At 38.4% G+C, this 64,567-nt stretch overlaps 5 protein-coding genes, 1 long non-coding RNA gene, 1 other non-coding gene and 1 pseudogene across 11 annotated transcripts; 5 read left to right on the top strand and 3 right to left on the bottom strand.

Annotated features, from left to right (window-relative positions):
- Nucleotides 1–17,520: 17,520 nt before the first annotated feature.
- Nucleotides 17,521–20,938, bottom strand: LOC145218996 (uncharacterized; annotated as a pseudogene). The gene is made up of 2 exons (XR_013857797.1): nucleotides 19,122–20,938; nucleotides 17,521–18,662 (listed from the first exon to the last, which is right to left on the bottom strand). The product of XR_013857797.1 is annotated as an uncharacterized LOC145218996 (transcript).
- Nucleotides 20,939–23,252: 2,314 nt separating this feature from the next.
- On the top strand, nucleotides 23,253–25,055 carry LOC145219579 (general transcription factor II-I repeat domain-containing protein 2-like). Its single transcript, XM_080086928.1, has one exon. The coding sequence runs from the start codon at nucleotides 23,253–23,255 to the stop codon at nucleotides 25,053–25,055; it is 1,803 nt and encodes a 600-aa protein (XP_079943054.1).
- A 2,207-nt stretch (nucleotides 25,056–27,262) lies between these two features.
- Nucleotides 27,263–27,336, top strand: Trnas-gga (transfer RNA serine (anticodon GGA)). Its single transcript has one exon. It is a non-coding gene; the product is annotated as a tRNA-Ser (tRNA).
- A 741-nt stretch (nucleotides 27,337–28,077) lies between these two features.
- LOC145218968 (uncharacterized) lies at nucleotides 28,078–33,101 on the top strand. The gene is made up of 2 exons (XM_080086389.1): nucleotides 28,078–28,141; nucleotides 30,125–33,101. The coding sequence occupies exon 2, from the start codon at nucleotides 30,253–30,255 to the stop codon at nucleotides 31,234–31,236; it is 984 nt and encodes a 327-aa protein (XP_079942515.1). The 5' UTR covers nucleotides 28,078–28,141; nucleotides 30,125–30,252; the 3' UTR covers nucleotides 31,237–33,101.
- Nucleotides 32,248–38,799, top strand: LOC145219580 (uncharacterized). The gene is made up of 7 exons (XM_080086929.1): nucleotides 32,248–32,331; nucleotides 32,635–32,652; nucleotides 32,722–32,733; nucleotides 32,809–32,820; nucleotides 32,896–32,907; nucleotides 32,982–32,992; nucleotides 38,136–38,799. Exons 1-7 carry the CDS (start codon nucleotides 32,248–32,250, stop codon nucleotides 38,797–38,799), a joined length of 813 nt encoding a protein of 270 aa, XP_079943055.1.
- A 4,038-nt stretch (nucleotides 38,800–42,837) lies between these two features.
- Nucleotides 42,838–49,686, bottom strand: LOC145219019 (uncharacterized). Of its 4 annotated transcripts, none has more exons than XR_013857801.1 (5): nucleotides 46,731–49,686; nucleotides 45,938–46,042; nucleotides 45,184–45,269; nucleotides 44,682–44,739; nucleotides 42,838–44,228 (listed from the first exon to the last, which is right to left on the bottom strand). It is a non-coding gene; the product is annotated as an uncharacterized LOC145219019 (long non-coding RNA). The 4 variants fall into 4 exon arrangements; XR_013857799.1 differs by having other exon boundaries at nucleotides 45,169–45,269; XR_013857798.1 differs by lacking the exon at nucleotides 45,184–45,269.
- Nucleotides 49,687–49,755: 69 nt separating this feature from the next.
- On the top strand, nucleotides 49,756–50,298 carry LOC145219582 (uncharacterized). Its single transcript, XM_080086930.1, has one exon. The coding sequence runs from the start codon at nucleotides 49,756–49,758 to the stop codon at nucleotides 50,296–50,298; it is 543 nt and encodes a 180-aa protein (XP_079943056.1).
- Nucleotides 50,299–55,505: 5,207 nt separating this feature from the next.
- Nucleotides 55,506–57,299, bottom strand: LOC145219583 (general transcription factor II-I repeat domain-containing protein 2B-like). The gene has a single exon (XM_080086931.1). The coding sequence runs from the start codon at nucleotides 57,297–57,299 to the stop codon at nucleotides 55,506–55,508; it is 1,794 nt and encodes a 597-aa protein (XP_079943057.1).
- Nucleotides 57,300–64,567: the final 7,268 nt, after the last annotated feature.

Consider the following 64,567-nt stretch of genomic DNA (forward strand, 5'->3'; position numbering starts at 1 on the left):
GCTTATTTTTCCTGTCATTTACAAAAGCTTTATGTGCCTTGCCTCATTCACATCTTTAACCCCTATCACGCCAAACAAGTGGCAGACAAACTCTTCTGCTGTCTGACGGCATGGCTCGGCCCTGCACGACAAGTTGCAAAAGAAGTTGATGAACTGTCCATTGCTGTCATTTTCTAAGATGTCGTATGGTTTAGTTTTGCGTTTTTTGTAGAAAGCTGCTGTAAAATCACAGCCTGTGAAGGCATGCAGAGCTGGAACTACAGCAGAAAGTCCACGTTGTTTGTTCTCCATTGCCCATACTACACTGCTTATATCTATGTAACGGCACTTGTTTCTAGAACCACAATCCATTAAAGCGCGAACAAGCATGCCAACAAGTATCACAATGACATCAGTGTCACTGGTTCGGACCAGCACATTCCCAGGAACATATGCAGCGTGAAACGCAAGTGGGGTGTCTGCTTCCTCGTGTGTGTGATTCGCACACACTGCCCTCCGTGAGATAAAATCAGCGTCTTGTTTTCTAAGATGGATCCATATTGCTCTTTCTGCCTCTCTAGTGAAAGAAATTTTGCCAATTGGTTATTGAATATGCCATTCTGCAGCAACTTTTGGCAATTCTGTTCAGGCGCCTGCTCACTACCACTAATGAATGGTTGATCATACGTAATGTTCTTTCACTTTACGTACTTGTCGAACAGGACATGAAATTTCTTTCCTTTTCGGGAGCAAATGTGAACTAACGGGCGCCTTGCTAAATTTCCATGGGAGGAGATGTTGCCAATTGCCAAAAGGAAGGAGTGGAGCAGCAGTCCCCCGTCGATTTATGTTGCTTCAATATGAGGGAGAATTTGTACACCTTGCATCGACTCGAGCTTGTTTAGTAGCTTACTTTTTGAGGTCTTAACCTTTGAACCATCGGGTTGAGCAATAGACAATGGAACGACTGTGATGGGGTTAAGTTAAGACGTGTTGCAGATGAAAGTTTGTGTTTTCGGAAACGACTACCATCATGCGGATGAAACTATCCCTTAAACCAGTCGTTCTCAAACTGTGCGTCGCGACGCCCTGGTGCGTCGTTTCAATTTTTCAAGGGCGTCGCAGACTATTTCTGTTTCGTGCCTGAACTCAGTTTATCTTTATGAAAATGAGGTTAATTCATTACCTTTTATTTGCTGGTGCGTCGCAAGACTAAACAAACTTTTCGACATTGTAGACCTCATGCGCCCGACTTTAGGAAACGTGTAATTTAACTATAAAAAAAAAAAAAACAAATTGTGTAGGTGCTGTCCACTAGCCAAGCCATAGGAGTATATTGTTTATGCCACCATGCTATTACATCGCATGTTTCGCCAACTAGGTGTTTATTGTTCTGCTTATTCATGCATGATACGCCTACTAGGCGGTCTTTATTACTTGTCTTATTATTGCATATACGCCAATTAGGCGCTCTCTGTTTTTATTATCATTGCATGATACGCCAACTATAGCCGCTTTTCTACACATTGCAAAAGAACGAACAATCGAAGCTTGTCGTAGCTTCCGAGCATGGCTCGATACACGTACGTACTTTTTATCACAGTAAAACCGAAAGACTGTAAATCCTTGGTTTAAACAGAATCAGTCGGTTTTAAATGAAGGAATATATATTTCGCCTATGTGGCATCATCAGTTCCTGTAACCGAAATACAATACGATATAAAAATGATTGCTGAAACAAACACGATAAAATAAATAAAAGCAGTAAAACACTAAAACAAGATTTTACTGTTTCAAACTGTCAACGCTGTCTAAACCAACCTCAAACACAAACAGAACAAGCGAAAACTCCGGGCACTGAATCAAGGGAGAAAAAAATGAAAATACAGATATGAAAAGTAGGGCAGGCACGCGCATGCAGCAATAAACCAACGGTGGTGGGTACCGATGGAATTTCTAACGTATACGAGGCAGGACCATTTCTTGAATATTGATTGTAGCGTCCAATATTTTCTGCCATTTGGCCTCGCAGAAGTCTAAATTTTCTTTATTAGGTCTTTCAACAAAAGTAATGTAGGCTGGCGTAATGCCGTAATAGAGCTGCTTTGTCATTTTTTTCCTTGAAGTTGAAAGTTTTCCACACCGCTCTGTGTCCGCGCCACCGTACAGCAAATGGGTTCTTTGTTTGGCCAACATAACAAGCATTGCATTTTATGCATTTAGCCACATAAATACCGTAGTCGCGGCAACAAAGGGTTTGTTTGAGACGCATTTCTACAGCGGGTGTATTAATTGTGGTAGTATTGGGCACCATTGATTTATAGTTGCCGTAATGCCCACAAAGGCCGCAGTGTTGACATGGATGGGATCTGCCTGCTGTGCTTGATTTACGCTCTTCACACGCAATGCGCCTGTAGTTTGTCAGTAATCCTCCCAGTGTAGCTGGCCGTTTGTAAACCACGCAAACATTGGGTTGCAGGTTCCTTTCTTTTCCTGAAATCTGTAGCGACTTAGGAAAAGCCGTTGGCCAGACAAGTCTTGTGGTGTTGTTCTTTTTTGACTTTTTTGACTCTGTTGCCGTTGTGCTGTCCCAGGTCCAGGTTTTGGCAACTTTAAGGTTGTGCATTACTAGATTTTTCGGAAAATGCGATCGCAAACATTTCTGCTGCAGTCTTTCCAGGCTGGTATTATAGCGCTCGTCATTTTCGTTAAGTCTCCGCAATCGCCTTGCCTCCCCAACAACAATGGACTTAAATATGCTGAGTGGGTGGTGTGATGTTCCGTGTAAAAAAAGGCGATTGATTGCAGTTGGCTTAACGAAATCAGTCAAAATAAAACCGAAAGGATTTTGGGGAAAACATACATGCAGCACGTCCAGAAATTCCACCTGATCATCTTTCTTTGCAGTGCAGAGGTTGCGAAACGTCAGTTGAAGATTGTATATCTCCAGTCCCGTAGTCAGTGCCGCCTGTATCTGTCTATTTGAAGCAGGTCCGCTTGCAACCCAAATAATATCATCAATGAACCTTTTAAAAATTAGTGCTTGCTGTAATATGCCTTTTGCGCTCTTTATAATGTAGTGAAGGGCTACATTAGCTAAAGATACCGAATGGTTGTCTCCGGTTATTATTCCCTTGGTTTGTGTGTAATACTTTCCATCATACTTGGTAACTACATTGTCGATGGTGAACAGTATTAGGTGCAGTAGTTGATTCTGTCCCTTGCTGCTGAAGTTCGTCTGTTCTGAAAGCGCTTCAGAAACTGCATCTTTGATCAGTGACCTCGGAAGGCTTGGGTACAGGGCAACGACGTCTGCAGCCTTTATGTTAATGCGACGTCCTATTTGTTCAGCTCTATTTGAGTTTGCTTCTTTCCACTTCTTTACGGCATCCACATATTGCGTGCTGTCCCGACAGTATTCGTTTATTCCCGATTGACAGTATCTCACTGCAATAGGTTGCAGGATGTATTGGATCATTGCAGTGACTCGCGACGTCATTGTGTGACCAGCCGCTTGCACCAGTCTTACGGGAATGTCTCGGGCCACAACAGTTGTAAGCTCGTTTTGTGTTAGCTTGTGCGTTTTTAGAAGTGGATAAGCATATGCAGGGTTTTGGTTGTCAAAGTATTTCGCACGAGCACCTGAAACTTTGTGGTAGTTATATGCCCTGTAACCTTCACGCCAACAGCACACAAAAGTATTTCTTCCGATATTACACCTTCAGAGTAGAACACAATTTTGCCATCCTTGTCAGTTTTGCACATGTTTCCGCATCCAATTGCTCTTTGTTTGGCCTGGAATTGTTTGGAAGCCTTAGGTTATGAGGCAGCGATGAGACATAGTCAAAAGACGGTTTATCTTTAAAGACGCGTGCCCACTCTACTCGTCTTATGTGCGAATGAAAGTTTAACCACTCCTCGTCTCTTACACGATTGCTCCAATCCGGAGTGGGCGCAAAACCAAGCCCACGGGATAGCAATGATGTAGTGTTATCGTCGAGAACTTGACTCGATTTATTTAAAATTGTAACTTCCATGTCGCATTGAGCTTGATTTTTTTTCTGCCAGAATTTACGTGCCCGGTACCGCTGTTTGCTGCGTTTGTTTTTTGCTTTATGTGCCGTACTTGTTGGTTGCAGACACTGCCTTTTCTTTCTTTGCTTTTTCCACAGCCACCAGAATTTACGCTCAAACTTTAGGCGCTTTTCATGCTTGTGACGTAAAAGGCGCGTTTTGATCTTAGCCGAAATATTTGCCCAGGTTACTTCTGCAATTTTTGATTTCGGCATCTCAGTTATCTGTTTTAAAACCCGCCGGGATTGCTGCAATAAAAGAAGATCGAAGTCCATTCCCCGTTTTTGGTTAGAGGGTAGCAGCACATTCATTTTAACGCATTTTTGTAGAAAGGCGATTTTGGGCTCCGTTTCAACAATTCTCATGAATACTCGTTGTTCTTTGCTGTCGTGCATGGTGATCCAATGTCCAAGTGAATGATCAAAACGATAACTTTAGTAATAGATCAAAACCATCAACAGCATGTCTTAAACTGACGATCACTGTTTGCCTTTTGAACTTTAATACGGCAACCTGGGACAGCACAACGGCAACAGAGTCAAAAAAGAACAACACCACAAGACTTGTCTGGCCAACGGCTTTTCCTAAGTCGCTACAGATTTCAGGAAAAGAAAGGAACCTGCAACCCAATGTTTGCGTGGTTTACAAACGGCCAGCTACACTGGGAGGATTACTGACAAACTACAGGCGCATTGCGTGTGAAGAGCGTAAATCAAGCACAGCAGGCAGATCCCATCCATGTCAACACTGCAGCCTTTGTGGGCATTACGGCAACTATAAATCAATGGTGCCCAATACTACCACAATTAATACACCCGCTGGAGAAATGCGTCTCAAACAAACCCTTTGTTGCCGCAACTACGGTATTTATGTGGCTAAATGCATAAAATGCAATGCTTGTTATGTTGGCCAAACAAAGAACCCATTTGCTGTACGGTGGCGCGGACACAGAGCGGTGTGGAAAACTTTCAACTTCAAGGAAAAAAATGACAAAGCAGCTCTATTACGGCATTACGCCAGCAACCACACTGATATTTTAAAACAGAAACCCGACATCGCTACATGTTTCTACATTACTTTTGTTGAAAGACCTAATAAAGAAAATTTAGACTTCTGCGAGGCCAAATGGCAGAAAATATTGGACGCTACAATCAATATTCAAGAAATGGTCCTGCCTCGTATACGTTAGAAATTCCATCGGTACCCACCACCGTTGGTTTATTGCTGCATGCGCGTGCCTGCCCTACTTTTCTTATCTGTATTTTCATTTTTTTCTCCCTTGATTCAGTGCCCGGAGTTTTCGCTTGTTCTGTTTGTGTTTGAGGTTGGTGTAGACAGCGTTGACAGTTTGAAACAGTAAAATCTTGTTTTAGTGTTTTACTGCTTTTATTTATTTTATCGTGTTTGTTTCAGCAATCATTTTTATATCGTATTGTATTTCGGTTACAGGAACTGATGATGCCACATAGGCGAAATATATATTCCTTCATTTAAAACCGACTGATTCTGTTTAAACCAAGGATTTACAGTCTTTCGGTTTTACTGTATTAAAGTTCAAAAGGCAAACAGTGATCGTCAGTTTAAGACATGCTGTTGATGGTTTTGATCTATTACTAAAGTTATCGTTTTGATACATCTCAATTTTAAAGGTTTAGTCTGAACATCGACTAGCTTGGGGGCATACCTACATTAAACTACAACTTGATTTCATGTTCTACTTTATCAAACATTTTCATTTCTTGTACAATTTTTATCAAATATAGTCAGCCAAGACTACCGGTTCAATTGCGAAGTTTATTGCCTGCCCAATTGTAAGACATAATAATGAATTCGATTCTCAGGCAATAAATGCGCTGCTCTGCCGTATTTACTATGTTCTATTGTTACTCATAAAAACGTAGAAACTTTCATGTATTGTCATTGTTATTTCGGTATACTGCTTGCCATTTGATTGTTTTAGAAGTAACCTGACTTTCAACTGCCATTGTGATCAAAAGCAAGGAACAGTCAAATTCACCATACTGACAGACACAGAATTTCAGCGATTAACAAAACGTTACGCTCGAAATGCGGATTGTAAATTCGATAATTAGTGTGGTGTAAAAGCGAATGTTTGTTCTTGAACGTATAAGTTGAAATGTTTTAATGCCTAATGCGGACAATCCCGTTATATGCTGTAACTTGTGTATCGTTTTGTAGTTGATACACAAACGTCCAGAAATCAACCAATTTTCAATTGCGTACTGTTTTCTGTTGTGTGGGGTAATGACCATGTATTGCCCATTGCTCACAAATATGGCGTGGGGTATTTTGTAGCGATTGCGACAGAACTCGTTTTTGACTCGCTAGCTCAAAGCTTGCGAGGAAGTTAAAATGTGTAGCACCAAATCTCACTGTATTGACAAATCATTTTCGGACTTTGTAATATTTCCTGTCGCAGTTAATTAGGATGCAGATGCGTCTTTGTGATCTGGTGTTTATGTGCTTTCCGTATGCTTTGTCCTGTGCTGTGATTGGACGCTGCTTTGCGTGGGAATTGTGCAAGAGCCAATGACAAGAGCACATGTGTACGATTTAACGCTTTTTTCCGGGTTATATATAAAACCGCAATCGTTTAATTCGATCTCTTTTCTTCCTGTTTGCCTTCTTGTGCCTTTCAGAAGTAATAAACAAACGAACCGAAGTGCAATACACCTGTGTGAAGTTTCCAGGACTCCGTCGTGACAAGCCCAGGAGCTTAGGATGTTAAGGACTGTGGTATACCTCTCTAATTTGTAGTGACGTGGTTGTAACCTTGAGACTCATCAGCGAACATTAACATAAAAATCGAACACTACACATATAACCGCGAAACAGTTTTGTTGTACGGCGAAAATCGGACGCCTTTCAGACAACGCTTTAATTTTTGTTTAGAATTGTTTAAAATGCGAAAATATAACACACACAAAATACTGAAAAATTCTCCAGTGTAAGCATGACGAGGCATTGTAATTTGTAATTAGGTGTTTCTGCGCCAACAAACTCTTTTTTGCACCGTGGAGCAGAATATAAAAGTTTATAAACGGCTGCTACTTGCATTAACTTGTTGTTCAAGCTACTGTGTCTAATGCGCCAGAAACCGTTTCAGCTTCAAACGAATACAAAAAATCGCCATTATGAGACGCACCATGAATGGGCTTGCAATATGTCCTGGCTTAGCCTGGAGAGTCCGGATTTAAAGCTCTGTCCCAGTGTTCAGCCCGGAATGCTTAAATGTCTAAATGCTACATAGTTTGCGTTCTGGACGTTATGTAGAATAGATGCTCCTCCAAAATTCTGAAGTTTCGGAAAATAGTCAGATGAGGAGGCGTGTGAGCAGTTACTGAGCAAATGTACTTTAAACTTGGACTTACTTTTTATAATTGATACGATTAATTCGTGCAGTGCATTCCGGTATAAAAACACACACTTTATATAATTGTTCATTTATCCGTCTTGCTTCAATGCAATTTAAAACAACAAAGAAACTTGTCATTTTAGCCCATTGTTGTTATTTTGAACTGATGGTTTTCTTTTCCATTATGCCTCACTTCTTGATGAGTCTACAGCGATTAATCAATTTCTATAATACGTTTTCGTCGAAGGCGCTTCCTGGTTTCGGAGAGTCGCGCGCCTTCATTGTTTCTCATTCCTGTTTTTGTTGCGACGATCAGGTTTATTGAGAGATTTGAACAAGTTTTTTAACGTGCTTGTGGACGATGTGTAGAAGAGGCAAGCGGCTAAATGCGCCCAAATTTGTGAACACAAACTGCAAATTATGTCTATACGTTGTAAAAGTCACTAAGAAGTCAATGTACAACCTAGTATATAAGCCAGGGGTGTCCAACATGTGGCACGCGTGCCACGTTCTATCATGTTGGCCGAATATTCGGAATTGGCGCGAATCGTTAATAAATTAGCAAGAATTTTACAACCTTCTGTTTCGTCCGGGAAAACCTGCAAAGGGTAACAATAGTAGCCTACACGTGAAGAGCTGGGCTACAAACTGTAGTGAAGATTTGGACGCGTAGGAATGAGCCCAATCATTGTCCAGTAAAATATTCCGTGTTTACAAATAATTTTTATCTTAGTGTTTAATGAGCAATGGCTGCACTCGATCAAACTGCTTTTTCACAAAGGGAGAATTGGCTTTACAGTTGGTTAAGAATCTAACCCGGAGACTGTTAAAGTGGTAAACATCAGGTTTATGGAAAGGCTTTTAGCATTTTTTGGTCGCAAAACTTGTTTACAACTTCTACTGCTGGTTGCCGCTCTTTTCAGATACATCGTAATCCGGGTTTCGAACCCCGTTAAACAAATATTGCGTTTATTTTTAACATAAACGACTATTCGATAAGAGCCTAGGTTATTTACAAGTAGGCAAAAGAAAATATTGAAATGGTAACATGAATGTTTTAAAATATGATTTATTAAATGTAAATGGATCAGAAATATTGCTGCACATTTTTGTCCAAAGAATCCTACAAAAAGGTCTCTTTCAAATTAAATACTCGCGACGACATGGGTTTGTAAACAATTTTGAGATTAAATATACGACGACAACCAGTGCCTCGAAATGCCTCGATTTCTTTTTCTGTTTTGCTGATGCGACATTCAAATTGCTTTAAAGTTGTTGAAACATATTTAAAAAAATGTTTGAGTAAGAAGCTGCTGTTGTTCGCTTGCTGAGAAAGAGTTTTATCTGGGACATGTTACGCTGTCGAGTCAGCTTATAGTTGAGAGAATGAAGCATTGTTGGTGTTGCACAGGCGCCAGCTCGCCAAACTTTACCATCACTGCGGCACCGCCTGTTACGCATACACTTAATACTTTGCAGCTGAGTTTTTTTGCCGTTTCATGCAAATTGAAAACTACTCTTCCACTAATAAATTTGAAGCCTTGTGTTACCAGAGCCTTTCTTATAAATCAGCTGTTGCCACTTTTGCGAAATGTTAGCCTTTAAACAGCAGCTAACCTTGCTACTGTCTCTTCAAGTTAAATATTTTCTTTTGATTTAAACATTGAATGGATTGAGCTCTGCTTTTTGGAATCGCGATTTCCGGTTCTCCACTGCTCTTTTGTTTGATCTGATGCTTGAATTCCAAATATCTTAGTAAATTGTAGCCACCACTCACGATTCTCTCTATTACCACTTGAACTCTGCATGTTGATTTTACAGTAATCTCAGATGTAAACGTGTTGGTTTGACAAGTAACAAGGATATTATCATGACAACACAGTCAAATGACAAAACCGCGCTAAAAAATGACCTAAAAACTTTTCGCTTCTTTACTCCCATAACTATTAAACAACGGATTGCACGTCTCAGAAATTTTCGGTGTTACATCTCCACGTTAAGTTCAAAATGACTTGTCTCACTGTTCCCCCTGTTGTGACGTTACAATCGCAATGTGCGTAACGGTAAAACAGAAATACCATTGTCTGCATATTGCAATAATTGGGTTAATTTACTGTACAGCATTAAGTAAATTCTTCTGTGTTGCATTTTTAGACAGGACCGAATATTCGGCCATGTAGCTGGCCAACAAATCTAGCAAAAATTCAACAGATAACGTCACTAAATAAATAAATTTGATTAGGGAACAAATTTCACAGACGGCAGTGTTAAGTATTAACCAGCAAGTTCATGATGATGATGTTCATTATAATGACAAAGAGTACGAACATGTTATTTCAGAAGAATTTGCACCTGGTCTTGGAAACAAGTATCGCTAGAATGTAAATCGAAACTTAAAAAAATGGTATAACTTTGGAAGTAGGAAATCTTAAAAGAGTAAACCTGGTATAATCTTTAACCACAAATTCTATGCCTTCATTTGGTTATTTAGTTACAACCACGAAATGCGACATTAGCCGAAAGCAGAGGCTCCTATTTGAAAATAATATTTCGCTAAAGTTCCAATAAACGAAAATGTCGGTGCCATCTGAACGCAGATTCAGTGATGGAGTTCCATGGCAAATTAAAGATGGACCAGAGATAGAAAAGAAGGCTCTACCATATTCCATGACGTAGCAATTCTCGGGGAAACTACCTACGTATCTATTAATCAAGACATATATTTAATCGATACTTTAATGGTAACGGTAACACAGTATATTCAAACAAAAACACCGTTACCGCAGTGACGTAATGGAAAAATACTGAGGTAATGGTCACGCACTGTTGTGCAGCTACATGCCGTTACTGTTACCGACAGGGTTGCCATCGACTTAAAACCAAAAAAGTTTATTTTCATGCTGACAAAACAAACGTTTTTGAACAAATCTTTGCATTTGTACGAGCCATGACATGTCATATGCAATATTTTGGCCAGAAACAATCTTTTGCAACTACTTGTTTGTAGAAAATACTTCGTGAATCTCACAAGAGCTTAGGTCTAAGCTGCAGGCAGTGCACACTGTTTCGACCTATAGTTATACGGTCTCATCAGTGCAGCTGTGCTCCCAACAAACTGGAGTGTCGTTGAATGGCTACACTAGCCAATGCGGCCGATCTCTCGTCACCAGCTGCACTGATGAGACCTTATAGGTCGAAACAGTGTGCACTGTCTGCAGCTTATCATTTATTGGATCTATGCTTTTACATACTTTAGGTCTAGGTTTAATGTTACTTGTAGCAAGGATTTGACTAGTAGTTGTTAAAAATAAGACAAAAGAAGGACTTAAGTCAAAAATAAGGACATTTCTTAGAAATAAGGACAATGAACATTTCTAAGACCCCTTTGACGGGAGCGAAGATAATGCCGGGCAGAAATTTTCTCCAAGCCTGTGCACTCCGCACCCAAACATTCCCAACCCGCGAGGCAGTCACCAGAAAAAGAAGAAGAGGGGCAACTCCGGAATGCCGCCTTTGCGGATTACCAGGCGGGACGCTGTCTCCTCTCCTGCCGATCTGCCGCCATTAGACGAATAAGATCAGAACGCAGTTTCGCAGGTGGTGATTGACCACCTTTGCTGGAAGAGAAGAACTGAGCCAACTAACCCAACTCCTGCGGGCAGCGTCATTAAACCCGACGTATATGCCAGATGCCCAGAAGGAGGCATTACATCTAGGATGCCGCCTTCATCTACGAAAGCGATGAGGACTCGTTGGTAAGAGCGCGGATCAACGAGTTCAAGAAATACCGCGCTCTTTGCAAGACCATCGCTGATTTCCTTCGAGTCCCATTCAACAACAGTAGGGGCATGAGCTCTCCCACTATCAATCCATCAACTAGGTAAGCAGGCGGGTATACCCAAAAGCAGACTCAGGCTATTAAAGGGAGCCTAAAAATCTTTCGATTATTGATGGCCCTGTAGGTAGGTCATGAATACCATTCGGTATGATGCATTGCGAAGGGGAAGCTGTCCTTTGCGTGGCAGTGAAACCTTCAATTTAAAATATGCGACATGACCCCTCACCGCCGCGGCTTAAAGTCGAACACTATTTTTGAATAAGTCCAGACCCTCCTCCTAAGGCCATACGAAAGTTCTCTTCGGAGGTAATCATCGGACTGATTCCGGTAAAAGTTTTAATTATTAGGGCAATTCCCATAGCCCCTACAACAGCGAGGCGTGCCCCACAATATATGGGATGCAAGGCGTACGGCCCAATTCCTTATGTCCCAAGTTTTTACTGAATTCCCAAAACCATACGAAAAAAAAAACGGTCTGATTTTGTTTATCGGACGGCGATAATCTCACTTTGATTTTCAAACAGGGAACCGGCTCAAAGCAGCCGGGGATTGAGTACAGGGGTCAACTGCAGTACGGAAGGCGATGCACAACTCCACATCCTAAAGTAAGTGCGGTCGTGTTTGGCGACGCCTTGCTGTTCACTTTTTTGAAGTAGTGGGGTTGTAAGACGTGGAACTGAGCAACCTGGTGATGGTTCTTTCTGTTGTGATCGGCGCCACTTGCTCCACCAAACGTGGGCCTCATCCACATTGGCTTACAACCAGAGTTTGGAAGAAGTGGATACAACGGGGCGACATGCTTACCAAGTACCAGAACTTCAGGCATTAGCTCGCGTCGAAAATATTGTCGGGGACAAGGCTCCAGGCGGGCAAGTAAAGTTCAGTTTTGAACTTGCGCGACTTCAGATTGTAAACCGTATTCGCGAGCAAATAAAACAGATGAGAAAGACTGGGAATGACGAGATTAAAGAATCGACTCTAGCGGAGATCCAAAGCATGGCAATGAGGTTTATCTCTCTTGCAGTGAAACTACAGCAGACCCTCTCGGCAGTTCTCAGGAGGAAGAACTAGCTGTTGGAGGAAATTCCTAGCTTGCGTGGGCGAGCTACAGAGGGCAAATCGGCCTGCAGGTGCCAAGGGTACCGCTAGACGCGAAAATTCGAATGCACCACCCAAAAGTGTAGAAGGAAGATTTTGCACGAGAAGACGACAGGAGAATTGCATGCTGTAATCTCTATGGCGAACGAACAAGCGTAGATTGGGCAAAGTTTTTCTGGACAATGCTCCCATTAATCCAGATAACTTTCCATCAATCTAAAAGATACAGGCCGAGTTCCGCACTCGCTTCGAGGAGGGCCGAACCAAATCAACATTGCAGGAATACGAAAAGTTGGCGTTTCCACGTTAACTGCTCTCTTCAACTCATTACTGGAGGCTGGTAGAAGTCCATTGTGGACAAAAAATGTCGGACCACTCTGATTCCAAAGTGCGACGACCACTGGGAACTGGGGCCGATTGCAGTTGGTTCCCACTTCATCCGCCTCGATAATCGCGCTGAGCGACATGCTCGCAAAGCTGCAATGTTGCTTGCCAGACCCCAACGCGCACAGTCAGCGCTTCTCTACCTGTGAAGTGTTTTTTTCTGTGTCGTTGGTATTTGCTTGCTGTTGTTTTACCTTTTTATTGTTGTTTTAATGCATGGTATTACAGAAACGATACCAATAGGCAAAATATATATTTTCTTAAATATTATGGACTGATTCTGCTTCTTTGAAATATTCTTTCTCAGACAGGTATTTTAATTATAGTGACCTATGTCACGCAAAGGAAGCCTGAATCGTCTATGACTAAACCTCGTAGGTTGACACCGTGCAAAATAATTCGACATTGCAATGTGACACACCAAAGCGATAAAAATGACATTCTAACCAACTACACGTGCTAAGGAATGCAGGGGAATGCTATTAACGTAAATGCAACTCGATCCATTGCGCCAAAGTCGCGCCGACGTGTACCGAACGCCAAATTGACTCAAATTGAGTTTTATATATACAATGAGCACAGTTCACGAAGCACTACTGCAAACAGTCGCTAGGTCAAATAATGTTTCATTAAGCAACCACAGCGTAAACGATGTTGATTGCATAACAATGGCCTTGCCCCGACTGCCAAATTATTAATCTGTTAGGATACACAAAATCACTGTATGACCCACACGTAGGAAGCCAAATCAAGGTGCCATTATCGAACCGTAAAAATGCTTGTCACAGTTCTAGAAAGTACGACAGCGTAAATTCTTTAGTTGAGTACGCAAGCATACCAAAAAAAAATCTACTATTCGACTTCCGTTGAAGACAACGTTTTGCGACAAATTCACTCTCTTATGACGGCTTTTGCATATTACAAGCAACTTTATCAACAAACACCTTGTGTCGTGTGATATTCCGGCTACATCTTTTGGGTAGAGATATTGTGTATATCGTGGAATTGGTCACCTTCTACTGTTTGTTTTTATCGTCACAAGGACATCTTTTTGAAGCGTGTCCGTTCAAGGCATTGCAGTGACCTGCTGTCAATCTACGCCATTCCTTGTTTTTTGTTTGGTTTGCTTGTGCATTGATATCTTTACTCTTTCACTAGATTTCATTAAACACAATATATCTAAAGTGTGTAGTATTTAAGAGTGTAAGCATAAGTACTGGAAGCGTTTCTTTTCTATTTGAATCCCACCATATTTAACCGCTATGCCCCAACCTTACTTTCTAGCGTGTCCACCAATTGTGCCCTTTACTTTTTAACGCCGACATTCGAAAAAAGCTTTCATGGATCTCAAAATGTATTCACTTCACGATTTGCTGATTGCGGGGCCCATGGACTATGGATTAAAGCCTTTCTCCATTTGATTCATTGTTGTGTATGACAGCGCCTCTAAAGCGTAGTATAGCCCTTACGATCATCAGTTCGTTTTATCTAAACTTGTTGCATGTGAACATAAACAGCCATCATGTGTTTTTCCTGGTGTTGCCAAAAAATCAAAAGATTCTGAAAATTGTCCATAAAGTTTGCAGCCGCTTTGTGTTTGGGTATTCATCCAGAAAATGTGTATCACGGTAGCTTCAAAAGACAATGGCACAATGACAAGTGGTATTTTTTTCCTGTGCTTTACTGTCTCCTCGTGCTTTTTAAAATACTTAACCGTGACCCAAGTACAGTGGCAAACCTTACAATATCCGTTTTTACTTTCGCTCGCTGTCGTACGATTGTTTCCATTTTTACATGACATTGTTGAACTTTTTAAACTAAATAAACTCGATGCTACTTGCCGGCGCTGACACGTTTTTCGGAACACAAATTTTATGATGTCCAATAAGCTCTGCCTAGCCCACAATTAATATTTTTTCTTTTGTTGCAATTGTAGCATTGATTTGTCAAAAAGGGCTTGTGTAACGTATACGGGAATTCAATGAAACAGAACCCATTGTAATGGCGCAGTTAGCGGATTTAAGCCGTAATTTGTGGTTTCAGAAGCGCAAACCTTAAAAAAAACAAAAACGCCCAATAAAACCAACTAATTACATAAACCGCCAAATTTTACAAAAGTACCCGCCAAACCACCAGTTGCTATTTTTGGTGCCAACTACATTCAAAAAAGCCAATTTTGAGGTATTTGGCCGCCAAACCGCCAAATTGGCAACCCTGTGTCGCGTTTGGTCCTTGGAGAGACATATTAACTCATTTAAGATTGCAAAGATGTCAGCCAAGTAAGCAATTCTGTGAAGTTGGATTTTAGATTCAAAAATGTTTTTAGTTTATTACGAAGATCAAAAACACGTTTCAAAACTTTGACGGTTAGTCGGTACGGTTCTCAAATGGTCACCTATAATTTGTTAGGAATACAATGACGGATAAACGGGGCAAATCAGAACAATTATTTTGTTCAACTCGGTTGATTTTTATGTTAAAGTCGGAAGAAGCGTGCAGTGCTGTAAACACTGACCTATATCCTGTTTCCATGGCTGTGGGTCCGATCGGACTTTTCTGCTTATATCGTCTCTGATAGGACGCTAAACAAATTTTATTTGCGTTTTAGCGGATCTCGTCAAAAGGGATTAGGAACTTTTGTTTGCTTCGATAGTTGTTGCCCATGTCTACTTTCAAACAGTTTTACAAAAGTATGGTTATTATGAATACCTTTAAAACGAAGTTATTTGCAATTCAGCTATTTACCCTACAAAACAGAATTTTCAGGCGACCCTAGGTTGGGAAACACTGGTTTAAACAATAAATACACGAAGTATCTAAAATCGAAGCAAGAGCTGCACCTAACCTGCAGCTGTCGTGAAATGACTTGGGACCTACCAAAATTTTAAACGCTCAACACACCATATCAACCTAATTATTTCACTTAATGGTTTATGATTGACAGTAAGTAGACAATGGGCAACAGTACAACAGTAAAAAGTAGGCAGGCTACAAGGTGTGAAATGAAAAGTTTACTGACAGTGCAACCTCTACAACACCACGACAATGCAGTTTGTAAACAATTTTTGACCTATTATAAAAAATTTGCCAAATTAAAATACCGATCGGTTTTGTCTGTATCTGAGTAACCCAATACTGCAACAATGTTTCGTATGCTGTATGACAAAAACGGTCTTCCCAAACGACATTTAACAAACGGCATGTTTTTGGGTATGTTTTGTGTCCAGGTAGAGTAAAATCAGAACACTATCGCATTTCGCCCAGAAGTTAAAACGTTGCCGTTCCAAAAAGTCTTTAGTTGTTATGATCGAGGCTGGCTAGTGATCACCAATTACGTTAAGCCAGCGGTTCCCAAACTGGGGTCCGCGGTCCTTTAGGGGTCCGTGAGGCAATTTTGGGGGGACCGCGAAGCGGTTGAAGTAATTCTATAATTCTCATTTGTGCCACTAAATAAGTTTAAATCAAATTAAAATTGAGAATCGACTGTCTCCATTGCCAAACAATAGCCTTTATTGCAGGGGTGGCCAACCCGCGGCTCTTCGCCTGGTTTTATGCGGCTCTTACGTCGTTGTCGAAGTTTGGGGGCCACTGTGTATATTTTGGTTAGTATGTAGCGATATGGTATTAAAATCGTTAAATGTAAAGTAAAGCTTTAACAATTTTGCTTTTAAACAAACTTATTATCGGTATGGCCACAGACCATGCCTTAAAACCGCAACCTTATGTGGCAATAATGCCTTGATTATGATAGCATATATTCAATTGTTGAACAATGAATGCTTGCTCATTGTTGCGTACAATGCAAATGAGACACAAAGCAACAGCAATATTTACAACAAATGCGTTCCAAAATAAATAATGCTTCAATCCCTTGTTTTTCAGGTTATGACGAACGTTATATTTTATGGGCAGTTTCTCTTCGGTTTGAATTGAGCGATTGTTGGTGGTGAATGCATTAGTGACGTCGCAATGAATTTAGTTTCGCCACTTGGCATTTTTGTAAAACTCGGCGCCTAAGTTTAGGGCGCATGTGCGTTAGATGAAAATACGCAAAGTTTCTCAGCAGGGAAGATCTTTTGAGTAAACAATTTTTGTTAAGTTAGCCTTTAAAATGGGAGAGAAATAAGGTCTTAGTAATTCATCAGACATAAATCTCACCGCACGTTATTGATAGAATGAGAAAAAAGCGCATATTTTAATTCATATGTTTTTGCTTGTGGGTGTTGTTGAAATGGGAGTTTTGTGTGAATAACAGTGCAAACCATTTATTGTTGAAAATTACTGGCACGCGGTCTGTACAAGTCAAATTGTGTCGTTAATATGTTGGTGTGCGACATTTAGAATAAATCTGGCTAAGTACAGGTCTCTGTGTGTGAGGAAGGGACGAGGCAACGAACATGTGTGCCCGTGTGCATAATGTGGCTCTTTGTGGAAACACAGTAAAGAATGTGGCTCTTAGGCTTTGACCGGTTGGCCACCCCTGCTTTATTGCATGACAACTATCAAAAATGCAATTGTTCGCGCACAATCGTAATGCTTTTTGTCTTGTCTGTGATGTCACAAGCTGTTTTTGGATGATTTTTTCCCGCAATTTTGCATAACTAGCTAAAATCCTGCAATCAACTTTCGTTTTATGAAATACACATTTAAGCTTAAGGACCGCGAGCACTCGAAATAATGGAAAAAGGACCGTTTTGAACAAAATATGAAAAAGTTTGGGAACCACTGCGTTAAGCGGTAGTGTAACAAATAACTTATCGAAACAAAACCGTCTCATTTCGAACATTGTAATTTACGTTTGGCTGCGTGTGTCGCGTTGTTACAGCGTTCAACAGAAAGTGCTAGACAAATTCTACACCACATCGGCTATAAATCGTCTTGATGTTCTGTGATTGGACCCTGACTTTGTACACAAAGTTTGCGATGAGCCAGTAGTAGGGGAACAGGTGCAGTTCAGTGCCATATACCGGGTATGGGATTATTACATTTTATTCGTTATTGCCTGGTCGTTTAAAACAATTACGATTTTTTGGTTTGCACACCTAGTTCCTGAAATCTCATCTTGCTCGATTCTCTTCATAACGTGCGCAGTGTCGTTACATTAGCTGAACAAGATGGCACAAGAACCGTTTTGTTTTAAATGTACAAAACGAGGCAGGGATACCAACTGTGTGATGCTGCAATACTTGCCAAAAAAGACTTGTAACTTAATAGTGTCTACTTCTCGTGTGTATCAACATGTGTCTTTTCAAATGTCCTCGATGGCTAAATGGTTTCTCACATATGTCACATCGATAGGGTTTCTCTCTCGTGTAGGTCGTCATGTGCATATTGTTAAATCTCCTCTTGCACCAAATCTTTTCTCACATACGCAGCATTGGTGTGGTTTCTCTTTTGTGTGAGTTATCATGTGTCTTTTCAATTATTGGTCCTGGCTAAACATTTTTTCACATACATCACATTGATGTTGTTTTTCATTAGTGTGAGTCAACTTGTGCCTTTTCAAATTTCCACCTTGACTGAACGTTTTCTCACACACATCACATCGATAATCTTTCGTGGGGGAGTGAATTGCTATGTGTCTTTTTAAATCTGCGCGAAGACTGAACGTTTTGTGACAAACATAACATCGATGGGGTTTCTCTTTTGTGTGGGTCAACATGTGTCTTTTTAAGCCTGTGCTGCGGTTGAACTTCTTTTCACATACATCACATTGAAAGGTTGTTTTATTGGTGGGAGTCAATTGTTTTCGTTTGAAGGTACCTTTCTCAGAAACAGTGCTTTCATTTATTTTAGACAGTTGTTGACGTTTGGATCTCTCAGATAATTTCAGCTGATCACAAGCATCTGCACATTGCAGATCGGTTTGCTTCAAAATTAATTCCTGGGTCGCCATTATTCATTTTTGTTTATCTGCGAAAACGACAAAATGGTTTTTATGTTGTACTGCTCTCTGAAAACATTTTTTATTTGGGCGTTAAAATCAGTTGATAACAATTTTAACATATAGCAGTCCAAAATCCACAGCCAACAGTCAAAATTACATTGCAAAAGCGAACTGAACTTGTTTCATTATCATTATTATCAACTAAAACCCTCAATCAGTATATTTTAACCTGTGATGTTAAGTAAAGTTGATGACTACTATAGAAACCGGCAATATCTTAATTCGATATGTCCTGTAATTGTAAACTTTGGGGCAAACTTCGAAAATATGTTAAACACTTCCTTCCTAGCTACAGTTGGGCACACAAGGCTTTAGACAAGTGCAACAAGAAAAACTATGTGACAATTGAGGATGAAGCGAGTTACTTTGTCTGTTCGCTGATAGTCTTATTATTTACCATCATTTTAAACCAGTTCTACGCTTACCAGCAATTCGTCTGGATTTTGCAAAAGATTACATAGAAATAGCCGAAATCTCCCGTACCTGCAATCATATAACACTGTTCGCAAACTCAGAAGATCTATTCTTAGCGAAGCTTTTAGTTAACTATTCGAATGTTCTGACAATTGCCTTAATAATGCTACACTGATTTAACACCTTAAAAACAGTGTTTCATACCGGAACGGAACGGAACGTTATACCGGAACGAAATAAATATTTTTTGACTGAAATACCGAAACGAAATACCGAAATAAAAAATATTCAAAATACCGGAACGGAACGAAATACCGTTATAATTTATTCCGGTATTTCGTTCTGGACATTTGACATGAAACAATTGCTGAAAATTTCGCGCCGTTAAGATATAATAAAACTTGAGGCTCCTACAATTAACATCCGTTTGACCATTATTGACAAATGTTTATGTGACGTAACATCTACCGACAATAATTTTTGTGTGTTGCAACTTTCTTTCTTTTTTCGCTTAATAGTTGTAAAGGCCACAAATAAATGTTCTTTTTTAAGACCGAAATACCGAAAAATACCGTCATAATTTTATTTCGGTCAGACCGGAACGAAATGAAAATATCGGTCCAGAACGAAATAACGAAATAAATAATTTGCTCAGAACGAATAACGTTATTTGGTTTCGTTCCGTTCCGGTATGAAACACTGCTTAAAAATATCCCCTTGGTACAGCATACAACAGAAGGTTGAAACTAAAAAGAACTATCAACGTCTAAATCTAAAAGAACGAAACACTGCGGGTTGTCACAAACGGAAAACTGAATTGCTTCCGACTATAGTCGCAGCTGCACAAACGCCACACGGCAAAGTACATCTAGTAGAAAGAACATGTTTCACAAATCGTTTATTTTTCAATATAGTTGCTGCAGACCAAAGTTAATGAAGTCTGTACGTTATTCTTTTCTATTACAGTAAAACTTTAAACACGTGGGTGACTACAACACAATTCCTAGTGGACGAATACATATTTGTTTTGTTAAACACTATTCTACAAACCGAGCACTCTAATACAACTGCGTAAGCTTCGCGCATAGCATCTGGCACATCCAGCGCACAAACGTAACATTGAATATCTTGAGATGGCCTAAAATTTACACCTGCAGTAGAATTAAAAAATATTTTAAAGTAAAAGCACTGCAACTTATTTAAGTCGCCCAACAACGCATCAGTAAACACAAGTGCATTGACCTGTAACCGAAAGAAAAAAGGGCAGCTCGTTGAGCGCTGGGTCCATTGTATGATGTAGACCAGGGGTGTCAGGGTTGCCAGATGGCCTAAAAATCGGACAAAAAACGATAAATTGTCCTAATTTCACATGCTGTGTCCGACAAGTAAAAAATCATTAGGACACTTAGTTTTGTGTCCTAATTTGTCCGATTCTCACTTATACTCAAAACAAAGTTTTTCGTCGCTGTTTATTCGGTCGAGGAGACATCACCGCTTAATAAATAACACTTTTTGTCAAAGATTGTAGATAAACTGATGAATCACTACCCCCCATTGTCTGTCACAACAAACATTGTCTTAAAACAATTATTATTTACAATGAAAAGAAATGCAAAAACAAAGAACTTACACCTCAGGAAAATAAAGTTACAACTAGTTATCTAAATATTCTGGAAAAATACTTTCGGTGTTGGCGGATATAGTCATTGTAGTCCCATGCAAAAGAAAGGTAGCAAAGCTTAGTGGGAAACATCGTTGGTGGCTTTCATTGAGAGTAAATGATGATTATAAATATTTGGTCTGTCACCTATCATTTAACAGTTTGCACAAACCCATAAGTGCGATGTATTTCTTTTGAAATGTAAATGCTAGTTTAAGACGACTTGAGTTGTTATCAATGTAATACTTTTTTAAGTAGAAAAATTACCAATAATATTTACAAAAAACACGCAGTCTAGGCTATTTAAGAAAATAGTTATGGGTCGTCCAAAAAAAGATTCAGCATCCAAAGGTCCAGCGCGAAAATATAATACAACCTGGGCAGGTCGTTACAAAAGTCCAGTGATGGCAGTGAGAACGCTTGGTGCAATTTGTGCCATAAGTCTCTTCAACCGAAACTAAGCACCTTTGCCGATCACGAAAAGTCTGATCAACACAAGGAACAAACATCGTCCATAAATCAAGTTAAACCTCTGCATAATTTTTTCAAGAGGGCTCGTGTTGACAACAGTGTGAAAGAGGCTGAATTACAGCTTGCTGCATGTATGGCGTGTCACGGGGCGATCAGCACAATCGACCATATTTCAGCTGTAATTTCCGCTCATGGAAAAGGTTCCCCTTTAGAAGATCTCCAGCTCCACCACACGAAATGCACAGCTTTAATTACTAAAGTAATTGCCCCAGCACTGAAAACAGAACTGAAAGAAGATATATCTGGTTGCAAATACTCACTTTTAATTGACGAATCAACAGATGTAAGTGTCAATAAGCTCCTCGTGATTCTAATCAGGTACTGCAGTCCATCACAAAGAAAACTGGTCACAGCTTTGGTTTCCGTTGTTTGCATCGTTCAAGGCACAGGAGAAGCAATATATAATGCAGTAAAGGAAGCAGTAGATTCTTTGGACATGACACTTTCCAACTGCATTGGTTTGAGCTGTGATGGAGCTAGTGCCAACGTCGGGGAACACAATTCCGTATGGAGTCGACTGAAACAAGAATCCCCTTCTGCAGTCCTTCTCAAATGCACCTGTCACTCTTTGCAGCTGTGTGTCCAAGCTGCATTCGAAGTTTTACCAGCTAATGTTGGCTACCTGATGTCAAAAATTCCAGCATGGTTTTCAAAATCCACTCTTCGCCGAGAAAAATACAAAGAGCTCTTTAAGGTAATGACGGTAGGAAATGAAGACTATGCCATTTGCGAAGTATGCCAAAACAAGGTGGTTGTGTCGTAAAACAGTAATTAAAAATATCATTGATCATTGGTTTGAGTTGAAGTTGTACTTTAAAATGGAGGAGAATGTGGTCAGGAAGGAAAGTGTGAGGCGAGAATGATTGAAGATATTTTGAACAAAAATGAAACCAGGCTTTACTTTTTATTTTTGTATCCGGTCGTATTAGAAATGGAACGGGTAGATACTGCATTTCAAGCGGATTATTGCAATCCCGAAAAATTGAGTGATATCTTGCATCAACTGCACCACGGCATCCGTGCCCGTGTACACGACAGGATGGGCAATGACTTGCCGAACTGTCAAGTAACATATGGTGCCAATTTTACGTCCGAGTTCATATCCTACTTGGAAAAATTCAAAAGGGGCGAATCAGGAGGAAGTTCGAGCGCCCAGGTAGATAGTGTCAAATCAAGATGCCGGGACTTCTTGCTTAGGCTTTTAAACGAGCTTGACAAAAGAATTACAAGCTCTACAAATGTTTTTCAAGGCCTATCTCATCTTTCACCGGAAAAGGTGCTGTCTCAAATCAGCCGTGTTGGCTTCGAAAAGTTGCCATTTATACAGCAGCAATGCCACCAGGATGCAATTCAAACGCAATACCTGAAAATTTTGTTTGTTGACTGGAAATGCCAAAGTGGTTTCGACGGGGAAATTCCGTCCGATGTCGTCCAGTTTTGGCACAAAGTTCTGTTGTACAAAGATGCTACTGGAAACAGAGAGTTCCAAGAACTGGCAGAATACGCTCTAAACCAGTGATTCCCAACCGCGGCTCCTAGAGCCGCATGCGGCTCCCAGCTAGCCTTCTTGCGGCTCTCATTGACGTTTGAAAATCCCACAAAAATATTTAAAAAAATCTATTTATAACAAAAAAATAAAAATCATATTCAAAAATTACCCTTGCTTGGCTTGGAGTCTGGAGTTTATAATTAAGATGAGAGGAAAGTTGTGAATAGACTGCTATTGTTACGTCACTGTTGTTTCAAAGCAATGTGTCATAACTTTCCATTTGAACGAGCAGCAGCTATAGTTAAGGCAAAACCCAGCAGCAGCTGTCCAGTTCTTCTCGATTTTACTCTATTTTTGTGAACTTTTTATTGAACTTGATCTAAAGTAGTCACAACCGCTATAAAACTGCAGTAGGATAATCAGTCATTTACTTAAGTTTTAGGTATATTCAAGCTTTAAATTATGTCAGAACAGCCTTCAAAGAAAGCACGTACACTTCAGCAGGAAAATCGTGTTTTTCAAAGTGATTGGGAAGCAAAGTATTTTCAAATTGAGGTAGACACCAAAGCCCATTGCCTTCTTTGTCCTGTGGTGATAAGTAGCGTAAAATCTTTTAACATTGAGAGGCACTACAAAACTCATTCTTCAGAATATGATTGCTACCAAGGAGAATCAAGGAAAAGGAAGTTGGAATCTCTTAAGTCGGCACGGCATAAGCAAACAAATATGTTCAAGGCTAGTAATGAATCTGAAGATATTACCAAAACATCATACAAGGTGAGCAGCCATCTAATTGCTCGCAATATGAAGCCATACTCGGATGGTGAAATTATGAAGCAGGCTATAGTTACGTTTGCAACAGAATGCTGTTCAAGTTCCGTAAAAGAAAAGGCAAAAAAGTTGCAGCTGAGTAATACTACAGTAACACGGCGCATTGAATGTATAGCAAACGACCAACATGATCAGCTTCTTGAGAAATCAAAAAATTGTGTGTGCTACTCTGCCGCGCTAGACAGCTCAAAAGATGTCACCGACACAGAGCAATTAGCTGTGTTTATTAGGGGATTCATGCCGTATTTTACGATTTGTGAAGAATATCTCACTTTGCGTTCTATTCATGGCTCAACTAAAGGAACAGATATGTTTCGTGAATTTCATGCTACTCTTGAAGAAGCACATTTGGACCCATCAAAGTTGGTTGGAGTGGCAACGGATGGCTGTCCTTCCATGCTTGGAGCAAATCAAGGGCTTCAAGGGCTCATCAATAAATGGCGAGACGAGTATTATCTTGCTCCGGTGACATGGCATCATTGTATTTTACACCAAGAAAGTCTGGTTGCTAAGTCACTCAACATGTCTAATGTGATGGATGTGGTAATAACAACAGTAAACTGGATTAGAGCAAACGCACTTAAGCATCGGAAGTTCAAAAAGTTTTTAGCAGATACTGACGCTGAGTATGGTGACGTAGCCATGTTCACAGCCGTACGATGGCTAAGCCGCGCTTCATGTATCAAAAGATTTTATGATCTTCTTCCAGAGATTAAAATGTTTGCTGAAGGAAAGAAAGATATTCCTCAGCTTGGCGACGAAGATTGGGTTGCTGATTTGGCGTTTTTTGTGGATATCACCGCACACCTTTCTTCTCTAAATCGCACTCTACAAGGCAATAACAAGCTTTGTCATGATTTGTATAGCACAGCAACTGCTTTTATTAACAAACTTTGTCTTTGGAAAACGCAGCTTGCAGGTGGTGTTACAACACATTTTCCAACGCTATCTGACCATCAAACCAATGGATCATTTGATGCATACAACAGGCTTATCAGCAACTTGATTTATGAGTTCAACCGCCGCATTGACGGAATGAATGCTTTTTTGCCCATGATGAAAATGTTTTCCAGTCCTATTGCAATTAATGTGGCCACTGCCCCTGACAATTTTCAATTGGAGTTGCTAGACATGCAGTCAGATATCGAGCTCAAGCAATTATTTAAAAGTGAAGACTTACTTGAATTTTGGAGTCAAGTTCCAGAGGGAAAGTATCCCAACTTGATAACCAATGCCCAGAAAAACACCTCTCTATTTGGATCAACTTATGTGTGTGAAGCACTTTTCAGCAAAATGGTCAAAATCAAAAATCAATATCGCAATCGATTGACCGATGACCACCTCAAGCAGCTACTGCGTACTGCATCCTCTGCAATTACGCCTCGCTTTGACACACTTCTTAAAGCTCAAAGCCAATGCCAAGTTGGACATTAAATTGATTTGTGTTTTTTTTTCTTGTTAGTGTTGCTATTCGTTGGTACGTGCTTTCATGCTTTATAATTTTTGTTATACTTAATGAGTATATTCGTGCGGCTCCAAACGTACTCTGAAATTTGAAATTCGGCCCTGACACCAAAAAAGGTTGGGAACCACTGGTTTACAACATGCTTTGCCGCAATACAGCAACCATGGGAGAAATCAGAGGAGAAATCAACGCAGCAAATACAGGGCAACAAAATGATGAGTTCACCAACTTTGGACAACTCGTGGCATCAAGCCTTAGAAAGTTGCCTGAAGAAAAAGCTTATGCTTCCATTGCCTTCATTTCCGAACATCTGCGAACACAACGGTTAAGTTCGCAGTAACAAGCAATTTTTTTTAGTGTCTTGCCCTTTTTGTATGCTTTTTTGCACTTTTCTACAGTCTAGTTGTTTTCAATTGCATATCCTCCTGGTGTTGTGTTACCTCTTCATACTTTCTCTTCTGTATCCTGTGTCAAAAAAATTTTGTGCAATGTATAGTGTCTTGTATTTTTATATGCAAGTTTTTACTTTTTTTATATTCCAAGTGTTAATTGTGTGTACTCACGGTGTTCTGTTACCTCATTACATTTTTTGTTCTGTATTATTAGCCAATGTTTTTGCTGTTTCTGGATTTTCAAACACGAAAATGTGCAAAAGCTTTGTTTGTTTTATTGAAGATGTACAAAAACAAATTTAACAAAACAGTGAATGAAAAGAACTAGGTTCATATTTAGCAAAGGTAAGGCAGAACAAGAATAATATAACACAAACCTAATGCATCATTTACATTCTGTGGATAACAGCATTTTGCCATGGCAGTGCACCATTGTCAGAATTAAAATAGTCTTTGTATTGGTCACGAATAAGCAGCACCTCTGGTATATGTATTTGTTCCCATTCTACCAATAGATTGGAAATTTAAATAGCTCTCAATTTCTGATCTCCACTCTCCTAAAACCACATTACCCATTCGATCTTCCCTATCAACAAATGAAGGTGTACAATATGCATTACGAACATTTTGTCTGCTTTTGATCTGCAAAAAAATGTGCAAACAACATGCAGCTTTTGTAAATGCAACCACTCTTTCTGGCTTAGCGATAATGGGTCTTCGAAATATCCGCCACCGAGTAGCCAAAATGCCAAAAGTGTTTTCAATAACACGTCTAGCCCGAGAAAGTCTGTAATTAAAAATACTTTTGTCAGCAGGTAAATTTTTTCCAGGATACGGTCGCATTAAGTTTTGGCGCAGTGGAAAGGCAGCATCACCGACAATACAATATGGTACACATACACTGGTGTTGGGCAAACATGCCTGACTGGGAACGTTTAAATCCCCACTCATAAATCTTTTACCAAATTCTGAATTGGCAAACACCCCACCATCACTATGTCTTCCTGAATCACCAATATCAATCATAGTAAAACAATATTGTGCATCACATACTGCAAGCAAACCAATGCTATGTGAGCCTTTATAGTTAAAGAACTCAGATCCGGCACCTGCAGGTGCTTGAATGACAACATGTTTGCCATCAATTGCACCTAAGCACATCGGAAAGTCCCACATCTCATTAAATTCTTGAGAATTTTTTTTCCACTTCCGGCATCAACACATCCCAAAGTGCTTCACAGGTCTCCAAAATAATGTTGTTGACTGTTGAGTGCCCGGCCCGGAAACTTAAAGAAATGGTGGACTGAGAATCACCTGTAGCAACTCATAAAAAGTTGCTACATCCATGCGAAAGTATTTGGGAAAACTCTGCTCATCTGCATGCATATCTTCAACCAAGTTAAATTCTCCCAATATTTCTCGGTCCTGAAATATAGGCCGAACCCATTCCCTGCACAAGGTACACTTACGTCATGCAAATAACATGTATGTTTGGGGGCATTAAATGGCAAACTGTATTACCTTCTTCGGCGACGGATCCTCATCCACATTACAACCAGCAGTATCATTTGCTGATTCAAAAGCAGTAGCAAAAGTAGGTCTAAATTGTTCATGTTGTTGAGATATTTGTCTTAATAAATAAAAAACAGCTGATCCCAGTATGAATATGTTTCATCTTAGCTGATACGGTCGAACTGGCGATCCCCTAGCACGAAGCTGACATGTGCAGCATACGAGGCAGGCAACGGTGCTTGTGATTCGACTTTCGGCGGATTCTCCACTGAGCCTGTGTAGCTCAGTTGGTAGAGCGCGAGTCCCGGAAAGACTACTGTCGTGGGTTCGAATCCCACCGCAGGCTAGATTTTTCTAGTCTATGCCTTGCCATATGGGAATGCTTGGGAGACCAGCTGATTCAGTATAACGCCTTGAACAGGCCTGGCGTACTATGATTGATTGATAAATAAAAAACATTCATGATTTTTTACTGGGGTTTATTGTCCATATTGCTAAGACATTTGTCTTAATAAATAAAAAACATTCATGATTTTTTACTGGGGTTTAATAACAAATTGTCCATGTTCCTGAGATATTTGTCTTAATACATAAATAAACATGCATGCATGATTGTTTGATTCTTTACTGGGGTGGAGTTTAATATACTCTTTCTGTCAAGCACTGTCTGTCTGTCTGTCTGTCCAGCACACTGACCCACTTTGTTTGGCTATAAGCGTCCAACAGCGCAAATAACAATGAACACATAAGTTATGAGCCGTTACTTTTCGTGCCCTTTTGACTTTGGCAAAGCCTTTGTTCAGTACAAGATCGATTTCCTATCCCGCTGTGTTTGCAAGACAAAAACACTTCGTCGCCGCGTTGGCGCCAAACGCACAGCTGGTGTGAATGCCGTTTTTGCGTCAGACGTTGCGCGGAAAAAACGCGATCAGCCGTTGCCGCCGCTAATCGCCAGCCGCCACCGTCAACCGCGTCTGGTGTGCAGAGCCCTTAAGAATACCTGTTTGTTATTGGTTGTCTAACAATACACGTGAAATACCGAATAAAAATCCGCGTCTGACGAAAACATAGCATTCTACGTGGAAAGTTTACTTTGCTTTCAGTGCTGACGAAAATGGTTTGCCAAGGAACTAACTAACTACAGACATGGGGTGAGACATTAAAAAGTTTTTACAGTGGCATTTTGTTTTAAATTAAAAAAGGTCTTTGTGGCTCCCAGTGGCTTTTTTACTATGTGAAATTGGTCCAAATGGCTCTTAGAGTGGCAAATATTGGCGCCTCCAGAAGTATGTGCTTCTAGTTTCATGGGTAGAGAGTGTATTGAGCTTATTCTCTAATATAGTCAACTAAACAGAAGTCTACGCAGTAAGTTAATTGACAAGGATCGGTATATCGTATCTAACATTTTCTAGTGTCGCCCGTCCGTATGACTTTCGAATATTCTAAATTTATTCCGTAATAGAAGTGTTCGGATCGCAAAAAAAGGTTAACGCAACTGAAACAAAGTTGTCAGGGTTGTCAATATGGTAACCCTAATCTAGCGCCCAAACAAAACATGAAATACCTTTGGAATGCTATAATTCACTGTGCTCGGCCTATAATACCGACGTCTAAAACCCCAGAAAACCTTGTGTAACCATTCGATAACGCATTAGTAAACACGAGTGCACTGACCTGTAACCGAAAGAAAAAAAGGGCAGTCGTAGACAAGGGAGTGTTTACCAAACTAGATCACCTAAAAAAAACGTTATCACAGCAGGTTATTTTTTTTTATGTTATCGCCATGGATTAGTTATGTGCGAACATTTGTCATGAGCTTAGGAAAAAAGGAAAACCGGATACTTCGGTCGTAAATTTACCTTGTAACGCGTTAGTAAACACGAGTGCACTGACCTGTAACCGAAAGAAAAAAGGGCAGTCCTACAGCTCGTCGAGTATCAGATTTTACTGTGTGAAGTAGACAAGGGAGTGTTTAACAAACTAGATCACCTAAAAAAACGTTATCACAGCAGGTTAGTTTTTTTTATCTTATCGCCATGGATTAGTTGTGTGCGAACATTTGTCATGAGCTTAGGAAAAAAGGAAAACCGGTTGCTTCGTCAGTACTCGCATGACGGAAACGACTAGGGTCATGCTTTGTGGACATAGTGCGTCTGTCAAACTTATCCAAGCGGCATGTGGAAGTTTGTTACATCACAGTGTTCAACGAGTTGTAGCTGGCTATTCACCAGTAACGCGACCGTTTCAAAAGGAAAAAAGCAGTGGTAATTGTATGTTTAATGCCACAACTTTCGTGGCTGAAGTAAGTTTTACAGCATATCAGACTTTTAGTCCTGAGCAATGTTTGCTGATGGCAAAAAAAACGAAAGGTAGATGTTGAATGCAAAATTTTCGCTGAAAGATTAAGTAATGCACAATTTTTACTGAATTTCGAGGTAAAGCGGCGGAGTATTTAGTTATCTGCACATTAAAGGAGTAGTTGACATTATAAGACGAAATATAAATTTGGTTTAATCAAGAAAAGGTGCAGATATCAGAAGTTTGCTAGCTCAGATACAAAAGTATTAGGATGCTGCAACCAACACTAGCTTTGTGATATCTAAAAACATAAGCTTTTATGAGAGGAAAAGTTAGCAAAGAATGTTTGATGGTCTGTGCAGAACTATCGCTCCTTTAATAAGAATCCTAACAATTCCCACTGTCCGCACGACAAACAAAAATGAGAAGACTGTCCGGACAGGAATTGGATTACAGATTTCGAATTTGCTGTAAAGGTTATGTTTTGCAAATACGAATCAGCTACACGCTAATCGACAAGACAAAGTCATTTGCGTTTATGAATCCCTTTATGAGAGCAACAAGCTTACTCAAGTGCATATTTTATAAGAATGTCGACTGAAATTGACGAGATTAGAAACGTGCTCAAAGCTTTACTTGCTAGTTTAATTGATTCATAATGGAACTTAAATTGCAAATATGTATCAAGAAATTTTTTTGCGTGTAGTTGTGTTTTAAACTGGACGCTTGTTTCTTCCGTTGTCAGCTCAGATTTGTGTTGTCGCTTTTATAAAATGTTATTTAAGTTTTCTCGGAGCCAACGACATTCTGATTGAATTGACAATTTTATTTAATAGTTGATTAGTTGGATGCAAAGAAAGACGATTCGGAGTATTTGTTTATCTTACCTTTTAAAAGGAACAACCTTATCAATGCGGCTGATGTGGAAAATACTTCAGTCGTAAATTTACCTTTTAAACGTCACATGATGAATCACACTGGAAAGAAACCACACCGATGCGCTGTTTGCGACAAAGGGTATAGTCGAGTTGGATATTTGAAACTACACATGATGAATCACACTGGAGAAAAACCACATCACTGCGTTGTGTGTGAAAAGAGGTTTATTCAACTTGGACATTTGAAAAGACACATGCTGATTCACACTGGCGAGAAACCACATCGATGTAATGTTTGTGAAAAGAGGTTCAATAATGTTGGACATTTGAAAAGGCACATGCTGATTCACACTGGCGAGAAACCGCATCGATGTAATGTTTGTAAAAAAGGGTTTCGTCAGGCTGGATATTTAAAAACACACATGCTGATTCACACTGGCGAGAAACCACATCGATGTAATGTTTGTGAAAAGAGGTTCAATAATGTTGGACATTTGAAAAGGCACATGCTGATTCACACTGGTGATAAACCACATCGATGTGATGTGTGTGAAAAAAGGTTTTGTCGGGCTGGATATTTGAAAACACACATGCTGGTTCACACTGGAGAGAAACCACATCGATGTGAAGTTTGTGAAAAACGATTTAGTAACGTTGGAAATTTGAATGCACACATATTGATTCACACTGGTGATAAACTTCATCGATGCAACATTTGTAACAAAAGTTTTAGACAAAGAGTAGGCGTAAAAATGCACATGAGGATTCACACTAACGAGAAACCTCATCAATGTAATGTTTGTAACAAAAGATTTCGCCAAGGCGTACATTTGAAATCACACATGATAACTCACACTGTTGAGAAACTTTATCCATGCAATGTTTGCGAACAAAAATTTAGCCGAATGGCAGTATTAAAAAGACACATGTTGACTCACATTAAAGAGAAACCACATCAATGTAATGCTTGTGGCAAAAGATTTGGTCTTAATGGAAGTGTGAAAAGACACATGTTGACGCACACAAATGAGAAAACTCATGGATGTGACACTTGTGAAAAGTCAGTTTAACGTGGCGAACAACTGAAAAAACACATGTTGATTCATACTAAATAAAAAAGGAAAAGTAACGAAGTTACAAGGAAATAAAGAAAAACTTACAAGGAAAGTTAAAAAGTGTGCAGTGTTGGGTAAATAACCAAACGCATTCGACGGCTCCACATTAAAATTCAAGTGCGCTTTCGACACACCCACAAATTGAATTCTGTAAAACGCATTGATTTTTGTAGTGAGTCCTTTTTTACGATTTCGCCTTTCTTTACCAAATTGATGAGGACTGTTGACGAATCCACTGAGGAAAATAAACAAGCTAACTGATCATGAAACTAATGACATTGATTTAGGAATTGTATTTCAAACCCCAGTCGACGTTTGAGATAATAGGGGAAAGTCGCTTGAAACTTGCTTAATTTGCGAAATTGTCGCCAGGTGGCAGAATATCTTTTAGATAGCTAAAAGATAGCTTAAAAGCCTACCTAGTTCCAAGCTTGACGCTGTGCTTTCCGTTCGTTACCGACGGAAAAACAAAATTTGCAATTTTATTATTTTTTTCCGGGATCAAAGTATTTTTTGTACAAGGTACCTGAAGGTATTAAGGCCCCACCAATTATATTTTTAAATATGGGAGAAAAAAAACTACCGCTCTCATCGGATTTTAAACTTTACACGTATTTAGAACCTTGTGCGAAGTTAAAAATAGTTGTTACAACCAGTCAAAATCTTTATCCTGTGCATTCGCGACTTTTTATCGGTCCCCTTCCCTGAAGGGGACACATCTTGATTTCACTGTTTTTATTTATTTATTTTTTCCCTGCACTTTTGGCATGAAATCTTTGATGGATTTGGATTAAACTTTTACAGGTGGTAGATATGGTCATGTAGATGTGCCCTTTGGTTCGTTCAAATTGATAGCCCCAGTGGTACCCCACTAGCCCCAAAAACCTAAAACGATTTTGTATGTTGCTGCGCACCACAAACGAAAGATTTCTGTGGTGTCACAGTATAATATAGGCAACAGAACATATGGTACTTATGTTTGCACAAAACTTGCTGGACGGTTCTGCACCTGTCAGTTATAGCGAAGAACCCCCTAAAACGAGGAAACTAGTGTGTGTTCTTTTATTACGTTTTCCTTCGTCACGCTTGAATGACACTTTATTAAACTTACTGGGCTTACATTAAACTGTACAGTAACTTGCAGCTAATGTGACACTATCGTTTTTTTGCAGAACTTCGAACAAATTAATGAAAATGTTTGTGGTGATGTCTAATTTAATGTTGTAATGGTACCACTAATGACACTATTGTGTTTTAATAGAATGCAGAAAATAAAAATGTTAAGTTTTTGGTGATGTCTAATTTAATTTAATGTTGTAATTGTACCACTAATGCACTATTGTGTTTTTATAGAATGTAGAAAAAGAAACTGTAAGTTTGTGTTGATGTCTAATTTAATGTTGTAATGGTACCACTAATGACATTATTGTGTTTTTATAGAATGCAGAAAATGTAAGTTTGTGGTGATGTCTAGTTTAATTTAATGTTGTAATGGTACCACTAATAACACTATTGTGTTTTTTATAGAATGCAGAAAATGTAAGTTTGTGGTGATGTCTAATTTAATTTAATGTGGTAATGGTACCACTAATAACACTATTGTGTTTTTTATAGAATGCAGAAAATGTAAGTTTGTGGTGATGTCTAATTTAATTTAATGTTGTAAAGGTACCACTAATGACACTATTGTGTTTTTGTAGAATGCTGAACAGTAAAAAATTTGTAAGTATGCATAGTACATGCACCATATTACAAATGTAATTTTGTTATTGCCCTTTTTTGTGTTTCGCAGAAAAAAGAAATACAAGTTTTGGAAATTGCTTATGGTGTTATTCTTTTAGGTTCATGCGAAAGAATTAACACTTATTAGCACAAAACTACATGGCAGTTGATGACAGTTTAGGGCAGGAATAGTTAACTTTTTTTGCTATTGCTAATGAAATAATATGAGAATTCCAACCACACCCATGAGGCTCTCATTTGTGGTCGTTGGCATTTTTGTTAACCCAGACGCCTCGCCAGTAGCCCTATGAAACTGGGAGTTTGTAGTACAACCACACCTGTTGAGCGTTCAAGCCTTTAGACCTTATTACCAGCCTAGGCTTTTGGTTAACCACACCATTGGAGCGTTCAAGACTGCAGCAGACTTCTTGGTTAACCACACCGATAAGGCGTTCAAGCAAAAATGCTTATTGGTTAACCACACTCAGGCGTTCAAGCAAAAATGCGTATTAAATAAAAATTTAACAACTACATTTTGTTTCTATCTGCTAATGTTAGTTAAAGCAACTTCACTTTGTTCTAATGTTTGTACATCAAGTATTTTGTTTCAGTTTCTTAAGCTCAATTAAAGAACTTATCTACATGACAAAACTCCTCATCCTAAAATTTACAACATTCCTACTTACATTTAAAGCATACTTTTGAACTTTGCTTTCTTTTACACCCGAATAAAAGCCATTCTTCTGGATTTAATTTGGGCAAAATGATCAATAACTTTCTACTTGATATCTAAATGACTACTAAGAAACTGTTTTTCTATTGCAAGCAAAAGCATGAAGTCTTTCTGAATTCATTGTGTTTCTTAGAACAGTTTTATTCTCTTTAGTGTTGAAAAGCATCGTTCAGCCTGTGAAGTAGTCATAGGGATTGTCAAAAGGATTTTTATCAGTTTTGTAATTTCACTCAATATATCATCTAGATTATTTTCCATGATAAATTTCAATATCTCGGGTAATTTGCACACATTTAGTTCAGTTGCCAGCTTTTCTGTGTCAATGAAGGGATAAGTTTCCGGTCAAACAATCTAGCAGCTACTATGTGTTCAGTGGAAGAGTATCTGTCCGTAATATCAACACATATACAGTCACATACTTCCCTAGCTTCTGCCTTGAGTGTCTTAAAGGGTTTTCACAGTACTTTGAATTTCTTATTTTAGAAATAGCACACTTAAAATTTGTCCACATATTCACTGACCTTAAAAGCTTCAATATCTCGAGATTGCATTTGATTGTAAATCAGGGGTGCAAAAACTTTTTCAGAATCTGGTAGCGCGCCGAAAATTTTAGTAGCACATACGTTTTTGTGTGTGTGTCTTTTTCCACCTAATGCACACCTATTTTGTTACTAAAAGTTGTATCACAGGTTCCTATTTTACAAACGGCTACCAAATGTCTCAAATTGTTTAGAATCTAAAGAATTTTGATTTATCTCACAATATATCCCAGTTGCTTGTGTCTGAAAGTTTATTCCTAAACTTTTGAACTGAACAGTTTGATGATCGGTCTTAATTGTTAATGACGTCACTATCTAAATTGTTACGTTGTTTGTTGCCTGTCATTTCGCATTGTTTGCACATAACAGCGTACAAAAAGTCTGTCATGTATTGCTACCGAGATCTCGTCAGTAGCCCCGCAAAATCTATTTATACCAGTTTTACTGTATACCCTAAAAAAATAAGTTATAGCCTACATCCATACAGTTTCGCGGCCACACCAATTTGTCTCTGAGTACGCACATGGCAGCGTGAAGTGACTGTTCGCAAAATTGTAGAAATAGCAGGCTAAAGCACGTTGTACTTGTTTATAAATGTATCGGAAATTTGTTCCGATGCCGCTTAAGTGTAGGATGAGTAGCGATGCCACACATAGCATCAGGTAAGACAGTATTTTTGGGCCAACCATAAATACAACATGTAATGATTTATCAAGTTTGTAGAGCTCTTCTGGCAAATGTAATTTTATTTCGACGTTTCGACGTCCTATATACGCTACAGGTGTAGACTGTAAATTAAGACCTCAGTTTATTTTTGTAAAAATCTTTATTTTGCCAAAATATTGTGTCGCTACAAAGCTGTTGTAAATGTTTGTGCGACGTGAGTGTAGTTGAGTGCATGTGCGTTACAAATTCTTTTTGAGACACGAACGTGTGCTTGCCTCATACGTTCGACGATTAGCATGTGCCTTCACATTCGGTCCCAACGTGTAAGAATACTGATAATGAGAGTGATGTTCTTTTTAGGTTATAAAAGAGTATGCAGAAACCACTACTTCAATTGATGACAGTCATAGTTATGTCATATCAATTGATGAAGGCACCTTTTACACAGTTACCGTAGCTTCGCGATAGTGCCTCATAAAAATATGCGACTAACGTAATTCGGTCGCGGCTTGATCCAAGCGTGTTTTTCGCCAAAACAATATTGGTAGATCGTTGCCTAATCTTTATTTTTAGCTAGTTGTGCTACTGCATTATTACTTTATTATTATTATTATTCTGAGAAAATTATTTAAAAAAATATAGACCACCTATAAGCGTGACCACAAATTGCAGTCGCGCACGCAAGTTTGTTGGTCGCGCGGCGCAACCGTGCGACCGCATTTTTGCACCCCTGTTGTAAATAATTTCGACATAGGGCATAATCTGATAAAATAGCCCCAATCAAAACTTGAAATTATCGTCAGTCAAGTATTTTAAAATGCCTGTTGCTTCTGCAGTTGTTTGGTCTGCATTTGCCTGAATTTCAGTGAGGCATTTTTTTAAAGGTGACAAGTTTTCATAAACTCTGATTATGGTCCGAATATTGAAGTTCCACCTTGTAGCAGATGGACGTGGAATTTTGGCATCCATATGTTTTTTTAAAATGGTAACAGGTTGTGGTGATCTTGAGAAAAATGTTGGAATAGCCAAAACGTTAGAAAAAAATATTCTTGCATTTCGACTAATACTTGCTGCATTTTTCATGATCAAATTGAGTTGATGTGCATAACAGTAAATAAAATGTGCATTACTAAACACTGCTTTTACTTTTTTCTGAACTCCTGATTTTCTGCCTCTCAAAACATTTGCACCATCATATGTCTGAGCTATTAATTTTTGTCCATTTCCTTGAAGGATGATGTCCAATTGTTCAAAAATAAGATTTGATATGCCATCAGCTGCTTGATTTTCTGGAGTAAAAAAAACCCAAAAGCGCTCGTATATTTCTCCATACAAAAAGTAACGCAGAATAAGGACCATTTGTGTAGTTTCCGAAACATCAGTTCCACCAACTCTCGAAATGACCGATAGCGAACAATTACATGACATAGCCACTTGTGGTTCCCACGTTATAAGTCACGTAGCATATGAAAGTTACGTAATGGAAAAGTTACAAGTCATGGCAGCTCTACCCATGACGTCAATGCGAATATTACATCATTTATGTTACAATACCCATGGATTAAGAGCATCATCTTTTTCATCACGCAAGTTTCAAAGTTTTCACAGAACAAAATGCAGTCTATAATCTTCACAACTTTTTTTGTTGTGTTCAATAATTGAAAGTCTATAAGCCTCACTAAGTTTTTCCTTAATATTTACAGTTCCCAAAAGTGAAAGTGAAACATCATTGTCCACATGCTTCTTTGACTTTTCATGTTTTTCTGCTTTCTCACCTATTTTGGCTACATTTGTAAAACCATCTTTTGTCCAGCATTTTTCATCACCTCCAAACAGCAAACATGGAAAACAGAACAGTGCATTTTTAACTTCACAACCACAAAACCATCTTTTTTCATTTGATACCATTCAGAATTAAAACTGCGTATATATTTCTTGTTGTGGCTCATTCCTGGCTGACAAAGTTGAATATCAGGCGTTGAACGCCCTTTTTTCATTATACTTACCTTTTCAGAACTTGATAACTGCGAAAACTTAAGTTGCTAAAGCTCACTTACAGTCACCGAATGAGAATCTTTAAAAGCCATGATTAACCTTTCCATCAAAAACTGTAAAAATGATTAAAAAAGAATAACTGTCGTACTGTACTCATTGTCGAACCTGATGGTACACTTGATTTGCTTTGGCACACAATAAACGCGGAACAGACAACTACTTTCGGGTGCCCATGTCACACGCTACTAGATTGGTGGAGCTGCGCGAGCCGCAGCACCCTGGCTCCTATTTCGCCCAGCATGTAGCTTTTTAAAGTGCGCATGCGCAGAACCGCAAAACGTCATGAAACGTCAGAAAACTGGAGCTGCAGTTCCAGCATAGGTAAACATTAGTGTTTCAAAAAAAAAAAATTGTTAATGTAAAAAAAGGTGATAAGGGCGAAAATTATGGAATAAAAAATAAAAATAATGAAAGTTATTTGTAATATTATGATAGGGGTATTAATTAAAAATATCTAGGGGGTGCTGCAGCTCCGCAGCACCCTAGCACGAGCCGCCCCTGATCTTAAAACATAAACCATAAAACAAAAGTAAGCAGGTAAATGGCGGTCGTTTGTGAAATAAGAATCTGCGATGCAGCCGTCCAAGCAAAAAGGTTGTGCACCACTGCACTAAGGTTTTATTTTCTATTTTTGACGTAACAAAGAGCATTGTGTGAGTTGTTAGGAGGCAGAAAAACAACGAAATTTTGTTGGCAGCAAAAACATGTCTTTTTCATGTTTGTGTGCAGATGCTAAAAATACAATGCTTCATTTTGGTAAAAACTAAAAATTGCCGGAATTAAAGTAATCCTGAAACAAGTTGCTTGTATTATTATGTGAGAATTTAACAAAATGACAAACAGTAACAGTGGCCACTATGTTTGAAAAAACTAATTATGACTCACCAAACAAAATGCGTTAAAACCTAGGATGTTATTTGGGGTTCGACCAAATGCTGAAGAATATCGTAGGGGTTCGGCCGTTATAAAAAGGTTAAGTGATAGATCGCGAAGATTCTATTTGAATAAGGTTGCTTAGGTAACACTATTTAAATATAAAAAAATCTGATTTGCTGAGAAATTGTGTGAAAACTTGGGGATTATTGGAAAGATGTCTCAATTGAGGAAAAAAGGGTCGAACAATCTGTGGTTCTTGAAAGGATAGAATCCCTGAGGGATGAGGTTCGGGAGAGTAAAATCTCCACCGACTTAACCCTAAAAGAACTAATCAATGAGCTCAGGGAGATCCGCAAGAGCCAAACTTTCTTGCAGGAACAATATGATACGGTACAGACTCAGCTGGTAAACAACGAGGCTGAGATGAAACTTCTAAAAACTGAAAACAGGGAACTCAAAAAGGCTGTAAAAGAACTACAAGTGCAAACAATCTCCAATGTCGAGAGCTTAAATGATCTCGAGCAATATGGTCGAAGACCATGCTTGGAGTTCAAAGGCCTGCCCTATTCGGAAACGGAGCCTGAGATCAGTATCTCTCACCGACTTAGGCGAGTCTCTAAAGATCATCCCCGTCCGGTAATCATTGCTAAATTTATGAGCCGCAAAGTGAGAGATGCCATTTACTCCAACCGGTATAGGCTGAAACAATCCAACAAAGGCGTAGCCCCTGGGAACCAAATTTTCATCAACGAGAGCCTGACAAAGAAGAACCGTGAGCGATTTAACAACTGTCTCCGGTTTAAGAGGGAGCACCAGTACCATCACATCTGGATTAGGAACGGAGCGACATTTCTGAAGAAGAATGGCAACAGCAACATTATTGCCACCCACAGTGACAAAGACTTGGTGAGGCATAAGATTTGTTAATACTTGTTGTATTTTAACCCACAAACTTTTACAACTTCTCTTCCACATGAAATGCAACAAATGCGCAAGTAATCTTCACAATAACACCCCATACTTTTGTACCATGCCTACTATCCTATTTACCATTCAGCAATGTCAGTAACTCAGAGCTAGAAAGTGCTATTTCACCAGTAAAATCACCATTTTCACCCTGTTTACTGGCCAACATTGATCACACTCATTCATGTTACTATGATTGTGCATCCATGAACTATGCCCTAAAGAAACTTAGCAACAAAGATATGTTAATATTGCACATAAACATTCGAAGTCTGAGAAAAAAACAAACCTGCTTTAGAACAACTTCTGTCTGATATGGTAAGATCCCCTGACATTGTTATGATATCTGAGACTAGAATAACCCTAAATGGCATAACCACTGCTACTGATATAATGGGATATAATTTCCATCATACTGATACTTCACACAGTGCAGGAGGAGTAGGAGTTTATATAAAATCACACATTTTTTATAGCATAAGATCTGATATTAAATTTACTGCTCCAGATACTGAAAGTCATTGGTTGCAACTTAAATTGAAACAAAAAAATGTAAAATTGGGAGTAACATACAGACATCCCAAACATTCATTTGAAGTGTTCCAGGATGCACTATCATCAGTATTGCATAAGCTCAGTGATACCAACCATCCTGTATATATATGTGGTGACTTTGACATAGATCTCATGCAATACAAGGATGTAAAAAGTCTTCAAAACTTTTTTATGATCTCTCACCATTAATATGTCAACCAACTCGTTTAACGAACCACAGCCAAACTCTTATTGACCACTTTTACACAAACAATGTACATATTACCTGCAAATCAGGAATACTGACTGCAGACATTTCTGACCACTTGCCAACTTTTGTGTTAAAAATTCCTGAAAAGAAATTAGACCCGAATATAAAAGATGCTGTTATGAAAATACCACTGTTACCTGAAACTATATTACATCAATTTTCTTCATTTAACCATGTATTTAACAAAATACTGCAACACCATGCACCACTGACCACAGTGAGTAGAAGAAGAAAATTGGCCAAGAAACCTTGGATAAGCAAGAGTATTTATAAATCAATCACAGTAAAAAATAAAATGTATCATGCTTTATGTAGGTCAGGATTTTCAAGTACAAGTAAACATAACCAATATAAACAGTATCGTACCAAGCTAAACCGCATTCTGAGAGAAGCTAAACATAAATACATCGAAAACGAACTGACAGATCACAGAAATGATGTTGGTGGAATGTGGAAAATTATTAATAGTTTGTTGTCACGAAAACAAACTTTACACAACGCTCCTGCCGGACTACAACTAGATGGAATATCACAATGCACTAAAGACCCAGTTTTAATTGCTAGCAATTTTAATCAGTTCTTTGCTAACATACAAGCAAATATGGCATTATCCATTCCACAGCCAGTTATGCCACCACTTGATAGTTCCTCCATCATCCTTCTTCTTCTATGACACTACCCCAGATGAGGTGGAAATGTATATATCCACTCTTGACAGTCAAAAATCTGTGCCCAGTTATGAAATTCCTATTAAATACATCAAAATGGTTAAAAGCATTATTTCACCTTTGCTCTCCGAGACTTTCAACTGGTGTATACAACATTGGGAATATTACCCCACTGAACTGAAAATTGCGGAAGTAATACCCATTCATAAATCAGACTCACAAGTTGAATGCACTAACTACAGACCAATTTCACTGCTATTCCCTTTTGCTAAGATTTTTGAAAAAATTATGTATGATCGTTTGTATGACTACGTTGAAAAAAATGGAATGTTAACAACTCACCAGTATGGTTTTCGATGCAATCGATCCACCTTCCTGGCAAGTTACGATATCCACGAAAAAGTGTTACCATACTGAGTTAGAGCATCAGTATGGAAAACGGGGAAGTCCCTCAGAACTGTTCCGTAGCTACTTAAGTCACCGCAAACAATGCACACGCATAGCCAATGTAACATCACAACTGCTAAACGTTACCTGTGGTTGCCTTCAAGGTTCGTCACTGGCTCCTTTACTCTTCTCGCTTTGCATTAACGATTTACCAACGGCATCTAAATTCACAACGAAACTCTTTGCGGATGACACGTGTTTAAGCATGCCATCAGAGTCGCTGACTGATCTACAGGCAAACGTAAACAAGGAACTCGTTTATATTGACAACTTGATGCGCCACAACAATCTTTCGCTTGTTCACTTTTTTGAAGTAGTGGGGTTGTAAGACGTGGAACTGAGCAACCTTGTGATGGTTCTTTCTGTTGTGATCGGCGCCACTTGCTCCACCAAACGTGGGCCTCATCCACATTGGCTTACAACCAGAGTTTGGAAGAAGTGGATACAACGGGGCGACATGCTTACCAAGTACCAGAACTTCAGGCATTAACTCGTGCCGAAAGCAATATTGTCGGGGACACAAGGCTTCAGGCGGGCAAGTAAAGTTCAGTTTTGAACTTGCGCGACTTCAGATTGTGAACCGTATTCGCGAGCAAATAAAACAGATGAGAAAGACTGGGAATGTATTGCACGAGATTAAAGAATCGACTCCAGCGGAGACCCAAAGCATGGCAATGAGGTTTATCTCTCTTGCAGTGAAACTACAGCAGACCCTCTCGGCGATCATCAGTTCGTTTTATCTAAACTTGTTGCATGTGAACATAAACAGCCATCATGTGTTTTTCCTGGTGTTGCCAAAAAATCAAGATTCTGAAAATTGTCCATTTTTAATAAAGTTTGCAGCCGCTTTGTGTTTGGGTATTCATCCAGAAAATGTGTATCACGGTAGCTTCAAAAGACAATGGCACAATGACAAGTGGTATTTTTTTTCCTGTGCTTTACTGTCTCCTCGTGCTTTTTAAAATGCTTAACCGTGACCCAATAGTACAGTGGCAAACCTTACAATATCCGTTTTTACTTTCGCTCGCTGTCGTACGATTGTTTCCATTTTTATATGACATTGTTGAACTTTTTAAACTAAATAAACTCGATGCTACTTGCCGGCGCTGACACGTTTTTCGGAACACAAATTTTATGATTTCCAATAAGCTCTGCCTAGCCCACAATTAATATTTTTTCCTTTAGTGCAATTGTAGCATTGATTTGTCGAAAAGGGCTTGTGTGACGTATACGGGAATTCAATGAAACAGAGCATACCCATTGTAATGGCGCAGTTAGCGGATTTAAGCCGTAATTTGTGGTTTCAGAAGCGCAAACCTTAAAAAAAGCAAAAACGCCCAAAATAAACAGGGCTAAAAAAGCCAACCAACTACATAAACCGCCAAATTTTACAAAAGTTTTCGCCAAACCACCAGTTGCTATTTTTGGTGCCAACTACATTCAAAAAAGCCAATTTTGAGGTTTTTGGCCGCCAAATTGGCAACCCTGTGTCGCGTTTGGTCCTTGGAGAGACATATTAACTCATTTAAGATTGCAAAGATGTCAGCCAAGTAAGCAATTCTGTGAAGTTGGTTTTTGTCGCCGAACAGTGCGCAAAACTGTGCTTTGGATTTTAGATTCAAAATTGTTTTTAGTTTATTACGAAGATCAAAAACACGTTTCAAAACTTTGACGGTGAGTCGGTACGGTTCTCAAATGGTCACCTATCATTTGTTAGGAATACAATGACGGATAAACGGGGCAAATCAGAACAATTATTTTGTTCAACTCGGTTGATTTTTATGTTAAAGTCGGAAGAAGCGTGCAGTGCTGTAAACACTGACCTATATCCTGTTTCCATGGCTGTGGGTCCGATCGGACTTTTTTGCTTATATCGTCTCTGATAGGACGCTAAACAAATTTTATTTGCGTTTTAGCGGATCTCGTCAAAAGGGATTAGGAACTTTTGTTTGCTTCGATAGTTGTTGCCCATGTCTACTTTCAAACAGTTTTACAAAAGTATGGTTATTATGAATACCTTTAAAACGAAGTTATTTGCAATTCAGCTATTTACCCTACAAAACAGAATTTTCAGGCGACCCTAGGTTGGGAAACACTGGTTTAAACAATAAATACACGAAGTATCTAAAACCGAAGCAAGAGCTGCACCTAACCTGCAGCTGTCGTGAAATGACTTGGGACCTACCAAAATTTTAAACGCTCAACACACCATATCAACCTAATTATTTCACTTAATGGTTTATGATTGACAGTAAGTAGACAATGTGTAACAGTACAACAGTAAAAAGTAGGCTACAAGGTGTGAAATGAAAAGTTTACTGACAGTGCAACCTCTACAACACCACGACAATGCAGTTTGTAAACAATTTTTGACCTATTATAAAAATTTTGCCAAATTAAAATACCGATCGGTTTTGTCTGTATCTGAGTAACCCAATACCGCAACAATGTTTAGTATGCTGTATGACAAAAACGGTCTTCCCAAACGACATTTAACAAACGGCATGTTTTTGGGTATGTTTTGTGTCCAGGTAGAGTAAAATCAGAACACTATCGCCTTTCACCCAGAAGTTAAAACGTTGCCGTTCCAAAAAGTCTTTAGTTGTTATCATCGAGGCTGGCTAGTGATCACCAATTACGTTAAGCGGTAGTGTAACAAATAACTTATCGAAACAAAACCGTCTCATTTCGAACATTGTAATTCACGTTTGGCTGCGTGTGTCGCGTTGTTACACAACAGAAATTGCTAGACAAATTCTACACCAGATCGGCTATAAATCGTCTTGATGTTCTGTGATTGGACCCTGACTTTGTACACAAAGTTTGCGATGAGCCAGTAGTAGGGGAACAGGTGCAGTTCAGTGCCATATACCGGGTATGGGATTATTACATTTTATTCGTTATTGCCTGGTCGTTTAAAACAATTACGATTTTTTGGTTTGCACACCTAGTTCCTGAAATCTCATCTTGCTTGATTCTCTTCATAACGTGCGCAGTGTCGTTACATTAGCTGAACAAGATGGCACAAGAACCGTTTTGTTTTAAATGTACAAAACGAGGCAGGGATACCAACTGTGTGATGCTGCAATACTTGCCAAAAAGGACTTGTAACTTAATAGTGTCTACTTCTCGTGTGTATCAACATGTGTCTTTTCAAATGTCCTCGATGGCTAAATGGTTTCTCACATATGTCACATCGATAGGGTTTCTCTCTCGTGTGGGTCGTCATGTGCATTGTTAAATCTCCAACTTCTTTTCACATACATCACATTGAAAGGTTGTTTTATTGGTGGGAGTCAATTGTTTTCGTTTGAAGGTACCTTTCTCAGAAACAGTGCTTACATTTTTTTTGGACAGTTGTTGACGTTTGGATGTCTCAGATAATTTCTGCTGATCACAAGCATCTGCACATTGCAGATCGGTTTGCTTCAAAATTAATTCCTGGGTCGCCATTGTTCATTTTTGTTTATCTGCGAAAACGACAAAATGGTTTTTATGTTGTACTGCTCTCTGAAAACATTTTTTATTTGGGCGTTAAAATCAGTTGATAACAATTTTAACATATAGCAGTTCAAAATCCACAGCCAACAGTCAAAATTACATTGCAAAAGCGAACTTGTTTCATTATCATTATTATCAACTAAAACCCTCAATCAGTATATTTTAACCTCTGATGTTAAGTAAAGTTGATGACTACTATAGAAACCGGCAATATCTTAATTCGATATGTCCTGTAATTGTAAACTTTGGGGCAAACTTCGAAAATATGTTAAACACTTCCTTCCTAGCTACAGTTGGGCATACAAGGCTTTAAACAAGTGCAACAAGAAAAACTATGTGACAATTGAGGATGAAGCGAGTTACTTTGTCTGTTCGCTGATAGTCTATTATTTACCATCATTTTAAACCAGTTCTACGCTTACCAGTAATTCGTCTGGATTTTGCAAAAGATTACATAGAAATAGCCGAAATCTCCCGTACCTGCAATCATATAACACTGTTCGCAAACTCAGAAGATCTATTCTTAGCGAAGCTTTTAGTTAAATATTCGAATGTTCTGACAATTGCCTTAATAATGTTACACTGATTTAACACCTTGAAAATATCCCCTTGGTACAGCATACAACAGAAGGTTGAAACTAAAAAGAACGAAACACTGCGGGTTGTCTTAAACGGAAAACTGAATTATAGTCGCAGCTGCACAAACGCCACACGGCAAAGTACATCTAGTAGAAAGAACATGTTTCACAAATCGTTTATTTTTCAATATAGTTGCTGCAGACCAAAGTTTATGAAGTCTGTACGTTATTCTTTTCTATTACAGTAAAACTTTAAACACGTGGGTGACTACAACACAATTCCTAGAGTGGACGAATACATATTTGTTTTGTTAAACATTATTCTACAAACCGAGCACTCTAATACCCCTGCGTAAGCTTCGCGCATAGCATCTGGCACATCCAGCGCACAAACATAACATTGAATATCTTGAGATGGCCTAAAATTTACACCTGCAGTAGAATTAAATATTTTAAAATAAAAGCACTGGAACTTATTTTAGACGCCCAACAACGCATCAGTAAACACGAGTGCATTGACCTGTAACCGAAAGAAAAAAGGGCAGCTCGTTGAGCGCCAGGTCCACTGTATGATGTGTACTTTTACAAAAGCAATTTAACTTTTATAAAAGCAATTTAAAATGTGATCAGTGCATGGATGAAACTTTTCCGTTATCGTCATAGTTAAGCTAAGTAATTTTACAACGATAATATTTGTCTTGTGTTGTGGGAAAAATAAAACACGCCCTTTGCTTGGTTAGTACGCTAACAATTTGACGAAAACGAGATGGGTTATCTTTTAGCGCAATCCAGGGTTTATGGAGATCAGTGGGAAAAAGCGACAAATCTGTTAACGATTTATATATCGATTTTCGATCCACTTTCAACTTGGGACTTCGATTTGCTTAAGGATTTCAAAGCACTCTGGGACCCGTTTTCCAATACGTATCTCATGAACATACAAGGAGTTTTAAACCAAAGGAGATACTATATAAGGGTATTGTACGAAACAACTTCATCGGACAATGTGTAGAGAAAAATATGACTCATTATTTTTTATTAGAATTAATTGCGTTGAAAAAACAGATTTGTTAACCACTAGACGTGCCTTGAAAACTCACCCAAGATGCCACGGTCCATTTAGCGACCGCTGCTTTAATCCGTCCCACATTGCATGCTCTGGTTTGCAACAGGAAATTGAATTGCTTCCTGTCTGACAAGAACGCCTGCATTCGCCGCACAACAATTGACTTATTATGTGTGAAAAAGCAAAGGAAGGTTTCGGGTTGTATGTGACATTAAACGTAAAGTGTGATGTTGGGCTGCGCACTGAAAGCATATTTCCAAAATGTTTCCGAATTCGAACCACAGGCTTTTTCAGCCAATCACAAGAGCGGAATTCTGCGGGTTGTAGTTACGTCACGTCTAGGTTGCTAAGCGGTTACTTTAACTTCTTAGATCAGTGGTTCCCAAACTTTTTCATATTTTTTTCAAAACGGTCCCTTTGCCATTATTTCGAGGGCTCGCGGTCCTGAAGCCTAAATGTGTATTAAATAAATACGAAAGTTGATTGCACTATTTTAGCTAGTTATGCCAAATTTGCGTATAACAATCATCCAAAGACAGCATGTGACATCACAAACAGGACAAAAACATTACTATTGTGCGCGAACAATTGCCTTTCTGATAGTTTTCATTTAATAAAGGCCATTGTTTAGCAATAGAGACAGTCGATTCTCAATTCTACTTTGTATAAACTTATTTAGTGGCACAAACTGACGCCAAATAAGATCATAGAATTGCTTCAACCGCTTCGCGGTCCCCAAAAAATTGCCTCACGGACCTCTAAAGGACCGCGGACCCCAGTTTGGGAACCGCTGTCTTAGATGGACAAGACATTATTAACAAATTTACCTGGTTTGCACTTCAACTTGATGCCTCTGACGTAAATATGCACAAGGAATGATCACGAGAAACTTACACATAATATGGTACAGCACTAGTAGACAGATTAAAAGATTAACGTATAAACAGCAAGTCGAACGAGTTTATTTGTTCGAACAATGCCTTAGTTTAAAACGTCTACAAGTGTTACTTTTTCACGGCATTCGAAGCCGTACAATCCAAGGACGAATCCCATTTTTTTTCAGATTATAGTCTTTTTCAGCAATGGTGGCACAAAACTCTTTAAAACAAGAAAAATTCTCCTTTTCCGATTGTGCCTCGAACAATGACAGCTTTCTCCGAAACGATTTGCTAATTCTGTGAAGGTCACAGACGAGGTTCAATACCTATCCTGAAGTTAAATTTAAAATCAGTTCGATTTAAAATCAGTTCATTCATATAAAATGTGATATCGACCATGAATGCTAACTTTGACAGCCAAGTAGGATCGGAAAACTACGAATTGGCTCTGCCTTTTTCAGACAAGGAACGATATTGTTGGACTTGTGTATAGTAAGTTTCTTTTTTATCGGGAAAAACTTTTTATAAAAAACACATAATTAATATGTGTTTGTATACACAACTGGTTTCAACAACGTTGTAAACAGTCATTATTACGTCGTTTGCGTCATAATAAAGGCAATTATTACGTGCATTCTGCTGAAAGCTTCTTTTAGAGTACCGTAGTCTTCTCTGCAAGTATTGGTAGTTGACATGTTGCTGAAATAACTAATAGACATTGTGTTGCTTACAGTTAATGTAGTAAATTATATGTTTTATGAATTGAAATTTACTAATGTTATCGGCTTATATCTTATCATTAGACGTCTTGGTATTGCTTATTTCATAATTTTTGAACCTTAAATTTATTATGAGTAAAAGATTTGAAAGTGGAGCTAGCAAGCGCAAGAAAAAGAAATTTGAAAATGATATGCTAAAGAAGATAAAATCAATCACTGCTTTCATGCATCAACCTCTGACAGAAGCAACAGGTGCTGGCAGTGAAGTAGGTGCCTTGACGCTATCACAAGAAAATCAGTGTAGCGAAGCTGATCAGCCAACTACTAGCATTCGACCAGAAGAAAGTTTTACAGAAAAAGCAATGCAGGACGTTGAACAGCAACCTGGTAATGAGGAAGGAGACATTCCCAGTGAAAATGAAGTTACAAGTATATTTCAAAACTCAGTTGCTGCAAAGGGAGGGGAAAAAGAAACACATCAAAGTAGTGGGGATAGTCAAAATTTTCAATTCACACCTAGTGAAGTAGATCAGTCCCAAAGTATTACAGATACTTATGCAGATGATGCCGAACATAGATCTACACATACACTGAGTTTAGAGGACGTTGGTTTGTGGAAAAAATTATCAAATGAAGAAATAGCCTACTGGATAGAGAGAGGCCCTTCTGAAGTTCAGCACAGTAGTGGTCCATTTTCTAGTTCCAAACGAGTGTACAAAAAGCAATCCAGGTTTTGCACAAAAACTCTGTTTTTTGCAACGAAAGTCAATGGTGAAACATATAGCAGAGAGTGGCTTGTATATTCCCCCGCAAAAGGACGCGTATATTGCTTTGTTTGTAAACTCTTTCCAAATCATGCATCTTCTTCGGCTTTAGCAGCTGATGGTTTTGACGACTGGCACAACTCTCATCTTATCCAAGCTCATGAAAACTCAGAAAAACACACAAATGCCATGTTAACCTACCTAACAAGGAGGCGAGGATATACGCTTACTTCAAAGCTGGAGGAGCAAATAAAAGCAGAACAGCAGTATTGGTGGCATGTAATGGAAAGAATCACCGCTGTAATTTGTACTCTTGCAGAACGAGGCCTACCTTTTGGAGGGGACAATGAACGATTTGGATCTCCTAATAACGGCAATTATCTTGGTCTTTTAGAACTAGTGGCTAAGTTTGATCCATTTTTACTTGCTCATATCAATCGCTATGGAAATTCAGGATCAGGAAATCCCTCTTATTTGTCAAAAACTATTTGCGAAGAGATGATTCAGCTCATGGCCAAAAAAGTTAAAGAGTCAATTGTGGCTGACGTAAAAAAATCGGGATATTTCAGCTTTTCTGTGGATTCTACTCCCGATATTTCACATACCGATCAGTTAACTTTGATTATCAGATACGTGTCTCCTGTAAACGGTTTACCAAGTGAGAGATTCATAACTTTTCTTGAGCTGAAAGACCACTCTGGGGTAGGCATGGCAGATTTAGTGCATAAATATCTCACTACTGAGCTTCAGCTTGATTTTAATAAATGCCGAGGGCAGTCTTACGACAATGCTGCAAACATGGCTGGTAGATACAACGGTATGCAGCAAAAAATCCTAGAAAGAAATAAATTTGCAAAATTTATTCCATGCGCAGGTCACTCCTTAAATTTAGTAGGCCGCTCAGCTGTTGATTGCTGCCTTGATGCAGTGAACTGTTTTGGTATTATCAATGAAATTTACACTTTTTTTTCGGGTTCCACAAAGAGGTGGGCAGTTCTAAAATCATTTTTGCAACCTCATTCTAAAGTGCCAAAACATTTGTCAGATACTAGGTGGGATGCACATGCAAAAGCCACGGAAGCTATTTTGGAAAGTTACAGTGCCATCACTAATGCTCTCAGTCATTTGCACTCCAATGTAAGTGAGAAGGGTGATACCAGACTTCATGCTAACAACCTTTTACAAAAAATGGAAAAATTGGAATTTGTGTTTATGTTGCATTTTTGGTCCAGAGTACTAGGTCGTTTTCACAGGGTTAGCAAAGCCCTTCAGAAATCTGTATTGTTATTAAGTACTTGTGCCGAATTGTACAGTTCATCTGTAGACTTTCTAAGCGAAATTAGAGATGAGTTTGACGAGTTTGATCAGAAAGCAAAAGCAACCTTGCCGAATATTAACTACAGAGCTGCCACTAGGAGACAAAGAAATGCACCTGACGCTTTAAGTGAACTCTCTTCAAAGGAGAGGTTTAAAATAAATTCCTTTATCCCTATGCTCGACGCACTTGAAACCAATTTAAAAAGAAGAGCTAGTGTATACAGTGACATTGCAGAAATGTTCCTCTTTCTTGCTAATCTGAAAGCAACTAAGGTAGAAATTGTACGAGGCGTAAAACTTTTAAAGGAAGCGTATCCGGAAGATGTTGACCTGAAACTTACTGATGAACTTCTACATTTTCATTTGTACGTGAAACAAACACAAAACCAAGGGCTTACCGGTACAGAAGAGCGATCTGTTTGCTTGTCTCATGCAGACCTCTATGAAATTATGTGCAAGGAAAAAATTAACACTGCCTTTCCTAATGTGGAAGCAATATTAAGACTGTTTCTTAGCCTAATGGTCACTAACTGCTCAGGAGAGAGATCTTTCTCAAGGCTCAAAACCATCAAAAATAAACTGAGATCGACAATGTCCCAAGAAAGGTTGTCCGCACTGAGCATTTTGTGCATTGAGAGTGACAAACTTAAACAGATAAATTTTAATGAACTTTTGCATGATTTTGCTTTGACAAAAGCTAGAAAAATTTTTGTTTAGCCTATTCTTACTCTATTTCAGGGGTTCCCAAACTTTTTTAGTCTGTGGCCCAAACAGGCCCCACGAGAGGGGGTGCAGCCGGTGCGCCGCACCGGAGCCCATGAGAGTCTAGACTGTCAAATGTGTACGTGTTTTATTATCGTTTTAAAACCGAAAAAAGTTAAAGCTAATTGTCGAATGTGGATTTGTTTTAGTGCAACTCTATGCTACACGCTTCGTTGCGCATTGCACAACAATTTTTTGATCGTTACGTCGGCGCACACGCGAATTGTATAGTGATCTCTTTTCGGTGCCGTTCCAAGTTTTTTTGTGTGTCACAGCTGTGTTCGTTATTTAGTAAGGATTTGCAATGTCTGACACATTGGTCTATTCTGAACACTTGGTTAGCTTAAGTTCATGGTACTGTGCATTTTGAAGGTCAAGATTTTGTCTCTTACTAATGTATGTTGTTTGTCCGTCGTCTTGATACTTTGCTTTGCTGTCTTGTGCATAGCCATCCTATATGTGCTTAGTGTATATCTGATTGCGACTATGTAACAGATGATTGTGTTGGCTGTACAGGGCAAGTGTTTCTGCACATTCCAGGTCTTTATAATGGCATATGCTACACGTATTTGATTGGGTCACATCTTTGCTCAGGGGTGTGCATCATGCGGCCACAAAGACTAGTGTGGCCGTGAAAATGATTTTGTGGTACTGAAAATAGTAGCCATATGCGTCAGACTTTTTGCATATCTATTGTGTGTGAACAATGCGAAAAAAACAAACACCACAAGCGTCACAATAGAGAAGATGACGTCTTAAACAGTTACGACTGGTCTTCACACTATGGAGCTCATATCTGATCTTTTGGGGAAAATAAGGTTTTGCGTTTTCCATTTTGCTAAAGTTTAAACAACGACAATTAGTGTTCAAAAGGGGGCCCGTAAATTGACTTTCACCAGCATATTCTTTTTCTCTCAAGGGCCCTGGCCCCAAATGTCTATATAGTAGTGATTCGTGGCTCACCACGTGCAGATAATTTGGGCACAAACAAAAGAAAATTAAATAAAAAACAGGCGAAATGGTTTCTAGCAATTTAATTTCTACAGTTTAACAAACCAGTAGAATCTGTTCAAATGACTCTGTGGCCCATTGCAAATGTCTTGGTGGCCTAGTACTGGGTCATGTGCCCACAGTTTTGGAACCACTGCTCTATTTGATGGCTATAACTATTTCTTAAGTCCTCGTAACTAAACTTTACAATTATTGTAACGATTGTTTGATCAAAGAAATTAAAAGCAAAACTGTCTAAATTTTTATTTTTTTAATTAAAAATTTGCACCCACGGATGTGGAAAATGCTGTATAGAGAGAAATTCTGAGCTCAAAAAAGGGAGGGGCCTCACAAATGGAATAGCCTAGGGCCTCTCATGGTCTAAATCCGGCCCTGCTCAGTATCCAGGAACTAAAAAAAATTGGCAAAAAATAAACGCAATTAATAAAAGAAAGCAAGCAGCCAGAGAAGCAGCTCAGTCCCAACAAACAGGCGATGAAGAAGGACCTTAAAAAAACAGAAGAACGACGAAAAACAGAAGAATCAGAACGAGAAACTGAATCTGAAAGTGGAAATAATAACGAAGACAATAGCAACGATATGCAAGCTGATACTACCGCAGAAGACATGGGGAAAGTGGGTGTTCATAGGAGAACAACTAGTGGAGGTGGTAGCGGTGGGCCTGGAATATTGGAGCATAAAGTAGTAGCAAACTGTTTAAGCTCTGGATATAACAGCATCACCCAGAAAATTTATCAAAGAGATCATTTAGCAATTAAATCACACCAATGGGTACAACCAGAAGGTGCATCATCACCAGTAGCAGAACCAGGACCTTGGAGAGACTCATACGGGAGTGGACAAATATATGAATGTCCAATACATGACTTCGGACTAAAATTACCAACAGCATCAACAGACAGAAATGGAAGAACCAAAATGATGCCATGGCAAGACTACAACCCACTTCAATACTTCAGAGTGAGATCATTGAACATGAAATTATTACATCCGGGACAGTTTACAGCACCAGGATCAGCAAGTCATCTGCCCATCATACGGTTAAATATATGGCAAAATAAGCATCAAACAAACGCTGGAGTACCAGGAGTTCGGCATTGGGATTGAACTCCACAACAATCAATGACAATATTAACAGAACCAGGAGCTATGAGTCACAGACTTGGAATTCATGGATTTAATATAAAAATACAGCAGAAACAATCCCATCAAGTAGATGTAGGAGAAGATGGCAGTGCAGGGTAAACATCAGAACTGATGCAGATAGATAATAATAACATACCGTGGTACAGAACAGAAGTAAATGGTGTAATTGTGAAGTCATGTTGAATTTAGAAGTATTTAGACATACAGTGCCTAATGAAACATTAACCAGTGCTACAGGTATGACATTTAACTTTCCAGTTGAATATACCTGGATAATAGACTTTAAAACGCCTAAACCATATGCACGTGAATAACAATGTATATAATATTGTATTAATAAAAATTGTAATCAGTTAACAAAAAGTGTCATTATGTTCACAGCTAAGAGATTGTTTAATCCTAAAATAACATTTATACTGAAAATAAAGGAAAGGATCCGAAGAAGGGCTTACAGAATCTGGCAAGAAAGCCAAGCAGAGTATAGAAGAGAAAAAGCTTTACGAGCAGGGTTGCCAGGTGGCCTAAAATTCGGACAAAAAACGATAAATTGGCCTAATTTCACCTGCTGTATCCGACGCCTAAAAATCATTAGGACATTTAGTTTTTTGTCCTAATATGTCCGAATTTTGCTATATGTCCGAAAATCCTATTTTTTGAAGGTTGCAAACCTTTTTTACGACAAAACGTGTCTTAAAACTGCAACTTGTTTTGGTTAGTGCCTTGTTTATGACGTTAAACACATAATTGTCTGCCATTGTTGTGTACAATGCTATTGTATAAATGGTTATCTAAGGTGATATGAAGCAACAACTTGACGAAACAGTTTTTAACGTTGCTAAACCAATGATAAACGCTACAGCAACGTGTTTCAATTACCGACTAAATATTATTTTAAACATGTCATTTTTTTGTCAAACATAGGAAGTTTGTTATGTTTTACGTCCGCCACATTGTATGTTTGTAAAACTCGCTCTTATGAGTGTGGGGAACGTAAGCGCACAGAAATGGCAGTTGGCACCTCGATATTGATACCTTGTTTGCAATTATACGCTCTAGTTTTTTTTTCCTAAAATGTCCGATTTTCAGACAAATATTGTCCGAATCCAGTCGACACTATCTGGCAACCCTGTTTACGAGAATGTAAATATAATCTCAGAGATACGATCCAGAGTATGGGCCTTTACGACAAAGAGCAGAGAGAATATTGCAACACATGGACATAAAAACAGAATATCTTCAACCAGTAAAAAACAAAGTAGAGTATGTGAACTATATGTGGAAACAACAAAGAGATGAATTACCAGAAAGTCTGAAAAGATGGATACAACACTGGGGAGAAAAAGGATCAAGCTTCAGTAACGAAGATCAGTTCATACAAAATGGATATAAAAAGTTCGGAAGTAAACCAACAAAAAACGAATGGTCCAAATATTTAACTGATAAATTTGGTCTAGGATATTCTCAAATCAAAATAAACAGAAGTTACATTAGTTGGCCAAAAACTTCAAGTAATAATCTACAAAGTATATTAGGAAGACTAAAAAAAGACAAGCAAAGCCAATGTCAGGACAGATAGCCATGAAAGTGTTCAATGACATCTTAAACAACATCAAAATCGGAAAAACAGAGAACTCCATACTAAACCGTGATGAAATAGAACTAGCACTGATATATGCAGCCCTAGAAGGACGCACTGAAGATATAGAACTCAGTAAACACCTGTTAATGGAAGGAGATGCTGGAGCAGGCAAAACTACATTAGTCAAAATATTATTCCCAGATAATATAGCATCTACGATGCCAAATGATGCAAAAGGCGTCGGTCAAATGAAAATGGCAACAGGGCATAGAGTTCTAAAAGTTGATGACGCAAGTGATGCCTTCTGGCAAAATTTAGAAATACTAAGCGCAATCTATACAATGCACCAAAACAGTTGGGAAGCCAAAATCCATTCGTCGAAACAGAAAAATGCAGCAACAATGGCAGTAATTACATCCAACAATATTCATAACTTAACAAGGATTGCAGAAGTCTGCGACTTAAAAGATGCCAAACGAAGATTCACAGTATTAGAATTTCACGGAAAATTGAAGATGGAACAACGTTACAAAATTGGAGCATATACAGGCGAAGAATTCCATGAAACATGGCTTAGTTCATTTAAATTTAGAAAATTCAACATCAATTGTCCACATATTAAAGATATATATATGAGAGTATGCAAGCCATTACATCAGAAGAAGAAGATGACGTCAATGGTAACGATGAAATATTAGAAGAAGATCCCGTTACCGAAGACAAAGAAGAATGCGTTACCGTTACCACAAGTCTATTGGAAAATTTAGAAAACGCAATGAAAGATAATGTGATCAACCATCAACATCGATAGAGCAACAAGCACAAGAACAAGAACTTGACGATAAGAGCAACAAGAACAAGAACTTGACGATATATTAGCAGCAGCATGCATAGAGTTAGAAGACGGTTGGACTTCGGTCAATCCAACATACTTGAATCAAGTGACGAAGGATACGAAACAGATCCCGATAGTGACGGAGAATACGAAGAACATCAACACAGAATCGCAAGTTATCAACTCAGCTGTGCAGTGCAACCATACGACGACAGAGCAGAGCCCTCATTTAGTGGAGCAGTACCCCTACAACAGGGTTGTCCAAACTTTATGGGACGCGGGACGCATTCGGCAAGGAAATTAGATCGCGGGCCGCAGTTTACATTTTTCCTCTTATACACTGTCTCACCGTACCAGATGTAAAGTAAAACACGTACATGTGTAAATGAATCTTTATATTTATCATAAAAACATATTGGGGAATAGATTAAAGAAGCTAAGATGTGAATACTACGAATAAGAGAGTTTTGGAAATTTTGAGCAACGTCAGTAGACCAGGAAACCTTAAAAATAACTGACAAGTATGAATAAGAAATTTATTCGTAAAAAATATTTAAGGAAGTACGTAAAACGGTACAGTTTACTTAAAATTCAGTGAGATGGGTGTGCCTGTATTTTGGAAGCCAGCTCCTTTGTGTCAATGTCAACTGAGGTTAAGGCTAAACGAAGGGAGGCTTCGAGAGATGTTTGTTTAAGTAGATTCCTCTCTTTGGATTTAATCGACTTCATTGCGGAAAATGCTGCTTCACAAAGGTAGGTACTGCCAAACATTGACAGCAAGTGCAATCCAAAACGGCGTAAATTAGGATAATGCTCTTCAGAAAGAAGAGGCCAAAATTGAGTGTTTGGCAGTGTAGCTTTGCTTAATAAAAACTGGTCACTTTGCAAGTCACACAATTCAAGCTGCAAATCGTCATCGGCTTCTGATATAGTTATAGTCAGCGGAGCATTGAATACATTGAAGTTTTTCTCAAGGTGCCGGAAATCTTGAAATCGCTTGTTGAAGTCTTCAATTAGGGTATCAAGAGTTTCAACAAAGCAGCAGAAGTTATTGTCCTCTATTTCTTCAGAAATAACGTCACAACTTGGAAAGTGAATCAGAATGTTACTTTGCAGATTACTTTTGAAGAGACATAATTTTTTGCGGAAGCCATCTATGAAACCATACAGAGAAGCAATTGTTTGATTCCTACCCTGTAAACTTAAATTGAGCTTATTCAGATGCTGAGTAATATCCGTGAAAAATGCTAGACCTTTCAGAAAGTTGACGTCTTGCAATAAACCTTTAAACCCATCAGTGTCTGCATTCAGTTCTTCTAAAAAGTTTAGAATCTCATTACGCAGACTGAAGAACTGCTGCAAACATTTCCCAGCACTAAGCCAACGAATAGTAGAATGGAGTGAAACGTCAGAAAATTCTGTATCCAAATCTTTCAAGAAATCAACAAATAGACGATGTCTCAGCGCTTTATTACCGCCTCTAATGAAATTAATAATTTTCATTACATGCTGCATCACATCAGATAAACGTATACAGCGACTAGATAACGATTCTTGATGAATAATGCAATGAAGCATTGGGCAGTCGACTCCAGCATCTCTCAAGTACCCTATAACCCCTCTTTTAGCTCCAGTCATTGATTTGGCACCATCTGTAACGATACAAGAGCATTTCTGAAATCCACCATACTTGCTCACTAAAGAATTCAGCGCTTCATAAATATCAGATCCTTTCGTAGTGGTAAAAAGTGGGAGTAAGCCGAGTAACTCCTCACTGACATTAAACTGTGAGTCAATACTTCTAATAAAGACAAGCAACTGGCTGACATCCCTTATATCTGTGCTTTCATCAAGAGCGAGAGAAAAATAAACACACTGCTGAATTTGATTCATGACCTTCTCCTGAACGAAATTGCTAAGCTCTTCAACACGTCTAGCAACAGTTTGATGCGAGAGTGGAATTTTTTCAAACCCACGAGCTGCATCGTTAAAGCCCATGGCCTTTCCCATAGCTATTGCACATCGCTTAATGAGATCACCGTCAGAGAATGCCTTTTTGGATTTAGCCATCAAAAGTGATACATCATAAGAAGCAATGGTTGTAGAAGACAAAGGCTTCACTAATTGAAACATGTTTTCTTGACGCTTACGCAGGTTTGATTTGAGATCATTGAGTAGGGCTCGCCGCGCCTCACCAGTGTATTTATAGCCAGTGACATGAAGAGTGCTGTAGTGTCGTTGTACATTGTACTCTTTCATAACAGATATCATTTCATTACAAATTAAACATAAAACTCGACCACTTTGTTCTTTCACCAGGAATCTCAATTCCCAACTATCCTTGAATTTACGTTTTTCATCAGAGATTTTTCTTTTCTGAGCCATCGTAAAAAATGTGGCACTTAGTCTGAAAAGAAAGAATAAAACAGAATGTAATGGAGGATTAAGTAAAACTGAAATTATAAAGAATATTCTCAGCATAAAGCACACAGCCAATATTGCAGAAAACATTTTATTTAGAAATGCCTGACGTTGGGAGATAAACTTTTCTCATTTTCAAAGGCTACATTGTACCGGTTAGGGTTGGGCTAAACTGTTGAAAACTAGCATAAGACGTACGAGGCAGAAATTTAAGTTACGTAATAAACAATAACAATGCCTCTTTACCATTGTATTCATACTTGGTTGTTATGTCACTTATATGCGGATTTTTATAAATTTACCATTTTAAGGTTGTTTTTCTAGGGTCGGCTTATATGCGAGGATATACGGTAATTTTTAAAAGTTTTCTAGAAGAGGCGGCGGGCCGCATTGAAGGAGGTCGCGGGCCGCATGCGGCCCGCGGGCCAGGCTTTGGACAACCCTGCTCTACAACAATGGAATGGACGAGGACTCACAATTGTATTTTGCATGCGAATAATAATAACAGTGACATTTACCTGTACATGTGGCAATGAATATGGTCACAATTATATAATGTTCTGTGAATGTAAATATATTAATGGCGTTGTATCAATTGAAACTATATATGATCCTTTATAATTAATTTATATTTGTCGTTACCGTTATAATATAATCACATTTCCAAATATTTAAATTACAAAAGAATATAATCAGTTTTTATAAATTACAAAAGAATATAATAAGTTTTTCAAATATTTACAGAAGATGGGAGTAATAGAAATTGGCAGAAAGTCAGAACATGTGGTCGGATTTTTATTTTTGGGCATTGGTGTGATGTGGCTAATTTTTAAACATTTAGGAATATGTGACAACATTATGCACTCATTATACAAGTCTGTTAAATATGGTGTGATGACTTCTTTTGCCATTTTTATAAACTGAATTGGCATTTGGTGCGGACCTTGTGATTTTTTTCCACTAAAAGTTGAATTTGTCTTTGTACATCAATATTTATTATGGGTGGCAGAAAAAAAGAATTTGGACATGGCTGTTTTAAATTTTTTGTAAAAGGTTCTTGTGTGGGGGTGATTTTCTGTGCTAGGTGAAAATCAAAGGTGAAATAATGCTTTTGACCATTTTGATGTATTTAATAGGAATTTCATGACTGGACACAGATTTATGACTGTCAAGTGTGGATATATACATTTCCACCTCATCCGGGGTAGTGTCATAGAAGAAGAAGGATGATGGCTTGTGGTGGGGGATTACACTGGGCAACAAAAAAATATTTTTTTACTGGTGTCTATAATTTTTTACATGATTTTGACTATTTCCAGTGCCCTGATTTGAAAAATGCAATCGCTTTATCTGTATCACGTCTAGTTTTCCTGTTATGGTACATCCACGTTTGAAAAACAATGTATATGTATATGCTATAGTGAAACTGGTTTTGAGTATTTTATTTGAAATTACCGTTATTGCAAGAACAAAATTTTGAATTTAATTGTAAATGTTACAGGTGGACACTCCTAACCAACAAAATTCAACATATAAAACAAAAAAATGTTTCAAATTTGTAAGATTTTAGGTATATCGGGTATAGGCCTACACATTTACTTCTGTAACTTTCAGAAATGACTGGCAGCATTATCGTCCCGTTTAATTGACCAACAGCAGTTAGCCAGGACCACATTATTTAGACACGTCTCGTTTTACTGATATCCTGTTGGAAGCTTTCAGCTTAATTCTCATCATTTATATCCCTTACGTTTTAAGGGAAGTGTAGCTTTATGCTTATTTTCGTACCGAATTTTTCAGATCGCTTAATAACTTAGTTATGTACTCTTTTCTAATAATTTCAGTCCCTTTCTACTATTTTTTTTCATTACTGCAATATTCCAGTCAACATTAGGTAAGTGGAGCCCATTGCTTGCCCTAAACCCCTAAAGTAACATCGAAGTGTACAAGATATGCACATTTGAAACAGATCTTTTTTTTTTCTTTTTAGTTGTGTTGTATGGATATTCACCAGTAAGGTAGCATAAAACATCTTGTTAATTCATGCAACACCTTATAGATGACCTAGCCACTATTAATTTTAGCTTTACCACCTTGCTTTACAAGTCTGAAAATCACTCCATAAAACACGTATAGTTTAAAGTTACCACTAACTTGTACCAACCATTTTTAGGCAGAGCATAAGCATAGAACACATATTCATGCTATGAAACTGACTGCACTGTAGGAAATTGATGTGTATAATGTAACAAAGCTTTAACAAACACATAAAAGCATGATTTTAATGTCATTGAATCAATATGGTCATAAATTTTGATTTTGTAAATAACTTAAAAAGTTGATCTGATTGAAGAAAACCGTAATGATTTTTGAAATCAGCACCCCAAAATTAGTCAATATCAGTTTTAACATTAAAGACACCAAAAATTGTGTTGGCCAGTGTTATCAGGTGGTGGCATGATTGGCTGTGGAATAGATGATGCCATATTTGCTCTTATGTTGGCAAAGAACTGGTTAAAATTTGTTGGCAACAGTGATTGGGTCAGTAGTGCAATGTGCAGTACCATCTAGTTTTAGTTCACAAACTTTTGTAAAGTTTGTTTTCGGGACAACAATCTATTAATGATTTTGCACATTTCACCAATATCGTTTCTGTGATCTGTTAGTTCTTTTTCAATGTACCTGTGCTTAGCATCTCTTAAAATGTGATTGAGCTTGTTACGGTACTGTTTATATTGGTGGTATTTGCTTGTACTTGAAAAGCCCGACTTACATAATGCATGATACATTTTTTTTTTGGATTGACTTATAAATTCCCTTGCTTATCCAAGGTTTTTTGGCCAATTTCCTTCTTCTGCTAGTCATTGTCGTTAATGGTATTTTGTGGAATAAATGATTAAATGAAGTGAATTTGTGTAATATGGTTTCAGTTGACAGTGGTAAGTTCATAACAGCATCTTTTATGTCAGAAATCAAATTTTCACTCTGAAATAGGGTCTCATTTCTTCTCAGATTTTTTTCTGTTTTATCACAGCAAGTTGATTGCAATAACACAAAAGTTGGCAGGTGGTCAGAAATGTCTGCAGTCAGTATTCCTGATTTGCAGGTAATATTTACATTGTTTGTGTAAAAATGAGCAATAAGAGTTTGGCTATTGTTCGTTAAACGTGTCGGTTGACATATTAATGGTGATAGATCATAAATTTGCAAAGAATCTAAAAAGTTTTGAATGCTTTTTACTTCCTTGTATTGCATGAGATCTATGTTAAAGTCACCACATATATAAACAGGATGATTGGTATCACTAAGCCTATGTAAAACTGATGATAGTGCATCCTGGAACCCTTCAAATGAATGTTTGGGGTGTCTGTATATTACTCCCAATATAACATTTTTTTTGTTTCAATTTAAGTTGCAACCAAAGACTTTCAGTATCTGGGGAAACAAGTTCAATATCTGATCTTATACTATATGAAATGTGTGATTTTATATAAACTCCTACTCCTCCTGAACTATTTGAGGTATCAGTATGATGGAAGTTATATCCCATGATATCAGTAGCAGTGGTTATGCTGTTAAGGGTATTTCTGGTCTCAGATATCATAACAATGTCAGGGGATCTTACCATATCAGACAGGAATTGTTCTAAAGCAGGTTTGTTTTTTCTTAGGCTTCGAATGTTTGTGTGCATTATAAACATGTCTTTGTTACTGAGTTTGTTCAGGGCATAGTTCAAGGATGCACAATCATAATAATCAGAATGGGTGTGATCAATGTTTGCCAGTAAATAGGGTGCATATGGAGTTTTTACTGGTGAAATGGCATTTATTATCTCGGAGTTACTGACATTGCTAAATGGTAAATACGTCAATAGGCATAACTATGGGGTGTTATTGTGGAGATTTACTGTATATTTGTTGCATTTCATGTGGAAAAGAAGTGGTAATCAGTACTGGGGTTTGCATACTACAAGTATTAACAAATCTTATGTCTTACCAAATCTTTGTCGCTGCAGATGGCAATGATGTTGCTGTTGTCATCCTTCTTCAGAAATGTCACTCTGTTCCTTGTCCAGATGTGATGATGCTCCCTCTTAAACCGGAGACAGCTATTAAATCTCTCACGGTTCTTCTTGGTCAAGCTCTCATTAATAAAAATTTGATTCCCATGGGCTACGCCTTTGTTCGATTGTTTTAGTTTGTACCGGTTGGAGTAAATGGCATCTCTCATCTTCCGATTGATGTAATTTCAAGTTGTCCTTGAATTTGTAAGTAATATTTGTTGTTGTTTATAAAGGTAAAGAGTTATTCTACTGATATGTGCAGTCCACATGAAAGCACATTCAAACCACTAAGTAAGAAAAAAATCCTCAAATCTATATTAGTTCATACATTTTTTTCATAATGTATAGAAGAAGAATAGGTTTCTTTGTTCAAACATATTGCTTTACAAATCTTTCTAGGATATGGTGTGGTTGATTGTCGTAAAAATTTAGTTGTGAAAACACACTTTCTTTTCTTGAAAACAAATCGGACTCCGGTTTTCCGAAATTGTTGCCACTCAAACTAAAAATTTCATCTGCGCAAGATTTGATGACTGTTTGTTGCAAAATATTTTGCTAAAAAGCAGGTAAATGCGTACCATCAGCATATTGGTAAAAAAAGAACTTGGGGCAGAACGTCTGGGCCAACATCTTTAAGTCTGTTTGCATGTGGCTTCAGCCGATAATACTCTTTCAAGATCTGGTTGAATAATTTACAATATTGTTTGCACGTTTGAAAGCTAGACACGCAAGACAAACTTACCAATTCACCCTTACCATCATCGATAAAATATGGGTATTTGTGCAAAATTTGCGAAACATATGATGTTACGACTAATCAACTAAATAACTTGATTTAAGTTTGTTTCTTTTCTCAACTGATAGCACGCGAAACTGCAACTCATGATAACACAATGATGGCTTAAACACAAAATACACCAACATCTGGTAAACTTACTCTTCACTAACAATTCATGGTCCTGTTAAATACCCAACCACCTTTAATCAAACGCTCCATTCATGGCACTGTGTATGAGTGGGGGTGTTTTCTAGTTATGGTAGGATTTGCTGAAGTCAAACAATCTGAATAATACAGATTCATGCAAACACTAGTCTGTTTAAAGGAGGTTTATATCGATTCGCGTTTTGCACAATTTTTTCATAAAAATACGTCTTTATTGCTTTTGCGCTAGCATCGGACGACATACACATACACGTGCTTTACATTTAAATGAAAAATAGTTCATAAAGATTTGAAAACCGGATGCCAAACTGCACAACTGCCATATGAGTTATGTAAAAGAGAGAAAACCAACAACAATAATAATATTTCATTTAGGGTGTTATGTAGATTTTTCTTGTTGGCTGGTCCTGATAACAACACTGCGAAAATCATGTACAGTGAATTATTGATTACTGTTGAACATATTCTGTTGAAAGTGATGTGACTGCCAATTTCATACAAAGTGTTATACAGAAACCCGTGTAGCAAAGAGCAAGATAAGATCACATAATAAAACGAAAAAATAGAGTGCAAATGATCATGATGAAAAGAAAAAATAGAATGGCAAATGATCATGATGAAAAGAAAAATACTAAATGCTTCAACTGGAATAGAAAATCAAACTAATCAAATACCACATGTAATTTGGTATGTGACATGCAACCTATTTACAGTTTGCTTTATCCTTCAAATGTGCACGTTAGCAGTCATCACGTCCCTTTTTTGCTTTTCGTTTTTTCAGCATGCTGGGCCATCATGCGACTTACCTGTTAAAATACAAAAATAGCATTATTATGATGACCACCTCAAAATGTATGTTTTCCAAGTATTTGGGATATCATTGATTATGACATGAAATACCTGACAAGTGCACTCCTGCCATGTCTAGTTTTCGTGAGGCAAATGTTTTGGATATATCGGGAAGCAAACCACAAGATTATAAAATGTTGGCTTGTTAAGATATTTTTACCAAAACAATTACTTCTGTTAAGTTAATGTATAGTATCTTTGAAGTTACTTCGGTCCTCTGCTTGCAACATTGTAAATTTTGGCTGTTGCTGTTTGGGGTGTGTGGCACATTTGTCTGACCAGAGGCACAACCAAATCCGGTTGCTTTGAGTGAACTTATGAGAAATAGTGTTTCAAACTTTGAAATGTAAAATACCAGTAAAAACAGTGTTTGGTTGTAAAATGTGCTTGTGTTGAGAAGGTCATAACTTACAATAACAACATCACATAAATTACGAATCAGTTGACCAAGCTAAAATATTTCCAATAAAATAATTTCAGAAAAAAAAAACCATTAATAAATATTTAAAGTGTTTCAGTACCACCCTGGACTTTTAAACAAAAATCAAGTAGCAATTGATTTGTTTTAAATGTCATTAATCTGTTGTGAATCTGTGTATTTCAGACACGCTATTATACTTCTTGCCTTTGAAAGAAGAAAATTCTCCGGGACAATTTGCTGTTGTCCAAACTTCTTTGATATCCTTGTTGATTGCACCACTGTCCAGATGCTTTGCGCCCTTTGTACTAAATACATAAGGACTTGACTTCCTTCTTGAGGGAATTAAGTTGTCCACAAGTTCGTAGACCTCTTTTTCAAAAGAAAGGGTGGCAAACCCTGAAGTTGCCATGGTTTTGTGGTGCAGCACCTACAAGCATAGGCGTTGATTCCCGGGATGGCAGGGGTGGTGTGTCTCCCCACTAAAAATCTCTGGGGTGGCAGCCATTATAAAAACCTATGTAGCTCACTGCACTGCCACTCCAGAGATCGCCTGGCTGTATTCATATTCGTGCATTAGATATGCGTTTCATTCACATGCGATCTTTGCAATGGTCTGTATATTCCGACCATGTGCAAAGCAAGTTTCACGAAATCCCTTTTGTTTTTAACAACGCATGGGGAAACCCATTTTGCGCTACTCACTTCAGCGACTCGCGTTTTCGTTTGCTCCTCCAGAGCAAGTCTAAACAAGGCTTAATGACATAACAATGGCAATTTTCACGTTTTTATGTATTCTGGATGTTAAATGGCAGTTGGGGGATTGTATTGTTACATATAGAGTGTCTTATTTCCATGCACGGGAAATATAATTGCAGCAGCCACTCATGTGCGAAATTAATTTGCAGATCTCTATTTAAGGTTTTGTGCGTTATGTTACCTTTTGAACCACGCTACTT

Source organism: Phallusia mammillata, chromosome 3 (assembly GCF_965637545.1).
Source record: "Phallusia mammillata chromosome 3, kaPhaMamm4.hap1.1, whole genome shotgun sequence".
NCBI lineage: Eukaryota > Metazoa > Chordata > Ascidiacea > Phlebobranchia > Ascidiidae > Phallusia > Phallusia mammillata.

Coding starts and splice junctions, on each gene's coding strand:
- LOC145218968 (XM_080086389.1), top strand. CDS start 30,253: ATGATGAATCACACTGGAAAGAAACCACACCGATGCGCTGTTTGCGAC.
- LOC145219579 (XM_080086928.1), top strand. CDS start 23,253: ATGTCAGAACAGCCTTCAAAGAAAGCACGTACACTTCAGCAGGAAAAT.
- LOC145219580 (XM_080086929.1), top strand. CDS start 32,248: ATGGTACTTATGTTTGCACAAAACTTGCTGGACGGTTCTGCACCTGTC.
- LOC145219583 (XM_080086931.1), bottom strand. CDS start 57,299: ATGGCTCAGAAAAGAAAAATCTCTGATGAAAAACGTAAATTCAAGGAT.
- LOC145219582 (XM_080086930.1), top strand. CDS start 49,756: ATGCTCGACGCACTTGAAACCAATTTAAAAAGAAGAGCTAGTGTATAC.